Genomic DNA, 69,983 nt, shown 5'->3' on the forward strand with positions numbered 1-69,983 from the left:
AATGAGATCTTACTAGCAATTAATATGGAAGGGGGTTAATGCATGACTGTAGGTGTTTGTGTGACTGTAGAGATAGTATCTTGAAACAGGCTTCTGGAATGGCTCCTCTGCAAGGTTACCACTGGATCAGCAACTTGTCAAAACATACGTGTGAGCATCACCGGCTGCTATACCTCACCTTATAACTAAATGTCCAGCTTCAGAGGCAATTTTTCCCCCTAGGTACAGCCTATGCATGCTTACTCATAAACAAGCCCTACCCCAGTTCAAGGTTTCAGTACATGTTTAAAACCCATTGAACGAAAAGACCCTGCCCTCTGCAGCTTCAAATGATACAAAGGCAGCTTAGATTCAAGAATGCCTTATCATGACATTGATATACTGCTGGACAGCTTCAATGGAAGATTTTCCTCCAAAACAGAACTGTGGCTGGTGATTAGTTATTCCATAAAAGGCTGGCTACTCCTAGCAGTCAAATAACCTGTTAACCACTTTCCAAGGCCCTGGAGATTGGAGTGCAAATAGGGCAAGCAGTTCTGGACTGCAAGGTCTCTTTTGTGCCTCTTTCTTCCCTTTCAATAAAGCAGATGCTGCCATCTAGAGGCTTGTGATTTAATTACTAGCAATATTCTTGCATTTGATTTATTGTACAAAAAAGCAATCTACCCGATTAATCTGTAATTTAGTTTGTATCAGGGTGGCCAAACTGCGGCTTGGGAGCCACATGTGGCTCTTTGAAACTTATTGTGTGGCTCCTGAAGCCCCCACCACCCCATTGGCTGGCTTAGAGAAGGCATGTCTCTTTAAATCACTTCCCCAAGCCAAGCCAGCCAGCAGCCTGGAGAATGCATTTAAAGTTGCTTTCTTTCTACCTTTCCCTCCCCTCCGCCGATTTATTTGCCTTCCTTCCTTTCCTTTCTTTCTTGTGGCTTGCAAACATCTGATGTCCATGTCTTGCAACTCTCAAACATCTGATGTCTATTCTATTACATTAAGGAAGTTTGGCCACCCCTGGTCTACATGCTAAAGCTACATCTTCTTCGTGGTCTCTGTGCTTCACACTCATGGGATAGTGCGCCTGCGCCGATCCCCGAATCGGTACCTGAAAAAGCCTGGGATTTTTTCGCGCTCGGCGCCAATGGGCATGCACGGGCGTCCCAATGCGCATGCCCACCAGCGCAAGCGCGGGGATCCCGCCAGTTCCTTTCTGACTGCCGCGCTAGAGAGGTTCCCTTTCTGCTTCTCCGGTCGGTGAGAGTATCTTTTTCTCTCGTTCTAGCCCGTTGGCCTTTGTAAATAGTTAGTTATTAGTATAGTTAGTGATAGTTAACAAAAAAAAAAAAAGCGTTTCGTTGTCCGGCGGACTGCCCCTTGGGGTATTCCGCCTTCGCTTTCCCCCGCCTTTCTCTCAGGCGTTTCTGAGCAGAAAGAGATTGGTTTTTTTGTGCGACTGCCTATGGAAAGTCGCTGGGGTTTTTTCAAGCGCTGCCGTGCTTGCGGGAAGAAGATTGCCCCTCTGGACGGCCATTCTCTGTGCCTCTTGTGCTTGGGGGAGTCGCACAGAGCGGAGTCGTGCCCGCATTGCCTTCGGTTCTCGAAACAGACCAGAAAGAACCGTGCGGCTCGATTATCGGCGGCGTTAACCGAATCGGCGCTTCGACCTCATCGACCGATGGAGGGATCGGCACCGAAATCGACTGACACCCCGGCACAGGAGCTCGCATCGGCCGATGCCGCTCCGATTCCGACTTTGGAACTGCCGGAAGAGCGTGGCTCCACAAAACGTTCCCACGAGGGCTCGGTGGATACGCCCGCTAGGAAACGCCGTGAGGACTCGGGGACCCGAGCTCCGAAAAAGGCGAAATCGAAGGAGAAGCGTAAACGACCCCGCACTCCTTCTCCGTCGGGTGGCGCATCGACAGCGGCAAACCCGCCGAAAACGATTCGGGTTTCCCCGCGCCGAAGCCCAGCAGCTCAACAACGCCTGTCGGCGTCGGAGCAGGAGCCGGAGATTGACCTCACCCAACGGTCTTCGTCTTTGGGCTCACGTCGACGGTCGATCAGCGATTCGGCGTCGGAAGTGGATGCTTCGGCACCGGTCATAGACCCGCCGTTCAAGCCCTGCCCCAGGCGGGATCCACACTATACCCCGCACCGCTTCCCGATACCACCATGGGAGCAGCGTCGGTGGCAGCCTCCCTACTCCCAGTATGATTCCTGCCGTTGGTACCCGGAGGACTACCCAGACTGCGAGCAAGCTTCGGAGTTCTCTTCGGTGTCGAGGGTCTCGCATCGTTCCCGGAAGGCGTCGGTTCCCCCGGATCGACAGCGAGTTCCGGTCGAAGCCCCTCGTAAGCTACAACCGATTCAACCTCCACCTAGAGAGTCGACCCCGATCCTGTCAGAGCATTCCACTCATCAGGACTCTTCATCGGAGTCGGACGGTGAAGTCCACGACTTAGACCCTTCGCCGGGCTCCCAGACGGCTGAGGATCTTCCGATCTCGCCGTCGGAGGATCTAAAGTCTTATGGGGACCTTGTGAAACGCATCGCTGCCACCCTTCGATTACCCGTGACCCAGCCAGAACCCGTAGTGGACGACAGCGTGTTCGACATAATGCAGAAGAACACGTCCACTGCGGTTGCTCTACCGGTTACCAAGGTGATCCTTCAAGTGGTCAAGGAACCTTGGAACAAACCATCTTCGACGCCGGTGTCATCCAAGCGGCTGGACCACATGTACAGGGTCCAGGAGACGGGGGCTGAATTCTTATTCACCCATCCACGCCCTAACTCGGTGGTAGTCTCCTCCTCCTCGAAGGCCAGGAAGGTTCACTCCGCTCCACCGGACAAAGAAGGGAGGAAGATCGACGGAATGGGCCGCAAGGTCTACTCAGCTGGGGCACTCGGCATAAAAATATCGAACTATGCAGCCTGCATGGCTAGGTATCAGTATGCCATGCTAGAACAACTTGCCCCGTTCCTCTCTTCTCTGAGTGAGGACAAGAAGGCTGCTGCAACCAAGCTGCAGAAAGAAGGTCTCGCTGTGGCCAGACAACAACTGGCTGCAGCGAAACACATGGTGGAAGCCTCAGCCAGACAGATCACCTCTGCAGTCTGCATTAGGCGTCACTCCTGGCTTCGGTCTACGGCACTCCACCAAGATACGAAAACCTTTATCGAGGACCTGCCTTTTGAGGGTGACGGGCTCTTCAGCACCACAACTGACACGGCGCTGCAAGAGTTCGATAAGAGCGTCAAGACCTCCAAGAACTTGGGCGTCCAATCCACCCCCAAGACTTCTCGGTCCAAGCAGTGGCCTAAGCCCTGGACCAAGAAGCCCTATCAAAGGTTCTCCCCTGATCAATGGCGTCCCTGGCCTGCACAGCCTGAACGACCCTCCTTCTCTGGTAACGGCAGGAACCGTTACAGGGCCCAGCCCTCCAACAAGTCTAAGGAGGCTCGTCCTCAGAAGCAGGGGGTTTGACTTCCTGCAAGCACGCGTCATCGTTCCCACTGTTGGCTCTTCCATCCGCCTACGCCCTTTCCTGCCTGCCTGGGAGTTGATCTCCACAGACAGGTGGGCACTGTCCATCGTAAAAGAGGGCTACAAAATAGAGTTTGTTCAGACCCCGAACCAGTCCGTGGTAGTTACCACTCCCCCTTCCCCACCTCTGCTGGCGGAGGTGAACAACCTCCTACAGAAACAAGCCATAGAGGTGGTTCCGCCGGAGGCCAGGACAGGAGGCTTCTACTCCCGTTACTTCCTGGTCCCCAAACGGGACGGGGGTTCGAGGCCTATCATGGACCTTCGGAGTCTGAACAAATTCATTCTGTACCAGAAGTTCAGAATGGCTACCCTGCAAACTATCCTGCCCCTCGTCAATCAGGGAGACTGGATGGCGACCCTGGACCTCAAGGATGCCTACTTTCATGTCAGCATCCACCTGGCGTTCAGGCATTTCCTAAGGTTTGCAGTGGGTGCTCGGCACTTCCAGTTCAGGGCCCTGCCGTTTGGACTGTCTACCGCTCCTCGGGTGTTCACGAAGCTGATGAGCGTGGTGGCTGCCCGCCTTCGTCTTCAGGGAGTTGTTGTCTTCCCATACATCGACGACTGGCTTCTTGTGGCGAAGTCGAAGGAGAGTTTGACAACGCATATTGCCATCACTCTGCGTCTTCTCGGCACCCTGGGATTGCAGGTCAACCTGGAGAAGTCCCATCTGACTCCATCAAGGACAGTTCAATTCATAGGGGCTCTGCTGGACACAGATCAACACCGAGCATTCCTTCCTTCGCAGAGAGCAAAGGACATCATCAATCTGGTACAGCTTCTCCAAAGGCGGCAGTGGGGCACGGCTCAGCAGCTCCAGCGGATGCTGGGGCTGATGGCTGCGACGACAAGCGTGCTACGTTTCGCAAGACTGCGAATGAGGGGACTGCAATTGTGGTTCTTACGCCATTTTCGTCCGCTCAGAGATTCGCCCCGAAAGAGGTTTTCCATCCCACCCGGGACTATCCAATCTCTGCAATGGTGGGGATTGGAGAGCAACATGTGTCAAGGGGCTCCCTTTCATCTACCAACCCCTACTGTGACTATTGCCACCGACGCTTCCATGTGGGGGTGGGGAGCTCACCTGGAAGACCTATGTGTGGGGGGCCAGTGGCCTCCGAAGCTGAGTCGGTGCCATATAAATTACTTGGAACTGCTGGCAGTTCACTTTGCCCTTCGCTCCTTTCGCCCCCTGTTAGCAGGGAAGACTGTGGCTCTACTTACGGACAACACCACTGCCCTGTGTTATATAAACAGACAGGGAGGGACAGTGTCCCGCAGACTGTGCTCGCTGGCGATGGACCTCTGGACGGAGTGCCTCCAGTGGGACATTTTTCTGAAGGCAACACACCTGCCGGGGGTCCTCAACATTCAGGCGGACTCTCTCAGCAGGGGTGGAGCTCTCCCACACGAATGGGAACTGCAATGGCGGTTCCTGGAGCCGGTGTTCCAGCGTTGGGGGTACCCGCAGCTAGATGTCTTCGCCACAGCGGAGAACAAAAAGTGCCCCTTGTTCTGTGCCAGGGGAGGTGCGGATCCAGCCTCGCTAGGAGACGGACTCCTTCTTCAGTGGGGGGGCTGGTTCCTTTACATGTTCCCACCCTTGCCTCTTCTAACAAGGGTAGTCCACAAGTTAGCTCAGGAGAAGCCACGTTGCATCCTGGTGACTCCTTGGTGGCCCCGTCAGAGTTGGTTCTCGATCCTGCTCCAGCAGTCGAGGGGGGTATTTTATCAGTTCCCGACAGATCCGGACCTGTTGTCGGCCCAGGGCGGGCACGTACTCCACCACAACGTGCCCCACCTGAAGCTGACGGCGTGGTTCATCGATCAGTAGGGTTTTCCACCAGGGTCAAGCAAGTCCTCCAAAGCAGCAGGAAGCCTTCCACTCGTGCCTCTTACGAGAGGAAGTGGAAGAAGTTCAGTAACTTTGTGGCTGACTCCCCTACGTCGCCTGACTCCGTTGGGCTTTCGGCAGTTTTTGAGTTTCTTTTAGCCTTGGTGGATGAGGGGCTGGTATTCTCCTCCATCAAGGTTTATTTGGCAGCTATCTCTGCTTTCCATGTTTCAGTGGAGGGCTACTCTGTTTTTGCGCACCCTCACTCCAAGAGGTTCATGAAGGGACTGTTCCGCCTTCATCCCCCTTCTAAATCCCCTCCACAGTTGTGGGATTTGACTCTGGTTCTGGACAGGTTGACTCGTCGTCCTTTTGAGCCCATGGCAACATGTTCCTTACAACTTTTGTCCTGGAAGACTGCATTTTTGGTTGCCATCACCTCAGCACGTCGTGCGGGGGAGCTCACGGCGATGCGCTGTGATTACCCCTACCTTGCCTTCAGGGAAGCGGGGGTCTCCCTAGCTCCAGACATTACTTTTCTTCCCAAGGTGGTTTCCCAATTTCATCTTAACTTAGAAGTTTGGTTACCCACGTTTTACCCTAGCCCTTCCTCGGATGAGGAGCGCAGGCTGCATGCCTTAGACGTTAAGCGTGCCCTCTTGTTTTATTTGAATCGTTCACGGGGCTTTCGTGAACGATTTTTGTCTCCTACTCTGCCCCCAAGTTAGGGTCCAAGATTTTGTCTCAAAGGCTTTCCAAGTGGCTCACTGAGACAATTAAACTTTGTTATTTGTTGGCGAAGAAGCCTTTACCTGGACCTGTTCGTGGACACTCCACAAGGGCGATGGCCACGTTGGTGGCATTCCTGAAAGGTGTGTCCCTTTCCGCCGTCTGCAAGGCGGCTACCTGGTCTTCTCCGCATGCCTTCATGAAGCATTACGCGCTGGACGTGCATGCTCAGCAGAGGACTCGGTTGGGAGCTGCGGTGCTGCAAGCTGTTTCTTCAGGCTGACCGTCTTCCCACCTCCAGGTATGCTTTGCTTGCTAGTCTCCCATGAGTGTGAAGCACAGAGACCACGAAGAAGGTAGACAGGTTGCTTACCTGTAACTGTAGATCTTCGAGTGGTCATCTGTGCATTCACACTACCCGCCCTCCTTCCCCGCTGCTGACGGTCTCCTTCCAGTAAGAGGCTTTCGGCGGTCAGGAAGGAACTGGCGGGATCCCCGCGCTGGCGCTGGTGGGCATGCGCATTGGGACGCCCGCGCATGCCCATTGGCGCCGAGCGCGAAAAAATCCCGGGCTTTTTCAGGTACCGATTCGGGGATCGGCGCAGGCGCACTATCCCATGAGTGTGAATGCACAGATGACCACTCGAAGATCTACAGTTACAGGTAAGCAACCTGTCTTTCCTATTGCAATCCTAAAACAGGATGCTGGCACTCCAGCATGCTAAATCATTAACTATTCAGGTCTGGGGGCATTTCCACCATCACAGCTATTGGTGAAATAACACTGAGTCATACAACAGAATTATAAACATGGAAAGCACAGGGACATTCCGGTAAAGACTACAGCCAGCTGTTTACAGACAAGTTGGTCAAAAAGTAAGATATAAAATCCAATATAGTTCAAGTGTCCCCCCCCCCCCCCCCCAATTTCTGGTAACCAGTAAAAGTCATTACATTTATTACTTAACAGCAAGCTTAGAGCAATTTATTTTCCAATTTTGACAAACTTTTTTTTTGCAGATTATTCAACATTTTAAATAATTCAGTCTTCTATTTTTTCTAGCATGTCCATGTCTTCTGGATCAAGGTGCTTAATGGTGATTTCTGAAAGAGAAAAGGAAGTTATTTTCTAATTGATCTTTTTGGAAAGGTGATGTGCCATGAGGGGAGCTGCATTTATACACTTCGTGAAGAAGCACATTTTTTTCTTTGGAGGCCCTTGAAATGAGCAAAACCTTCAGTTTGTGCTTTAAAATCCCCCTTTTCCCCTGGGAAACAAGCAGGGTGGTGGAAATCAATCAATGGCTTTCCAGGCTCACCACAGCTACCTCTTTAAGAACTGCTAATACATCTAGCTAGAAAAAACAGGAGGGTCCAGTCTCTCCCCCCACCACCACCCATTCAAGCAGGGAACAGAGATGGAGGTGTTAAAATACTGGAGAGACTTCAAGAAGGAACTCCTGAAGATCTCCAGGAAAAGCTTCTCTAACCTGGTCTGACCTGGTCAGTGGCTAGGGAACAGAGGTGACAAAACTTGGGAGTAAGGAAGAAACACTCTTTGGTGCCGAGTCCATCAGAGCAGAAATGACTCTTAATTGAGATCTGTAGGAGAAGGCCATTAACCATGTGCTGGGCTGAAGAGCTGGAGGAAGCTGCAACGTAGAGGAAACTCTGTGGAGATCTATAACGTCCTAAGCTAAGGAGCCTGCCCTATATTTTAACATCTGATAGGGCATGTACAGAGAAAGGGACAGAGGAATTGTATTTTACCCATTTCTTTTAAATCCCTTGCACAATCTAGTGCTGTGCTAAAAGTATGCTTGTGAACATTTTCTACCATCTTGGACATGGTATTTTAAAAGGAAACTAAGAGGAAGGCAGTCACTTGGCAAGTGGCTATTCCTCCAGGAGCACACAAGGCAGTAAACGATCCCCGTGGTGACCAGGTGCTGGGCAGCAAGAGACAGAGAAGCCACCATGAGGTCTTGTGCATGGTCCAAGACCCAGTGCATCACAGCCTGTCTCCCACAGTTAGCTTCCTTGTAACGCTATTGCACAGAAATGAAAAGTCAGCTCACTCCTTTCCAAGCAGGGATTCAAATCCCAGTCAGGTGGGTTCAAAACCTGGTATTCCATCCTAACAGGCATGAAAATGACAACGTACTCACTGAAGTGCTCCTCAATCGCATACAGTAGTGGTAACTTATGCCTTTCGACCATGTTGAAGGCCACACCTTTCTTCCCAAAGCGGCCTGCGCGACCTATACGGTGAAGGTAGGTGTCAAAATCAGCAAAGTTGTCAAAGTTTGTGGGCAGGGTGAAGTTGACCACTATTGTGACTTGTGTCACATCAATGCCTACAAGAAGTATGAACAAGAAGATTATTGAGAGCTCTCAGTACACAAGCACACAGTACGGCAATTAATTTTGCACTGACTTCATGGATTCAGTACCTCTGGCACAGACATTGGTTGTGATAAGGACTTTATGTTTCCCCTCACGAAATCGCTGAATGATATCTGCCCGCTGCTCAACAGTAAGCTCCCCGCTTAAGAGGGATACCTGGTGCCCATCATTTGATAGCTGCATAGCTAGCCATTTAGCGTTCCTACGGGTCTATTAAAGGAACAAAGGCAAAAGGCAGAAAAAAGATTATGGACACTGCTACACACTGAAACAGCCTGGTTATGCTGTGGTAGTCAAAGTTTTAACACACTGGCCCAGTGCCACCTGTTCCTCTCACACTGAAACACTGGATTCATGTAAACCAGTTTAACGGCAATTGTGTTTTCAGGTGAAGACGACATTTTACATGTTGATAACTTAGAAAAGGTCCTAAGGCCACATGCAAGCCCAGCTATCTCTCAACTGCAATGACAGACGCTCTTAATAGTGTGCACTATACTGGGCAAGCTGTCAGCTCTCCTTTCGAATTTGGTACACTATCTACTATTTTTAAGTACTCCAGATGTATTTTCCATTCATTCATAAACTTATTTTAAAAATTAACTATTTTAATGTTCTACGCTCCTGTCAGATAGCAGGAAGTGACATCACAAGCATCAGCCAAGCAACACTGAGACAACCAACTTTTTACTGCAGACACACAGAGCTACTTTTTTCACAGCTCCGATCAGGAGATAAAACTCTGGATGGAACACTAAGATGGCATCACACTCTGGCAGGAACAGGGATCAGGCTGAAGTTAGCTTTTGTCACATCACTACAAAGGAAAGGTCTGCAGTAGCATACCTGAAACTAAATCCAGCCAACTTCTTCGCATGGCCACTACAGACTGACACTAAAAATCAGCAATGTCCAACTCTTTCATGATCACATGAAGCTGCCTTATACTGAATCAGACCCTTGGTCCATCATATTCTGCACTGTCTGCTCACACTGGCAAAAGCTATCCCACAGGAAGATAAAGGAGATTGTGAGCCGCTCTGAGACTCTTCGGAGTGGAGGGCGGGATATAAATCCAATATCTTCTTCTTCTTCTTCTTCTTCACATCATCTGCTGCCAGATTCTTTAACTGGAAATGCCAGGGATTGACGCTGGGACCTTCTGCATGCTGAGCAGAGGTTCTACCACTGAGCCAGAGCCTCTCCCATCTCTCTGACATCACGGTGAGAATTAGTTCTTGAAGAAGCTCTACCAAGTAAGTGGTCAAATGGGAAAGATGTGCCCCCTTCCCCCCTCCACTCATTTTAGAGATGCCCAACTACTATGCAACAGATTACATCCCTGTTAGCAAGACAGTGACCCTCCCCTGCATCTTTGTTTTGCCCCTTCCAAGTTTGCTGAAGAAGCAGCAGAAATTTACCTGGCAAAAGATCATAGCCTGGCCAACAGTGATACTGCCATAGATATTGCACAGAGCTTTGTACTTATCTTCGTTGTTCTCACACAGAAAGTAGTACTGCCTGATATTGTCAAGAGTCAGCTCTTCTCTACGGAGCTTAATAACATTGGGATCTGGCACAATGCGCTGTGCAAAGAGCAGCACAGGATCGTCAAATGTTGCTGAGAACAGAAGCATCTGACAATCAGGCGACAATACCCTGAAAGAAAAAAAATGGGTCCTATCACACAGGGACCGAAGCAGACTACATTTAATCTCCAAGCTACATTTCTGAATTTTTGGCCAGCACTCATTATAACGAAGTGCCAATGCAGTGTAAGAGTTAAGAGTGGCAGACTCTAATCTGGAGAACCAGGTTTGATTGCCCACTCCTTCACGTGAAGCCTGCTGGGTGACCTTGAGAGTCTCAGAACTCTCTCAGACCCACCTACCTCACAAGGGGCCTGTTGCAGGGAGAGAAAGGGAAGGCAATTGTAAACCACTTTGAGGCTCCTTAAGAGATATAAAGCGGGGTATAAAAACCAACTCTTCTTCCTCTGTTTCAGAGGCTACCAGGCAAGCAAGGCTCAAAATACTCCTTCTCCTCACTTGGTTCATTCAAATGAATTGGAGAGAGATCCAGCATCCACAAAGTATGTAGCTGAAGATCAATATTTGAAACTAACTATGCCAACACCTTAGGAAACTAGTATTATACAAGCCGAAGCTCAGAGGTTTCCAAGTAAACCTCTGCAGACACTCAGCAAACTTGTGAAGACTAAGGTAGGTGGCTATAGTACTCATCTTCCTGGTTCTAATGCTTCCCTATGCAAAGAAGGTTATGCTATGCACATTTCAGAGTTTACTGTGTAATCTTCACTTGATATTATTTAAAGCTATCTAAAGATTTGACTAAACGGCAATTAGGCATTCTTGGTTTCAAGAAGGGAGAGAAGCTAGACCAAATCCTTCATTTATGAATTCTGGAAATATATTGAAGTTGTGGCTATCCAGTTTTTTTAAAAATTTTGTTCAAAGCCCTTATAATAACGTGTTCTGTTTTCTGTAGGACCCGCCTGCACATAGCAGCTGCTCAGTAGGAAAAAACTCCCACATTCATTCATGCAAAGGATGCACTGAAAGCCATTGCCAACCCCAGCCTCACAAAGCACACAGCAGTACAAAGATAAGACAGGTTCATTCTTTACATGACCTGCACTATTACTGTACACACTTTCTTCCTACAAATGGGAAAGAGATACAATGCTGATCTGCCCCCCACTAACTTTAGAGTTGCCCAACTACTGTGCAACAGATTACATCTCTGCTGCCATGACGCTGACTCTCCCCTACATCTATGTTTTGGCCTTTCCAAGTTAGGCAACAGTAGGTGCACAGGAAAAACAATACGCAAAGCTATCTTTAAAGTGATTTCCATATAAGGTATGCTGTGAGTATCCCATGATATCTGTAAATATGGAGTCAGCTGAAAAGTGATTTCTATCAATTTAAGTTACACCTAAGCAAGGAATGTAAGACCACCCCTGTTGGATCAGACCACCTAGTCCAGCACTATGTTTTCCACAGTGGCTATTCAGATTTCCCAGAAGGCTCACAAAAGACAAAATGAAGATGATATGACAAATGCTGCAAAGGAAAGAATCCTTAATGACTGTATTATTTTGGTAGATTCCTCTGTCAAAGCTACACTCAAAACGTGTGGGGGTTATACAGTCATTAAGGATTCTTTCCTTTGCACCATTTGTCTTTTCATCTTCTTTTTGCCTTGGTACGGCCCCTCTTCACAAAATACAAAGCCTTCCACCTATTATTGTCCCCAGCATTCAGTCCACCACTTTTGAATACGAGAATTCCATTCACTTGTTATGGCCAATGGCTACTGATAGACCTAAACTCCAGGAAGCTATCTAATCCTCCTCTGAAGCCATCTAAACTAGTAACCCGTCACTACAGACTGAGCAGCAAGTTCTAGAAGTTAATTATGCAATGTTAGGTTATTTAGTCAAAATCATACCCTGCCTTTTAGAAATACTGTCAAGGCAGCTTACAATAAGAAATACAAACAGAATGACTAACCAGCACTTACCGCTGAATCCGGACACTCTGGTCCAAGAAATTCTGTTTATTAATCATGACATCACCTTCATCCAGGACAAAAACTCGAATTTTCTTCACATCCACAAGTTTTAGCTTGAAACACCAATCAATCAGGGTCCCCGGGGTTCCGATTACTATTTGTTGTTCAATGATGGTTCCTCTTGGAACTAAGAGAGAAGGACACCACTTTTTCCATGTTGTCAAGCATATCTGTTACATTAAAAAAACTGAGAGTGCAAACAGCATTATTTTTTAAAACAGTTAGTGGTATTTTCCTGTTCCTGCACTGATAGCATGATAAGAATAAATGAGAAAAGGGGAGTATTCAACACTCTTGACTGCAGGCACTTTTCTAAATCACATACAATATGTCAAGCAAGTTTTATTCAAGGTAGAAGATTTTGTGTGCATGCACTTCTTCAGAAACAATGAAATGGAAATTATCAATCCATACATAAAGATAGAGGGTGAACAGTAAATTAGCATGCCGCATAATGAAGATGTTTAACAGATTTAAGGACCAAACAAGGAATAACAAGCTTAGTTTATGTGGTTACCATTTGTTTGGGTTTAATTTGAGGTGTGTGCGTGTGAAGGAAATAAATGTCAAAATTGGAAACTGATGGGCAGATGTATCCTTGATTGCGGATTGCTGAGAGTAATTAACTGAGACCCTGCCAAGATGTTCCATCCATCTCCTCTCAAGGGTGAGCCATATAAACTAAGCTTGTTATTCCTCCTGTTTGGCTCTTGAATCTGTTAAACATCTTCATTATGCTGTATGCTAATTTACAACTCACCCACTATCTCTATGCATGGACTGGTAATTTCTAATTCATCGTATCTGAAGTATGCATGCGCACAAAAGCTTATACCTTGAATAAAACTTTCTTGGGTTTAAAAGTGCCACTGGGTTCAAACTTTGTTCTGCTGCTTCAGACAAACACAGCTACCCACCTGAATCTAAATATGTCAAGCAGTGAAAAAAATGCATTGTTAAGGGAACTCAAAAAAGAGAGCAAGAGAGACTACAGCTTGGAGGGGAAGATAACCAGGCCTCAGATTCAGCAGGAGCTCACAGGAGCACAGCTCCTGAATCTGAGGGTTCCCCCTCTTCCTCCCCACCTACCTTGTTCATTGAATAGTAGGTGCAGCTGCATAACAATCTCTGGATTAGGAGAGCGGGCAGCCAGCCACCAGGGGCTTTGCCACGCTCCCAGAAGCCCTCATTAACCCCTGGAGAAGTCCATGCCACCCTTTCTCCACCTCTTATGTGATTTTGGGTGGTGGGTGGCTTGTGGCCTTTTGACTGGGGGGGCAGCTAAGGAGAGCCCCAGGTGAGCGAGGCCTGCTTGGGCTGGCTGGATCTCTGGCCAGCCCAAGCAGGCCTCACTTGCCCAGGGCTCTCCTTTCTTGCATCGGGTTGCTTTCGGTGGGGGGGGGGGGGCAGCATATGCTAATGAGCTCCACCACCTATTTTTCTACAAAACGACCCCTGAAGATAACCATTTAAATTCTGTTTTTAAAATCATTTTAAAGGACTACATGAACACATTTGCAGTGGCAGCTACAAGCACAAATAGCTTCAAGAGGTATTAGATAAAAATATGGAGCAGAGGTCCATCAGCAGCTATTAGCCACGAGTTATGGATGGAAGACTGCCTGGGGCAATGATGTCTATATTCTTGGTGCTCAGGGGAGCAACAGTGGGAGGGCTGCTGGAGTTCTGGTCCTGCTGATGGACCTCCTGATGGCACCTGGGTTTTGGCCACTGTGTGACAGAGTGCTGGACTGGATGGGCCACTGGCCTGATTCAACATGGCTTCTCTTATGCTCTTGTAGAAGATACCACTCATCAGGCACCATCTCATAGGTGGTGGCAACACTCATACTAAAAACATACATTATTGTGGCAATATTCATTGTATCTATAGAGCTAATTTTGATTTCCCCAAGGCATAGGCAGAAGTGCTATGAAAAAAGGAAAAGCTGGTTTTACAACAGATAATTGTAGGATGCAACTAAAATTACTAAGTTCATATTTTATAGCAAGCATAGTTAAAGCAAATTCATAGGAGAAGTCTACAAGTAACATATAAACATTAAGCAATAAAATGCATTTGAGAGAGACTTACGTCTGTTTCCTCGGACAGCATAGATAACACCAATATGTACACAGAACTTTCCCATCTTCTCAATTACCTGCCCCGTTTGCACAGCCAGTTCAAAGGTAGGACTTAAGCAGAAGCACTTTAGGATGAGACAATAAAGATGGACTGAGATAAAGACTTAGCATGTTTGAGCAGCCGCATGTTAAGCACAGCACAAGATTGCAACTGCAAATACAATCCATTGATACTTTTTCTCTGAATTTGATTTCCCACCCTCCCCAAGACACTAAATATACAGCCAAAAGCTAGATACAACTGCTGGAAAATCGCTCCAATGTTATTGTCAGCGTGAATATGGACAGAACAAGAAATACTACTTTTATATTATACAAAGAACAGCAAGAGTGCCCAAGAGCACAGGGAAAATGTATGTACCTATGCCTGTAACCTCAAGGGAAAAATCCTGAGGACCAAACTAGACTATGTGTGACAAAAGTTGGGTTGGGGCTTCCCCTGATTAGAGTTGCACTGACATGTAACTTCTGGGAACTTATGTTCCCAGGTTCACTAGGGCCGGATTTGGCTTGAGAAGGGGAGGAAGGACTTCAGACTTCCCTCCTATACCATTTTACTGAACTATAATGGCCAGAAGGAATGTGTTTGCCCCACTTGGGGATTCTCTTTTTGTCACCCCCAAGGCTTGGGAGAACAGTGCAGGAGGGAAGACCAAAGTCCTTCTTCCCCTTTCCATGCTCCTGAGCTGAACTGGATCCTGGAGCACTCGAGAACATTTGTTTCCCAATGTTACATGTGATTGCAAGTTGGACTTGTAGCACAATCACTGAGCCCTGAAAGACAAGGTTTGGTAGACCGCAAACTGTAAAACTTGTATCTTTCCCACTGCTCTGATGATATCAGTTAAGTTGTACAGGCAAAAGAAAAGCAGCTTTTTAAAGTCTTCTTTGTGAACAGTTAAGTATTGCTAGCAGTCTATAAGACCTAGGTTGTAGTATTTTATAGCACATTCACACATTCAAAGTATGATATATGCAATATTTTATGGAATCCCAGAAAATATGGGGGAGGGGGGGGCTTGCTCAAGACCACCTAGCAAGATTTCATGTTACAGACTGCCTGATTTATAATTCACTTTTAGCCACTATACTACTTTAGCTCTCTTAAGCCAATCACAAATCTTTGAATGCATTTTAAAACCCAAACCCAATCCCACCCCAAGTCAATATGAAATTCCTTAACAGAGAAGTTATGTTGTAATGAATGCAGTTATGACGCATAACACTCTCGCTGCAGATCTTTGGCCACTTTCACACAACAATGACTCATCATTCTACATTCGTGTAGAAAGTCTACATGGGACTTTCTGCTGTACTTTCCACCCCAAGGCTGGAGGCAGGAAGTGAGACTGAAAAGGGCTTCTCTTTGTCCCATCCATGAGCTGCATCATGCCCTGTCCTTGAGAGTCCATACTGAGAGCGCTTCTCTGGAGGTAGGCAGAAGGAGGCAGGGTGGACAGTATGTAGGTAGCAGAGGGACCGGTGCCCAATGGAGAAGTGCTATCAGTAGAGGTTCCAAAGGAAGGAGAAATAAAGGGAGCAATCCGCAGACTGCAAAACCTGACTACTGTGTGGTGTACAGGAGAAGGGAGAAGTCCCTTTTACTAGCTTCTTTTGACTTCCAAGCCAGCTTAATGCATTCATATTTATACATTTTAAAAGCTGATAAAAACCATGGTTGGGGGGGGGCAGTGACAGCTGCAAGTGGATGGTGGTTGTAACATGGTGCCACTGTGGGTGAAAATTCTAACCTGCCCATCCACATGGCATGAGAATCTGTTTTGACTGCAATCTTCCAAGAAAGACTGTGCCATAGCAGGTTTGGGAAACAATGGGCCAACTGCAGTTTGCACAACTCAAGCTCCCAAGTTAATCGCAATGCGTCTGCAAGCATCATAACAAACTTATGTTGATATTTTACCTGTGGAAATCTTTCTGCTGGATTTACTCTGCTCAACATAGCCAAGGCAAAAGCAGCTGTTTTACCAGTCCCCGACTGGCTCTGAGCAATAAGATTTTGCGGTCTGAAATACAGTATCAAGCTTGCATTATTACGAACAGATAACAATAATTCAAGAAAGGCAGTGGGACTCTGGATTCTTTGGAGGGGGGGGGGGGGATCAAAACATATCTCCAAACAAATCAGAAATGGCCCAACAAATTCACAAAACCAGTTGTGATACAAACAAATGGAAGAGACGAGACCAAAAAAATACAAAATTGGAGATGAGGAAGGGGTTAAAAAGCACAACACAGAGTGAAGGGGCTGTGGCTCACTGGTAGAGCATCTGTTTGGTATGCAGAAGATCCCAGGTGCAATCCCTGGCATCTCCAGGTAAAAAAAAAGGTCAGGCAGTAGGTGATATAAAAGACCTCTGACCTGAAACCCTGGAGAGCCACTGCCAGTCTGAGTTGGTAGTACTGACCTCAATGGACTAATGGTCTGATTCAGTATAAGGCAGCTTCATGTGTACAAGACACTAACTTAAATTTTAAATTTAAAAAAAAACTTACGGGTCAGCTAGCATCATTGGAAGAGCAGTCTCTTGTATTTTGGATGGTCTGTTAAAACCCATGCTGTAAATTCCTTGTAACAGCTCATCTTTTCTGTTAAATGAGAGATAAAGTAGCTAATTACAAGATGTTAAGGAATCTAAATAAAATCAAGATTATTTTAAACTTAAACTTTCCCGACATCAAAATGCAGTGCAGCAGCAGGTATGACAGGGATGCTAGCTACCACCTCTATACTAAAGAACCACTGAAAATATCAACTTTCACACAGTCAAGTATGTTTAATGGCTAGCAACATTGGAAGAGCAGTCTCTTGTATTTTGGATGGTCTGTTAAAGCCCATGCTGTAAATTCCTTGTAACAGCTCACCATTTCCATTGAGAGATAAAGTAGTCAGCCCACCTTTTTTGCTGAGACTCCAGGAGGATTATAGTGCAAGACAATGCAATCAAACAGCATGAGCCAGTGTGGTATAGTGGTTAAAAGCAGCGGGCTCTAACCTGGAGAACTGGGTTCTATTCCCCGCTCCTCTACATGAAGTCAGCTGGGTGACCTTGGGTCAGTCACAGCCACTGTTCCCTCTAAGCTGAGTTAATGTGAGCTAGCTCACAATTTTTTAGCATCCAGCTCACACATTTTTTGTCTTAGCTCTGGAAAAATGGCCCCAAAGCAAACTAATTTATGCAGTAGCTTGCAATTTTAATGCCAGTAGCTCACAATGTAGAATTTTTGCTCACAAGACTCCACAGCTTAGAGGAAACATTGGTCACGGTACTTTTCTCAGCCCCACCTACTTCACAGGGTGTCTGCTGTGGGGAAAGGAAGGGAAGGTGATTGTAAGCTGCTATGAGACTCCTTTGGGTAGAGAAAAGCAAGGTATAAAAAACAACTCTTCTTCTAGCATGGCAACATTCAACAAACAAAGCTACACGGTAAGTATTAAAACAGCTTTTCAGTTTATTGAAAGCCATGGAAGCTTGCTGGGTGACCCTAAGCCAGACACAAACTCTCATCTACCTTATTGGAGTCTTGTGAGGATCAAACTGCTTTGGATCCCCGTTGTGGAGACAGGTGGGGTATAGAGTAAATAAACTCTTTCTTGAGCTATTTGGGATAAAGTATTTCCCCTAGCTGAAGCAGGCAAGTACTTCTCTTCTTGCTTTCTTCCAGTGCACAAAATAATTTGCAAATGTGAAACATTTGAATGTTCTGCTAAAAGTATTCTTTTTCCCATCACCAGATGCTTTAAATTGAAGTCCTCAGTTCCTTTTGCTCTGTTTCTGGCTTGTTGCAATACAGAAGGTTTATATAAATCTATGAAAAGCCCTGGCAAATTTTCTCTGGCTCTAGAAGCCAGCCCAAAATTTAGGAGGAAAGTTAATCTTTTTTTTTAGCCTTCAGGGTTTTGCATGTTAATGATAAGGTTTTCTAATTATTGCTACCACAAAATCAAATCCTAACCTCCTCACAGTTTCTCATAATTGTATTAAAGCTCTGTCAAATGTGTGGCTGTGTATAAATAAATACAGGAGAAACCCTGGTTATCATCAACATATGGTTGTCATCAACCCTAGTCTAACTTCTTTCCAGTTTCGCGTAATTCCCTTACTGCTTTTAAAAACCCTATTTAATTAAACACCGGAAACAGTGTAGAAAACAGCAGATTAAGAAATGAAATCATATATCACCACTGAATGGTGTAAAGTTTACATGTACACAAGCAGAACAAGAACTTCACGCACACTATTTTTGTCAATTCTCCTTATTACAGTCCTTATTCCATGTTGCTTTTGTCTACACAGGTCCCATAATCGCAACATAGCCTTTAAGGTGGTCAAACTGGACCCTGTGGCAGAACATGCTTGCTCTGGCCTGTGGGCCCCATTCCACCCTGCCCTCCTGGGGGGTTCCCAACTCCCTGGAGGGGGGTTTCTCCTTTACTCTCAAGTAACCACTACCACCACCTAATTAATACAGGGGTTTCCCAATGAAGAGATCAGGACCCTCAGCTCCCCTTCCAAGCTCAGAGGCCTTGCCTCAGTGTCTCCCATTAGCCCAGAACCTGGCTACCATGGGGACAATTTACTGTATCATCCACCCTTTTTAGAATAGTGTGCACCAAATGGTAGAGGCCTATGTGGTACAGAGAATCAATGTCAGAATTAAAAGCTATAAAGTATTTATTAAAAATTACATGCATACTTTTAGCACAGCACTAGATTAAATCAAGAAAGAACAAAATAAAGTGGTAAAATGATTTGTCTCATTTCTGAAGGGTCGGGGACAGAGGGTGGTGCTATAGAATTGGGTCTCCCACAACATTCTTTGGTGTGTGGTATCCCTCAAGGGGCAATCCTCTCCCCTATGTTACTTAACATCTATATGTCCCCCCCTCATCTAGCTGATATGGAGTTTCAGGCTAGGCTGTCACCAATATGTGGTTGACAGCCAACTGAATACTGCCCCAGGTATTTTGGCCAACAGTTTGAGGGCTGTGCTTGGTTGGTTGAAATACAGCCAGCTGAAATTAAATCCATCTAAGACAGAGGTTCTGTGGCTGGGCAAATTTGGGTTTAGGGTGCCAACCCCCAGCTCTTGATGATGTTCCTTTAACACTAGTGCCAACTGACAGAAGCCTAGGTGTGATTCTGGATGCCTCCCTTTCTGTGGAGGTCCAGGTCACAAATGTGGCCAGACTGGCATTTTTCCATCTGTGCCAGGTCAGGCAACTGGTTCCTTCCCGTATCACCCTGACTTAGCCACAGTGATCCATGCAATGGTCACCTCCAGACTAGACTAATGTAATTCGTTCTATGCAGGGTGACCCTTGGCTGACCTAGAAATTGCAACTGGTCCAGAATGCAGCAGTATCACCAATATCTTTCATCATGATTTACATAAATGTTGTGTGTGCTACCCTTGTGGGAACACCATAAAAATCTTAGAGGAATGATACAAGAACTACCATGCAAAGCTGGAGATGGAGGTAGAGAACGAAAATGGGCAGCAAAAGAGAAGCAGTTTGGGACAAAAGAAATAGAGAACAGTGGGTAAGTAAGCCTTTAAATGACAGACAGCATACATTCAGAAACAATACTGAGCAGGGTTTTCAAAGATACAAGGAAAACTCAGTTCAAAACGCTGGGCACTGGATAGCAGGTAGAATGACAATTCCTTAGTGAGTTACCCTGGCTGGTTTAAATTTCTGAGTAGACTAAACTCACTTACAGCCCCTCACTGCACAAGGACATTTACAGACATTGTGTTATGTATTTTATTGTTACTCACAGATGCAGTTCTTCAAATGTTTTTACAGAAAACAGGGGTGACCTGGGATCTCGTTGAAGAACTTCTACGTTGTTGCTGCAGTCCACAAGGGATTTTCTTATCAACTTGTTTAAGAGCGAAGTTTCTGCTAAAGTTGCTGTTTAATGTTAACAGAAGAATAAAATCAATAATAAAACAGTACTTTTGGGTTGGTGGCCAGGTGTCCTCTCATGAAATGAATGCAGAAAGAAAAGCAATGGCAAGATTAATGTTAGCTGCACATTGGAAAAGCAGTACACTACCCTCCATACAAGTCTGGAGATCACAACTATGGATTTATTTCCTTTATGCATTTAATATACAGACAGAATGCATTCTAATATACAGACAGAATGCAGTAAAGAGAAGTTTATTGCCCTTTGGTTCCCAATAATTTCTTATCTAACTAAAAATGATGTTCTCCACAAAAACAAATTTTATCATGAGCTTATTTACTTTTGACTTGCCTGATGTATATAAGCACTGAGAAGTTATGTCTTTCTGGAAATGCCTGCTCTTCAGTTAAAAACTTTCAACTACCACACTATATTTCTAATTTATTTTGTATTTGCTTTTATGCTTCTGGAGAGATCATGTTGTCCCCTTTATGGAAATATTGCTGTCTCTTTGTTGTTTCATTGTCTATTCAAAAAAATTGTAATAATAAAAAAATAACTACCCACAGAAGTCTGAGTTTGTCAGGCAGAGGGGGGTTCTCCTAGCCCTTTATTTTTCCATGCAAATGCATCCTCCATAGAAGCAGTTCCTAAAATCATGTGAGCCTCTATCTGTAAATACAACCCCAACAGCAGTTTTCTAACTCATTAAGAAAAAAAATGTTACTGTAGTATGTTGTCCTACCTCGATCATCATCTTCATCCTCGTCTGCATTGTTGCTGCAGCCTCTCTTCTCTTAAAAAAAAATGTTGCAAGCCCATCTTATAAAGACAATCCAAACTATAATGCAAAGAGTTTTTTCCCTGGGGGAGGGGGGGAGTTCAGTTCAGTTTATTAATACAGTCATTGACCAGAACATTTTAGTCATCTAAAACAACCTTTAAAATACCTTATAAAAAGTCCCACAAAGAATCTGCATGTTAAAATTGATGACTTGAGGGTTATAACAGTAAAAAAAATTTTTTAAAGGTTGTTATTTAACCTTTTAAACCATTCTGGGAGATAAATAATGTAAATAAATAAAAGCCACTCAAGTAGATTATGATAATGCCATAAAAGGGTAACCTGCCAAAATATGAGGATAGTTTAAACACTGAACACAGTGCATCAAGATTCACTATCAAAAGAAGAGGAAAAATAAAAGCTAGAAATGCAGTGTCCAAGCAAAAGTATTAAATGGGCCAAGAACATTCATCATGCTATTTAGCTACCCAAATAATACACACATGTGGAAACAGTAACATGAAACAAATAAGAACAGAATGACAAAGTCTAAGAGAGCTTTTAACGAAGAGTTGTGTTCCCAAATTTGAGAATGTTATGGGCATTTAAAAAAAAACACAATACCAAGTTTTGGATTGTTCTGTAACATGTGTAAATAAATATTACTGTGAAACACACCTTTTTATTATTAACAATATTTTAGCAATGAGTCAATAAACAATCTATTGTTTCTCAGCCTTTCAGCTAAGATCAAGTGTAGTAGTGTAATCTATTACATAGCAAGAAGAAACAAAAGAAGTGCTTACAGTAAATAATTACTGCATTTGTTTTGTATCTTGCCAATCCAGATATCCAAGACAAACAAGGCTGACAAATGAAACTGCTGTACAGCACTAACAGGCAAGAGAAACTCAGTTACTTCTTTACCTGAAGCAGTGAAATGTTGGATAGTCCCACATGATCTGCTGAGCTGGAAGACAGAAAGATTAACCACCATGACTAGGGCAAATTAAAGCATGTTGAGCCCAGGGCTTATTTATTTATTACTTTAGTTTTCTATCCTGCCCTCTCCGCAAGCAGACTCAGGGCAGCTAAAGGTCAATCAAAACACAATTTAAAATTACAATTAAGAGCTTAGCACTGATGACATGTGACCCTGTCAAATCCAACTAGAGCAATATAATGATGAATCTCTACTTGTTATCTTCTAATAGATACAGTCAAATGGCTACCTGTAAAACAGTGGCAAGGGATTGCCCGGAAGGGCTTCTGCAAACTCAGGCAATACCCAAATAAGTAGGGCAGAAATTAGTCCATAAATTGAGCACTTCTATCTGATGAGGGATATAATGTACCACGACGTGAGACGGTAGAAGGGCAACATGCTTTATTACAGGTACATTATAAGAGGTAAGAGACAGAACACGCAGGCCGGGTCCCGCTATATATACAATACCCGGAACGGCCTCTCAGTCAGGCCAGCCCTATCCCGGCTATTCGGGCTTCCCGCCCTAGCAGGTGATTGGTGGAGCGTTCGCGCGCTCTGCGGTGCCGCTGAGGGACAGCCCCTGTCCGTACCGCACCTGGCCGCGTGAGGCGGTGTGTCGTCCATTCGCTGTTACGTTATTACGTTATGCCAACCTTGCGATACACTACAAGGGATAAATGTGCTTGCTGCATACAACTACAGAAGGCTAAGGGCAGCTGTTGGAGAGGGAACACCAGAGGGAAAACTCATGCTCCTAAGGGTTTACAGCAGCTGGAAGACATGAAACACACATCCTTCTCAACTCTCCCACACAGTAGGAAGAAAGGCAGCTAAATTCCCATCTCCTTCACTACAGAACTCAGCCCAGGAGTAGGCTTTATCTATCTAGGAGCTTTATGGACCTCTTCTTCAGACACCTGGAGGCAGCTAACAAAGCAAACAAAGAAACAATGTAGTGGCTGTTAACCACTAGCACCAACCAAGTATGAGACATTATCACTGAATGCTTCCCACAAGTACAAAAACATGTAGAAAGGAAAACAGCATGGCAGACAAGTGAGACCTCTGTGCCTCGTGGCCATTTGCCAACTCTTTAGTGTTTGGTTTTGCTGTGTACCACTTTTTAATGGCATGGGGCAGAAGTCTGGGTCTTTACCTTCAGGTAGGGTTCCCAACTCTGGGTTCGCAAGTACCTGGAGATTTGGGAGGAGAGGACCAAGAAGAGCGAGGTTTAGGGAGGGAGGGACATTGATAAGATATAATGCCATGCAGTTCACCTTCCAAAGCAGCCATTTCCTCCAGGAGAAGTGGAATAAATATAAATATTTTAAATAAACAAATAAAAAGTCATTTATGCAGCTTGGAGATCAGTTGTAATTCAGGGAGATCTCCAGTCTCCATTTGGAGATTGGCCACCAATCAGAGCTGGTTTGGTGTAGTGGCCACCAATCAGAGCTGGTTTGGTGTAGTGGTTAAGTGTGCGTACTCTTATCTGGGAGAACCGGGTTTGATTCCCCACTCCTCCACTTGCACCTGCTGCAATGGCCTTGGGTCAGCCATAGCTCTGGCAGAGGTTGTCCTTGAAAGGGCAGCTGCTGTGAGAGCCCTCTCCAGCCCCACCCACCTCACAGGGTGACTGTTGTGGGGGAGGAAGGTAAAGGAGATTGTGAGCCGCTCTGAGACTCTTCGGAGTGGAGGGCGGGATATAAATCCAATATCTTCTTCTTCTTCTTCTTCTTCTTCATATCCTCAGGAGATGTGAGAGCTCCATTGGTTGTCAGAAGCCACTGCAAGTGGCAGGGGATGTCTAAAGTCCCAAACAGTGCTGAAAGCCCCCAAGACTTGTAGATCCTGATTGCAATAAAAAAGGCCCATGCCATGCTGGGAATTATTAGGAAGGGAACTGAAAACAAATCAGCCAGTATCATAATGCCCCTGTATAAATCGATGGTGCAGTCTCATTTGGAATACTGTGTGCAATTCTGGTCACCGCACCTCAAAAAGGATATTATAGCATTGGAAAAAGTGCAGAAAAGGGCAACTAGAATGATTAAAGGTTTGGGACACTTTCCCTATGAAGAAAGGTTAAAACGCTTGGGGCTCTTTAGCTTGGAGAAACGTGGACTGTGGGGTGACATGATAGAGATTTACAAGATTATGCATGGGATGGAGAAGGCAGAGAAAAAAGTACTTTCCTCCCTTTCTCACAATACAAGAACTTGTGGGCATTCAATGAAATTGCTGAGCAGTCGGGTTAGAACGGATAAAAGGAGGTACTTTTTCACCCAAAGGGTGATTAACATGTGGAATTCACTGCCACAGGAGGTGGTGGCGGCTACAAGCATATCCAGCTTCAAGAGGGGGTTGGATAAAAATATGGAGCAGAGGTCCATCAGTGGCTATTAGCGACAGTGTGCATATATGTATATATTTATATATTAAAAATTTTTGGCCACTGTGACACAGAGTGTTGGACTGGATGGGCCACTGGCCTGATCCAACATGGTTTCTCTTATGTTCTTATGTCTGTGTGCAGAGCCCATTAAGCATCACTGATCTAGTGCATATTTTTATCCCTCCCTTTCGTTAAAGAGCTCAGAATTCAACACACACACACACCCCGCACCATTTATCCTCACAACATCCGTGAGATAGAGACAAAAAGAGAGGTCTGTGAACTTCCTGGTAGAATGAGAATTTGAATCCAAGTCTACCAAATCTACTGTAACCACTACTCAACACCGGCTCCCTCACCTAGCTCTAAAATTCAGTAACCAGCTCTATGAGGCAAGTACCGGTATGCTACAGTGCTAGAATGTTGAGATTCAGGGCAGGGTTTTACCCTCCCCTCAAAACTCAGCAGACTGAGACAGTGGGGATGTTATTATCTTCTCATGATTCCTTACACATCCCCAACTTGTATTCCTCTAATACAAATAACTTATACTTGCTTCTCATAGTAAACAAAACCTAACCACATGAACCACCTGATGCGATCATGACTGGAAGCTGCCAAATCCTACAAAATCATCTGAGAAGTCTTTACATCACAGTGCTCATTCCAGAGAAGATGCACCAAATCTTTACTCGTGTTGTTTGTCAAACAAATGTATAGCTCCAATGCAGACATGAAAAATGATGTCCTGCCACATACCACACAGTTGGATGATAAGTAACCAGAGGGACAATTTTCTAATCATTCAAACCAGGATTGCACCCATATAAGATCTATATCACTTTACTTGTTATAATAGCCCATGGGTGGCCAAACTTGCTTAACGTAAGAGCCAGACAGAACAAACATCAGATGTTTGAGAGCTCCAAGGAAGGAAGGTAGGAAAGAAAAAGGGGGGGGATGGAAAGAAAACAATTTTAACTTTAAATGCATTCTCCAAGCTGCTAGCTGACTTGGTTTGGATAAGAGAATTAAAGAGAGAAATGCCTTCTCCAAATCCGCAGATGGGGTGGTGAGGGCTTTTGAGAGCCACACAATATGTGTGAAGGAACCACATGTGGCTCCCGAGCTGCAATTTGGCCACCCCTGTAATAGCCAATGACACAGCATATTGCATTAGCAGTATATCATAAACATATAACATGGTATTATAAGACACTACTGCTGTATTTTGCCACATTAAACACCATATTATATAATATTATCATAGGGAGATCTAGTACTGTTGGGTACACTGCAGTACATAAAGAGGATGGGTGTTAATAAAAAAATTAAATTAAAAATTACAAAAGGGTTTTTCAAAAAAATCACATAACTTGGAGCAAGATACAAGAAAAAAGGTCAACATACTCTATGCTACATGCATGAAACAAAGAAAATAGATCTGGGGAGATATTAGATCTGAAAAAAAGCGGGGTGGGAGTGGTTAAAGGCTTTATTGAGTAACCTAAGGAGAGCCCCGTGGCGCAGCGTGGTAAAGCTGCAGCACTGCAGTCCAAGCTCTGCTCAGGACCCGAGTTCGATCCCGGCAGAAGCTGGTTCAGGTAGCCGGCTCAAAAATTGACTCAGCCTTCCATGGTCGACCAAATGAGTACCCAGCTTGCTGGGGGTCAAATGTAGATGACTGGGGAAGGCGATGGCAAAACCACCCTTAACAAGTCTGCCGTGAAAACGTTGTGATGCGACCTCACCCCTGAGTCGGAAACAACTGATGCTTGCAGCGGGGATTACTTTTACTTTTAACCCAAGGAGCCCAACCACTGAGAGGTCAAGATTAGTGCTTTTAATTTAGGCCGCACGTGAAACCCTCCACGTTACTCTGAGGCGGCGTTTTGTCGCCTAAATTAGTACGTTATCCGGGTAACAAGGTGGAGGGATACGACCCAGAGACAGGAAAAGGAGACTGAGGAAGACGAAGGCTGGTGTCTGCCCGCCAACTGGAGGCGCCCCTACCCCCTCTTACACTCTGAGGGAGCCCAAAAGAATCCCTCGCGGAGACCTCAACCAGCCCCCTCGCCAACCGTCTGTTCCGCGGCCACATCTCTCGCCCAGCTCCTCCGCGAGCCGCCAAGGGGAAGGGACCACGTGAGGCGCCTCGACCAAGCACGAGGCCGAGCCCAGAAGCTCGCGCCTCCTGCAGGCTGTTGGGCGAGGCCGAGAGGGGGAGGGGGCGTGGCCTCGTCGCTATTGCTCCTAGCCCGCTCCTTGGGCGCGGTTGCCGTGGAGACGGCGATGCCGAAGTCGCCTTCCAGCCTCGCTTGTCGCAACGCAAAGGCGCGCCAGAGCCTTGTTGGTGTGGTGGCACCTTGAAAGCGGAATAGTTTCGCCTGGCGGCGGCTCTGGTAAACTGCAGAGACGTCCGCGAAAGCGTCTGCGGGGCTGCGATCACGCACACACGAGAGAGAGCCAACAGCCAAGCGGGCAGCCGTGTTGGTCTGAAGCAGTTGAACAAAGCAGGAGTCAAGTGGCACCTTTAAGACCAACAACAGTTTTATTCAGAACGTAAACTTTCGTGTACTAAAAGCACACTAAAAGTACCTCGTCTGAAGAAGTGTGCTTTTAGCACACGAAAGCTTGCGTTCTGAATAAAACTTTGTTGGTCTTAAAGGTGACACTTGACTCCTGCTTTGTTCAAACACACACGAAGGATGCACTTTCAATTCAGTTTCAACCCACTTTCCAACTGGGTTTGCCCGTTCACACTGTAAAATCCAGTTGAAAACTGCATGGGAAGCGGATTGAAAGTGCATTATTTAGAGTGTGGGATGACAGCCCGGGTGGAATTAAAAAGTGTGTTGGTTTTTTTACAGCTGGCCGCCCCAGGCTCCTGCTTAATTTTACAACTGACATGATGACCCCTCTGGATGCGATAAATGTCCGTTGGTCTGGCTTTGGTTAGCAACGGAAACAAGAGCCCTGTTGGATTGCGGCCGCAGTCTGTCTAGTTCAGAAAGCGCCCAGGAAGGCTCGGGAAATGGAGGCGTTATTCCGCCCGCCCCCCCCCCCCCTCCTTATTACCCTCAAGCTAAATAGCTATATTGAGAGAACAAAGTTTGAGTTCAGCTTTAAGACGTGTGAGTTTAATTCTGGAGATAAGCTTGCAGACTTGTATCTGAAGAAGTGTGCATGTGCACGCGGAAGCTCACGGCCGGAATTAAACTGGTGAGTCTTAAAGGTGCTACTGGACCCAGACTGTTCTATTGCTGCAGACCGACACCCTGAAGCTATATTGAGAGTGCTGCAAAGGTAAACGGCAGCAACGAGTCAAATCGGTTCATTGGAAGTTTCCCCTGGTACTTCTCTATCACAAAACTGCAAAATGTCAAGTTTCTGAGAGGCTGCCTGCCGTCAGCGAACTGTCTGTTAGTGCCTGATGAGTAATTGACAAGACGTTTGCGCCTATAATCTACACTGAGCACTGGTTCCAGGATTATCTATTTGCTGATTGTACACCGCTTTTTGCCGCTTTGGAGAACCAACTGTGCCTTATGAAACTGACCATTGTGTTTGTATGCGCATTGAAATGAGCACTGGTTCCAGAATAATTGAATAATTGTCGGAGAAAGGAAACCACCGAAACACGCCCTCTACCGGAAGCGTGTCACTTTCACTTTGAATTATTATTCTGGAGAAGAATGCCAGCATCCTTTGAGTACTTAGTGTACTGCAGATAATTATTCTTGTCTGTTAATGGATTCTGTATCCATATCAGTTGTTGGACCTTGCGACTGTATAAAGATACTTATATTCTAATAACTCTGTATGAAGATATATATGTACGCATTTGATGTATAAAACAGCTCTTTACAAAACATACTATTAAGTAATGTATTACAGCAGCATTGTCTAGTCATTTTGGTGCATTGGATATACCCTAGTTGACGCGGTTTTCTCCAGGTTTTCAACCTCAGGATGTTTTTACCGCTTTATTTGTCAGCCACTAGATGGTGGCTGGAGATCTCCTGGGATTACAATTGATTTTAGGGTTCCCAATTCCCAGGTGGGGACAGGGGATCTCCCGGTTTGAAGGCCCTCTCCCCGCTTCAGGGTCATCAGAAAGCGGAAGGGGGGGAGAGGGAAATGTTTGCTGGGCACGTCATTATTCCCTATGGAAACCGATTCCCATAGGGTATGATGGAGAATTGATCTATGGGTATCTGGTGCTCTGGGTGGGGCTGTTTCTTGAGGTAGAGAAAGCAAATTTGCAGCATAGCATCCAGTTACTTTTCTTAAAACACCTTCCAAGTTTCAAAAAGATTGGATCAGGGGGTCCAATTCTATGAGCCCCAAAAGAAGGTGCCCCTATCCTTCATTATTTCCAGTGGAGGGAAGACATTTAAAAGGCATGTGGTCCCTTTCAATGTGATGGATAGAATTCCCTTTGGAGTTCAATTATGCTTGTCACACCCTTGCTCCTGGCTCCACCCCCCAAAATCCTCAGATATTTCTTGAAGTGGACTTGGCAACCCTAGGGAAGGCATGCAGGTGGGTGGGAGGGAAGGAAGGCATGAGTGCCTGGGGGTGGGCAGAGGAAGAGGAGACCTGGGGAAGTCTCTGCCTAGGATAGGGTTGCCAATCTCCAGATGGAGGCAGGGGAACCCCCAGTTTGGAAGGCCCTGCCCCCCCTTCAGGGTCACCAGAAAATATTTTAAGCATGTTTTAAGGGTTTAAAAAAACTTTAATTGCATTTGTCTGTGTCCTTTATAAAGTTTATATCTCTGCTACCTAATCTTAAATAGGAACACACACGGCCCGGCCTGATATGGCCCGGCCTGACAAGGTCTCATTTATGTCAGATCCGACCCTCATAAAAAATGAGTGACACCCCTGATCTACACCATTTGGCAGCTTTAAAACCAGCTTTAAAACCACCATGATAGCATGGGGAAGCAAGGGGCGAAGATATCTCAACAGCATGCATTCTGGGGCAAAGGCATGTGAAATCAACCCAGGTCTTCTCCCAAAATTTCCAAAACTGAGTTGAGTGTAAGTTTAAGCAACCCAATCCTCCTCCTGAGCAAGCTTATATGAAAGTAAGATCCCACTGAAATCTGTAATTTACTTCCAAATTTTATTGTATGTTTACCTGGTTTTTCAAACATAAATTGATCTGCAGGGCGTCTTGTGTTAAAATATATCTACAATGATAAATATGCAACAAACTAACATCAAACTCCACCACAATATCATTTTAAAAATGTTCAGCTACACTCCTCTGAGAAGTCTTGGTACAGGCATGATGGAAATGTCACAGTGCCTAGCTCTTCCTGCTTCTCCTCTTGGCCTTGCTGATATTTATTGTAAAATTTTTGATTTTTAAACATTTTTATGTTTACGTTAAGATTTACTATTGTGACTTAGAGCCAAGCCCCCATTTATTCAGTATATTCAGTATAAGTTCTTTATTCAATTAAGTGTACGCACAAGTTTAATAAAAGCGATTAAAATCAGTAATTGTATTGCAGACACTGCTTGAGTAATCTGACAACAGCAATTCCTGTCAGTTTCTGATGTCATGAATGGTTCCTGGGTCCATCCTGTATATATTTGAACTTCACAGAGAGCTATCACAAACTTTAATTTTTCCATTTCATGGTCTTCTTGTTCCATGGTTTTCAGTCCTCTTCCCCCTATCCACTTCTAAGGGAACACTTTTCACTGAAGATGATGGATTAATCTCTAATCTGTACCTTGAGACCTTGGGGAGCTATGGCCAGGCAGAATAGCTAAACTACAAAATGTTAATAAAGCACCACACTGTAAACAAAGAGTTCTCTATGTATATAATTTTTTTCTATCGAAAGCAGACCGTGCTATAACAAGCTGTGCATGTATTGTCCATGACAGGGGAAAATGCGCAGAGAATGAAACTCAGGAGATTGGGGGGGGGGGGGGGGCGTAGTTTGAATCAATTTCAGTTTGAATTAAAGGAAATGAAGATTATTTGTTTAGAACGTGGTGCTTTACTAGTGTTTTATATTGTGCCTTTTAATACAACGTATTCCTCTGTGGCTACTAGTGCAGGTCAGAATAGGCTAGATAAACCCGTGGCCTGACTCTGTACAGTAACTACATATTAACCTGAAGCCATTCAAAAGTTAAACATTTTTTTTTTGCTTAACATCTCATTTGACTGAAAAAAATTCTTAATTGAATAATTCTTCATTGAATAAACTGACAACAATTATTGGAGGGTGGCTGAATGGAACCTCCATGCTTAGGAGCAGTATGCCTCTTGATTCGCCAATTCAGGGGACAAGGCATCATCTTCTCACTTGCCTTCCAGTTCCAGATGATTAACCATCTCAAACCAGTTTGGTGTAGTGGTTTAAGTGTGCAGACTCCTATGTGGGAGAACCGGGTTTAATTCCCCACTCCTCCACTTGCAGCTGCTGGAATGGCCTTGAGTCAGCCATAGCTCTCATAGGAGTTGTCTTTGAAAGGGCAGCTTCTGGGAGACCTCTCTCAGCCCCCATCCACCTTACAGGGTGTCTGTTGTAGGGGAGGAAGCTAAAGGAGATTGTAAGCCGCTCTGAGATTCAGAGTGGAGGGCGGAATATAAATCCAATGGTTTCAATCGGTTTCAACAAACATACACGAGAGAGTCGTTGAACCGGTTACGGGGAAGTGACCCGAGGACTACATTTCCCAGAAACCCTTTTGTGCCGTGCGAAGAACTGTGTCATTTCCTACAAGGAAGTCAGAGGCAGATAACTGTGCATGCGATCGCAACCTTTTCCTTCTTTTAAGAAACGCCGCACGGAGGCTGTTACAGAGGTAGGAGAGAACTTCTCGCATTTGATAGGGAGAGCTGGGGAGGCAGACTTAAGGTCCTACAGGACAATGTATAGATGGTTTGCCTTAAATCGCGACATTCTTAACATGGAAGGACAAACCAGATCGGCAGTACTTTAGCAGCCCCCTCCCATGTATAACTTACTCGCAAGTTTTTTTCCTCTGCACAGACTTGCTTGGGAGTAAGTCGCGTTGGCATCGCTGAAATTTACTTATAAGTAAACGTACATAAGATTACGCTGCAATTCTAGAAGTTCCACTGACTATCAGTAGGACAGGTTCCGAGCAAACTTGGATAGGATTGCAATTAGATTCTCTGAAACGACCCTCAGGGTCCTAGACGTACTAAAACGAATTACAGGATTGCCCATTACATCCAATGGCCAATTCAACCTCTCCCAGTTTCCAATGGGCAATCCTGTCATTCATAAGAACATAAGGGAAGCCATGTTGGAAAAGATCAATGGCCCATCCAGTCCAACACTCTGTGTCACAGTGGCCAAAAAAAAAAGCAAGCGCCATCAGGAGGTCCATCAGTGTCCATCAGGACACTAGAAGCCCTCCATTATATCCATTGTTGGGCTGATGTCTGTTATTGTTAAATCTCTATGGGTAAGAAGGTCTTTAGACTGTGCTTGTTTTATTAAAGTTAAACCATCACAAGATTGCCTCCTCCTCTCCTGTCTTTAATGGAAAAAAAATCATAGATTTTGCTTCAGTTTCTTTTAAAGTTAACTGAAATTTCTGTTCTGAACCCATGTTAGCTACATTCAAAGAGGCTGAGGGACAAGTAGAATCCAGACCACACAGGAAAGCAAAGTGATACTAGTAAGGCTGGGGGCTTTTGAGGTATAGTGTTCTCCATTTCTGCTAATATACAATGATCTTTGGATTACTGTTAGAAGACCAGAAGATTAGGCTCTTCTAATAGAACCTTGTTAATACAACTAAAGCCACATTTTGTCATGCCCTCAGCATGGAAATTGGCCCTCTATCTGTAGTAGGCTGATCTGGAAGGGCAGAATTGTGCTATGACCTTGAAGCTGGACCACTGTGAAGCACACTACATGGCGCTGCACTTGGAAATGAATTCCAGCTTGTGCAAAATGATGCCACTTATTTGCTGTCTAGAGTTACTTGTAATCAAATATTACAACAGTGTTATTGCATGGCTGCCTATTTGTTTCTGGATCTAAAGCGAGGTGCTGGTTAAAACCTATGAAGCCCTTAATGTCCAAGAACCCACAGATCTGCAGGAACACCTGTCCCAGTATACTGATGAATGGTAGCTTTGTTCATCTTCAGTACTTAAGAGTACTGGAAGATTAGATCACCATCTGCACACAGCAGAACTTTCTTAGTAGTGGCTTCTTTGTGGTAGAATGCCCGACACATTAAAAGAAACATCCTTCATATAATTATCATCATGGCAACAGTGCAAGACCAGCTTATCTAGATGGGTATTCCTGTAGAAGTCTTACAGCAGTCCACAGATATTTTGCTTGCCTTATTTCACTACATTTTTTTTAAATCACTGTAACTGTCCTAGACTCTTCAAATGGACTTTGGTAAATTATTGTAAAAGTCTGGGATATATTCAAACAGCTAAGTCTAGCCATAGATGTGCTCTCTTGCAGCTTCCAGTATGGCAAGATTTTAAAGTACGGTAAATCCTCTCTTATCCAAGTTAAAAAACAAGTGTAATATGAAAATAACATTTATTTACTTAAGTGCTCCATTTTTACAATCCCGTTAAAATATCAAGATTTATGTATTAAAGACATGGGCTGATAAATCAGGGCTTGCCTAAGGCCCATCAGCAAGTTCATACCCAAAGTAAGATTCATATTAGGAAACTTCCTAGATCAATTTTTAATCCAGCATGGTGCTCAAATTTGCCATTTTGATGGGGAGGGCGGAGAGACTGAAAATAGAACTGGGTTCTTTACCTGCTCTTTTTGACAAGGGCAGGATTATTTTTTTCTATTCCATTATCTCCTGTTTAGAACAAGTTCATTCCTATAATAATGATCTACTAATAAAGTTGCATAGAAGAGTCCAGTGTTGCATAATTGTGCTATGCTTTCTTCCCGTATGCGAGCCATACTTCAATGTGTTCCTAACAGAAGTACTTCCTCTGAGCAAGAAACAATTTAGACAAAAGAAACCCTGCTTTTCTTGATTTAGATATAGATATGAGAATATTGTATGCATCATTAGACCATCATTTTATATGCAGAGAGCTACATTTTTACTTTGGAGAAAAGACTTGTATAGTTTGAATATTCTTGCAGGGGTCACAGACTAGATCTAGGATTATTGATGATTGTTTGGTGATTCTTCACTTAGTTATTAGGTACATGCTTAAGCAAGCAGCTTCTGTTATGAAAGTTTCAAATCAAGCAATTCTAATACCCTACAACTTTAAAAAGCAAAACAACAGTGGTTAGCACACCTGGTAACCAGTGTTCCCTCTAAACTGATTTAGCATGAGCTAGCTCACAGATTTTTAGCCTTAAGGATAGAGTGCCATTCCCTTTCTCTGCCTGCCCCCTGCATCTTTACATTTTGACTTCAGGGTTTTATCTATTTACATTTGCTTCTAGCACATGTTTAATATGTATTTATTTTATTCCATTCATACCCTTGCCATACCCCACAAGTGGAGTATTACATCAGTTCCACTGGAACAATTACTTTTATCTCATGCTTGAGGATTTCTTCAGCTTTTAAAATTACTAGATGTCAGAAAATTCAAGCTCACTAATAGAGAAACAAGAAGTATTTTTTATTCAATAATACATTTTAATAACTAGTATCTAGAAGTTAGAAGATTTTAAAAAGTGACTTCACACGGGAGTTCATTGCTTTAGGAAGAAGTGGGTACAATAGATATTTCAATAAAAGTTGTTCTCCTTGACATACATTCCAGTAGGCTGCAGTTTATCTTATTTTAAAGGTCACTATTTGTATGTAAGTGATCAGTTTGCAGCAACCATTTTAAGTAGTATTAATAAGCAAAAAAAACCCTCTTTTGCACCAGCATGTAGCAATTTGGAAAGCCAAAGCAATTTTAAAATAAGCAGGATTTACACTTCAAAGGAAACAAAATAGGAACATTTTAGATGATGCTAAGTAATACATGCTGCTGTGAATACAGCTATAAGGACTCTGAATTTCTAGGATGAATAAGAATTTCTAGGTACAACTCCATTTGCCAGATCACAGCGTATTCCCCATCGCAGGGCAGATCGCTTCTTCTCAGTAGGCACCAGGTAATTGTTGGGTATATAAATATGCTGAGACCGAGGAGGAAATTCCGTCTTATACAGCATCTGTTCCCGGATGCTCCATCGCACACTTTTCCTGGAATCTTCCCCTGGTAGCCGAAGTGACTCCCAGTCATGCTTATGCTCCAAATAACGAGCTACCCGATCAGTCTTCATTCTGTTTTGATTCAGTTGGTCTAATCTCGGTAATATGAAGGACTTGGGATGGCCAGTAATGATCAGGTCCTGCTCAGATGATGGACTGCTTTCGCACTGGCTCTCTTTTTGAGAATCATAACTCCGGCTCTCTTCTGAAGATCTCCAGGAATAAGCAGCCTCTGATTCTGGGGAACTCTTTGGCTCACATTCTTCCTCAGACTCTTCATCTTCCTGCTGAGTAGTCTGACTATATGTTCTCTGACTCTGATCCCCATACTCAGGGTCACTTATACTGCTGGACTCAGGTTCGCTGGTGATTGATTCATCTGTCACCTGTATTTCTCCGTTGGGTCTTCGCCTCAGAACTTTCCTTTTCATCACAGGTTTCCTAGGAACTCTGGGCTCCTCTGGTTGCAAAGTGGGTTCCATCTGAGGATGTTTGATCATCACAGGAAGCATGGGTCTGGTCACAGAGGTCACAGAAGCTTTTGTATATGGATCAAGCTGAGGTGGAACACGGCCTTGTCTTGAGCTGTCTCCCCCTCCATGTTCCACACAAAGGCGGATAAAGGCCATAGCTGCTTTAAGTCGATCTTCATAGTCCATAGTAGTCCATTGGTACCGATCTGGCCCCATCAGAGCTTCCATGACTTCTCCTTGGCAGATGTTGTTACTAATTCTGAAAGAGAGATGCTAATACTCACACAATATTCAAATCTGAGATGTTATACCTACCAAAGTTTATTAAACAAAAAATTACTCTGAGAGAATCATTTGCTCATCACTGGCAGGAACTTACCTTGCCTTCTGTCAGCTTAGAATTTATTTCAGAGATTTTTGTGCTGCCTCATTAGAGGCCTTCTGAAGTCAGCTTACAATTAAAATAATAAAATATAGGTTCTGATAAGTTCCCTTTTACAATACTTGAAATATAGTAAGTCTTACACATTAAATTACTATACAGGTGATTTTTAGACTCTGATTCCAGGTAGCCCTGAGATTCCTTGAAAACATATTGGAAGTCCTTCAAGAAAATGATCATTAACAGAAAAAGAGCTTATATGAATAACCGCTTGTCTGCCGTTCTTCCACCACTTATTGTTGCCGCACATTTCCAGGGGTGTGCTTTGGATACACTTAGAGTGCAAAGACCACCAAGCCCAGTTAGTATCCCATATCAAATATATTCACCCTAGAATATACCCTAGGATACTCTGTTTCTTAGCAGCCTATTTGATGTGGAAGACATTCCAAAAGTCAGTGCTTGAAACCCACAGTTGTACACTTGCAGCCCAATCCAGACATACGTGGCAGGCGGCCGCTGGGGTTAACTGCTCGTTTCCAGGTCTCCACAGGTTCCGGGCTCCCGGAGGCTCTGCATGTGAGGACTGTCACCCATGGCTGGGCAAGTTCCACTGTCCCGCCTCCCTCTCCGCTCGATCTCGACTGCTCGGTGTGCAAGCGTCTCTGGCACGTGAACCAGGCAGTGGGCTCCGGCAGGGGGCATCTGCTGACCTCGCTCCCCTGTGCTGCTGCCTGCTCCCTTCCCTTGGTCTGCCCTTTGCCGCGTTCCCAACCCCTGGTGGGGCACGGGGCATGTGAGTGCGGCAGCTGCCCCACTGTAGGGAGATGGGTCAGAGACTGTCCCTTTAAGAGAGTGTCCAGCTGAAACGCAGCCTGTTCTTCCTGCCGCCGCCCCTGTAGGTGCTCTTGATCTCTGTCTCCGTTTTGCAGGTGGGGCTCCAACACAGAGGCTTCCGCATGTGCTGCTCCACCGCCCCCCCCCACTCCCTCAGCTGCTTCTGCCCATTGCTCGGAGCAGAGCCCCACCCACAGCGAAACTGCCCAGCATGCACCAGGGAAACTGCTGCACTCTGTTCTGGAAAAATAAAGTCTGAGCTGTGCCCTCTGTTGTCTCTCCTGCTTGGCAAATGCTGCACATTCCCGGGGCAACCCCCCCCCCTCTGGCAGTGGCCTCTCCAAGGGAGTGCCTGGGAGGGTGGGCAGACTTGGTTCTTGGGGGTGAGGAATGGGCTATGAGCTGCCACGCTGCCCCCCATGTGGCTGGATGGGAAGGGGAGGCGCTGTCCCTCAGCCTGCCCGGGCTGACAGCCTACCCAACCACACAGGGCTGCTGTGCGCTGGGCATTTGGGGGGGGGGGGTGCTCTGGGTGGTGGTGGTAGTGTCTTTTGGACTTGGCCTGGCAGCTCCCAGACACACATTCCAGCTGCTGTCTAGGACAGGGAACTCCTGCACTTGACACTTTCTGCTTGTCTGCACATGCCCCTGCCCGCCAGGCTGCCATTGGCAGAGTCTCTGACAGTGGGAGGGAATGGGGGATTGACGGCCTCTCAGGTCCGGGCTTTCCGCCCCCTTGCCCGGTCACGCGCAATGAGCCAATGGCATGCGCCTGGGCAAAATCACCATGGCGACGGGTTCTCTCTTGCTCATCGGGCCCCTCTTCCCTCTCCTGGTGCAGCATACCCTCTCCCCTTTGGAAGCCAATGAGGGGTTTCTGAGCTTCCGCAGCAGCGGAGGTGACCTTTGTTTTTGGTTTCAACGAATGCCTATGGGGCACGCTGCCATTTTTGCAGGTGTAAAGTTGCACCTCTCCGGGGGGGGGGGTGTCATGGGCCAACTGCTCAGGAAGCTGCCTAAGCCTAGCCACGCCCCCAACTCTACCCCCTCCTCCGCCTGAACGCTGCGCTCCGCCTCACTTCCGCCCACACTCGGGCACAGCCCTCAGGCGCCACTGCCCTCGGGCGAAGTGGCACTTGGGCTGCCCCCCGCCCACGGAACTCCCCTCTAGTGTGGCAGTGCCAGTCGTACGTCAGCGCAAACCCTTCCCGCGCCCACATAGCGGCTCATCTGCTCCCAAAAGACTTTCCGCCCCCCCCCCCCCCTTCTGGATTGCGCTCTAAAGCTTGAGGATTTTGCGATGTAAGTAACTTCTTTTGGAGTATGAACATGAAAAACCAGGGAGAAGTAATTATCTGGTAAAAGCTATACCCTAGCCTCTTTACTAGAAGTAATTTGCTGATGCTATTCCCAACTCTTTCAAACACTTCTTTAAAAAAAAAAAGAGGCTCATTTTGAAAACACAGTTTAAAATATTTGTTAGCAAACATAGGAAATAAGCACTTTTTCAGTACTAGAAAGATGTAATTAAGCATGAACATGATGCCTTTATGGAAAAGCATAAAGAAAATCTAGTTTTTGCAAAATAAATGCATTCTAGCAGCAAATATAAAGCTTGAATAATTATGTAGTTACTACTCTAGACTAACTAGCACCATGTTCTCATGTTGCAGCTTTTATAGGGATCTTCACTATGGAAGAGAATGGGACAGAGATGGAGAAGCTGCTAAAGAGGGTTCAGGAGCTAGAAGATACTGTGCAGAGCTTGCAAGAAAAACTCTTAGAGGGGAAGGAGACCACAGTCACTGAAAGAGTTCCTCTGACAGCTGGAAAAACTAAGAAGCGCCAGCAGAGGCCATTTGATTTTAGTGCTTATGGCCAGAGACATGTAGCTCTGAAGATAGCATATCTGGGCTGGGAATACCAGGGCTTTGCTAGCCAGGAGAACACTAGCAATACTATTGAAGAGAAACTGTTTGAGTCTCTAATCAAAACCCGGCTGGTGGAGAACAGGCAAACTTCTAATTATCATCGCTGTGGGCGCACAGACAAAGGAGTTAGTGCCTTCGGACAGGTAAGCACTACCTTTGTTATATCTCTATGTGGAGTTGCTGGCTTGGGTGTGAAGGTTAATATGGCTATTCTCTCCCTTCATATTTCTCTCTCCTTTCTTAATGCATCCTTTCCTGTTCTCTGGGTAGATCTATGCGCAGGGAGTAGATTTACTGACAACAAGCATTTATTTATTTCTATTGCCAGTTTGGTGTAGTGGTTTAGTGTGTGGACTCTTATCTGGGTTTGATTCCCCACTCCTCCACTTGCAGCTGCTGGAATGGCCTTGGATCAACCATAGCTTTCGCAGGAGTTGTCCTTGAAAGGGCACTGCTATGACAGCCCTCTCAGCCCCACCCACCTCACAGGGTATCTGTTGTGGATGGGAGAAGATATAGGAGATTGTAAGCCTGAGTCTCTGATTCAGAGAGAAGGACGGGGTATAAATCTGCAGTTTTCTTCATTATCAAAGTTGTAGTCAACTTTAAATTAAAATATTGACATTTAAAAGCTAATAGTATATAGGGAACAAAAAACTTATGTTTCGTTTCAAGAAATAAACACTAAATGAAACCTATTTGTAAAACATTAAGGCTGCACAGTAATTAGTACCTCTATTTAATAAAATATGTCAGAAAAAGGGTTTTGATAATCAACTGATAATTAAGAGACATTTAAAATTTTAATTTCACAATAACTATTAAGTAATGTTGGGCTAGATCCTGATGAAATTTTTATGAACAGAATGGAAAGTTTCCTCACTCTCCCCCTCCTAGTCCAATCTACTAACCCCCACAAAATTCTGTTGCTGGAGGATAGAGAACCTGAGGAACAATGTGAGGACCTGTTGTGGGAAGGGGGAATCAGTGGACACTGCCAATGTAGTCAGTACAACCCACTGAAACCCTTGCTTTCCACTGCAAACAGGCGGCTCAGGAAACTAAGTGGATAAACAGTTCCTTAGAACCCAGAAGTAATTTAACAAGGAACAAAGGTATTTGCTGTCAGTATTTCTTTGAGGAACTGTATTATAATTTACTGAAAACTGGCATTTTTGTTGAGTTACAAGGGGTGAATTCACCAGGACATCATGAGAAAGGTTACAAGTTACATTCTATCATCAGCGTCCCTATAATCAGTGAAGTAAACAGCTTCAAAGAATACCTTTAAAATTATTATGTTTATCAATTTACTTGTTGTTTTATGTGTGTAACTGTCTCCAATGCTTCAGGTGATTTCTCTGGATCTCCGCTCAAACTTTTCAGAGAAGACAGTAGATGAACCTAGGATTACTACAAAAGAGAAAGCTAGCAATACTTCTGAGGAGATCCGCTACACCCATATTTTAAATCGGGTGCTGCCTCCTGACATACGAGTACTGGCCTGGGCCCCAGTAGATCCCAACTTCAGTGCTAGATTCAATTGCCTGAAGAGAACTTATCGCTATTTTTTCCCTCATGGTGACTTGGACGTAGCTCTCATGAATACCGCAGCACAGAGATTTGTGGGAACCCACGATTTTCGTAATCTGTGCAAAATGGATGTATCTAATGGTGTGACCAACTTTCAAAGGACAGTTCTCAGTGCAGAGGTGCAGCCTGTGAGCAGAGAGATAACTAAGCAACAAGACCCTTTCCAAATGTACCAGTTTGAAGTGACAGGCCAGGCGTTCCTCTATCATCAAGTCCGTTGTATGATGGCTATCCTCTTCCTGATTGGACAAAGGATGGAGCAGCCAAAAATCATTGATGAGTTATTGGATATAGAGAACAACCCTAGAAAACCACAATACAGGTAACACGGTTAAAAAGGAAATCTTAAGCGTACTCATGTTAATCTGTTATAGCAAAAATTAAGTTGTAGTGGTGACTATTAAGTTATTGTGCTGATTATGGGTTCCTGTAGCCCACTGTGGGTGTTTCTTAGCCCTATTCTCTGAAGTCTCCTTAACTGGACATTGAACCTGGGTTGTTTTGCATGCAATATACATATTCTACCATTAACTCCTGACCAGGAAGGTCCAGACTAGCCTGATCTCAGAAGCCAAGCAGGGTTAGCCCTGGTTAGTACTTGGATGTGAGACCACCAAGGAAGTCCAGGGTTGCCATACAGACTCAAGGCAGTGGAAAACTGCCTCTGAACATCCCTTGACTTGAAAAACTTATGGGGTCACCATTGGCTGCAACGTGACGGCACTTTCCACCACCTCCATTAGCTAGGGGTCTTTTCTTTTGTCCTACAGTACTGTAAGGATATCACACATCTGAGGAGATGGCCTTGTCTTTACAAGCTTGCGGAATAGTCAGATTGCCTTAGGATACCTCAAGATTCTGCATTGTCTCTATTAAATTAACATGTGAAACTCTGGAGGTGTGGAAAGGAGCTAGACTTAGTTCAGGTAGCATAAGTGGCACCTGTCCACTGTTAGACTTTAGTCCGCTCGCAAGTGTTTTGAACTGGGGACAAACCAATGCGGAACAGTAAACATACATCAGAATTGGACAGCTGCACAAACTCTGTTTGCAGCATACGTGGCCCCAAAGATTGGCTAGTACTGCCTTGATTTATTGGAATCTAAAACTATATGGATTCATGAGAATTTATATTGTATTTCATTAGTCTGATATCAGTTGGGCTAGTATAGTTAAGGGGGGAAATGATTTCTTGCCGCCTTTGGTAGTTAAAAGAATGCTCCTCCCATCAAAGTTATCCAACATTGCATACTTCCAGTTCTATATAATTGACAGTTTACAAACAACTGGTTTTACCAGAATAGTTTATTATATCCGAGAGTCAGTTTTCCTAAAATTAGCATCTTCTTATGGAAATAAGAATATGCAGGTCCAAAGCATTATGAATCACCATTTGTTTATTTTGCTTTTGCATATAATTAACTGGTGAGGGGTCTTTAATGACTGTTTCCCTGACGCACTTGTGTTTATGCTACAAAGTGTAGCACAAGACCACTTGTCTAAAAAAAAAAGTGCCTCTCCCTGTGTGCATCAACAGACTACTCAGATAATTTAGCAGGATCCAGATCAGCTTTATGATGCAGGTATTCAACTGCATTCACAACAGATGTTGTATACAACTCTTAGCTCAGCAAGGAATCTTTGTGTGGGGCAAGGAATCTTTGTGTGCCAGCTTCCACACATGTTTTCTTGCTACACTGAAATATCAAATCTCCTTTTTAGTTTTCATATTAAACTTTTGTTTTGGCAGCATGGCAGTGGAATTTCCTCTGGTCCTCTACGACTGCGAGTTTGAAAACCTCCAGTGGATCTATGATCGTGAAGTCCAGGAGTTTAATGTTACTCATTTACAGCAGCTATGGGCTAACCATGCTGTTAAATCTCATATGCTACACAGCATGTTACAGGGGCTAGATTTTGTTGGAATACCCACAGGTAGGATTCTATGCATTTCTAGTACAACATTTATTGTACCTGGGTCAGTGGATGATACCATCATGCCCCTTTTATTATTCCATGCTTGTGTTTTACAGCAATTCAAAAGGGCCAGAGGAGCTGGGGGAAGGTTATCCACAGAGTAATGAGAACTGTCTTTTATATGTTTACAGGTTTGAGCAATGACACTACAATTCCTTGGAAAGAAATAAAACCTCCAGTCCACAACCAAATCAGTGCTTTGATCGAGGGAGTAAAAGCTCGCAACTACAAACCGTTAATGGATCGCCCCAAATGTGAAGGTTTGGAATCTCGCATCAGTCACTTTGTGCGTCGAGGACGCATTGAACTTCCGCACTGCAAAAAAAAGCACGCTATAACAGAAGCAAATGAACAGGTGAAAATTAACAGCAGCTTCCATGATATTGCGGAGAAGGACAATGAAACTTTAGAAAAAGCTGCAAAGAGGGTTTGTGTGAGTGCAGACTGATGTTTCGGGGACTACCTCTTTATACACCTCTATACATATATTGATACAACACTCTTTTGTGGAGATACTCCTCCAAGACTAAAAGATGTCAGCATTTTGCTACTTTTAAAAATATTTTTTTAAATGTTGTCTTCAAGGTAATTGAAGAAAGATTGGAAAACCACTATACTGGCCCTGCAGTTTTTTTCAATAGACACAGTAGTAGAAAATAAATATATAGTATTGAAGTTGTAACCAAATGCCTAGTAAGCAATAAAAGATGGGACAAAAACACTGCAGAGAGCAAATACGGATTAATTAAATTCACTGCTGCAGCTATTCTAAGGAAGCAAAAGAAAAGTACACAGTTTTCTATTACAGACATGCTACTGATAAAGAGAGGAACAGTAGAACCCTATCCAGCCAAGCATATTCTAATGAAATAAACACAAAATACATTCAAGATTTACTTTTGTAAATGTTCACTCTACTAATCACACACACAATAGTGGCCTGTGTTTAAAATTCAAGTTCATATTATTTGTAGTACTAGTCATCACTTCTCTCTCTGCCTGCTCAAGTGTAGCACTCTACAGTATTCTTGTACAGTTCCCACAGAAATTTTGCATTATGGTAGTTATCCTGCATTATGGTAGTTATCCATCTTTACTCCTGTTGTATTCAGTAGGCATCCTTTATGGGTGTGCATGCATATACAGCTTTAATTTAGCAATAAATCCTACTGAATTTACTTGCGAGTAATTAGGCTTGTTGCTGTGTCTCATACTGCAACACAAAACCATTGCTTTGGGACAACCAACATGAACATTTACTCCAAAGTAAGCCCTTATGTTCGCAGGGACACTGCATGCTGTTATTTGTAACAGGCTATGGGTGCGTTGAAGCTTAATGCAGACAGTACTGATCAATCCCTAATTATAAGGTGTTTACACAACATAAAACTGTTGTGTGGGGGGACAATAAGGTATGGTCTGAAGGTGTGGGATGTAACAACTTCACTGGCATGGATGGGATAGAAACCCTATGTGTACTGACTCAAATCTTGAAAGGTGAGACGTTAATGTGAACTACCAACATGAGAGGAAGAAGACAGAGAATCATTCAGGACTTCAAAGATCGTATTTTTTAAACTGATATCCCATTTAATTTAGTTGCCATAAACCACTTTTTAGGTGGGAAAGCAGGAGAAAACTCAGTAAATTCAGGGCAGAAGAAAATTCAGGGCAGGTGGCACAGATGTCACGAATACCACTAACCATATTAAACAGGCTTAAGATTTGGAGCCTTAATGAACAGCTTAACCTCTTCTGTCACTTAGCTGACATAATTAGGATGGAGAATTTTGTCCGCAGAATGGAGGAAAAAGACAAAGAAACAGAATGGTTTGTCCAAACCTATACCTGGGGTCTTTCCCTCCAGAAACTCAACTACATTCCGCTATTACTTGCGGTCTTCAACACTGTAAGCTGCATTTTAATTTTTTGAGCTTTGTCATTTTATAATTATGGCTGTGTTGTTAACTGTACACCACCTCAAGCAGCTCATAGGAGACCTGCAACATATAATCTAATCTCGTAACTAAAACGAAATGTATATCTGGATATGCACTTTCTGTTAGCTAAATACATTCACTAGGCCGACAGTGATGCACAGAATAACCCCATCGATGAGCTTACACTGGAGTAACTTTACAAAACCCCACACTGGAGATCTCACAGCCAGTTTGGTGTAGTGGTGAAGTGTACGGACTCTTATCTGGGAGAACCTGGTTGGATTCCCCACTCCTCCACTTGCAGCTGCTGTAACGGCTTTGGTTCAGCCACAGCTCTCGCAGGAGTTGTCCTTGAAAGGGCAGCTGTTGTGAGAGCCCTCTCAGCCCCACCCACTTCACAGGAGATAAAGGAGATTGTAAATCGCTCTGAGTCTCTGATTCAGAGAGAAGGGCGGGTATAAATTTACAGTCTTCTTCTTCAGTGCTTAGGATATAGCACAAGAACCTAGCAAAGCCTTGGGCTCGAATCCTCACAGTCATGAAACCGGTGGGAGTGACTTTGGACCTTCCATTTTCATTCACCCTAACCTACCTCACAGGGGTATTGTGAAATTCAAAGTGAGGGAAAGCCCATCATGTACACTACTGCAGACATCGGGGGTAAGAAAGAGCGAAGAGAAACACTTTTATAAGCGATTTTATGAAAGAACGGGGCGCGGGGGAGATAGGGAAACCCTTACAGAGGCAATGAAAAGGGAACCCTGACACGAGACAGCTGCTCAAAGCAAGGACGAGCAGCGACGCCCTACTAACCTCCCGGGACGACTCGTGCCACACACTTACTTCGCTGCCCTGTGCTCTCGCGCCGCAACTGTCGTCTTTCCCCTCAACGGCCGTTTAAACCGAAAAATGCTACGGCCTATCGCTAGCTCCGCCCCCTCTGGGAATGCGCCTTTTCTATTGCCCAGGCTCGCTCCAGTCCCAGCATTGTCATTGGCTTTCAACTTTCTTGTCCCACCTACCGCTTCGAACCGGCGATGTTCGATATACGGAACGACGCTAACTTGTGAAACAATCTCCTTGAAAGGGATTGTAGCTCCGCCTCCTGAGGTCTTGCAGCTCATTGGCCGCGTTTCTTCTAATGGCCCGCCTACTTCTTTTCTGGTTTGCCGCGCGAGTAACCCGCGAGCAAACGCGAAGCCGGCGTGGCCACGCCCCCTAGCGTCTCCTTGCTCCCGCCCTCGAAGACTCGTATGCAAGATGGCGGCTCCAGGAAGCAACGCATGGCGCTTCGGAAGCTTTGCTATGAAGCCAGGGAGTCGGCTTTTTTCTCACAGCCAAAGCGCCGCTGCCCCTCTCACCGCGGAACAGCTGGCGGAGAAAATTCGTGCACAGAAGCGGGAGAAGGAAAAAACGCCGGAAGTGAGTCTGTTAGGAATTGACGGTTGGTCGGCACTGTAGCGACCCTGATTTCTCCTAGCATGCATCCGAAAATCACTGAGCTAAATAGGGATTACGGTTCCCACCGTGCACTCTGCCATAGGAACGCTGCTGCTTCTTTCCATGAGATTTCGAAAGTTTGTAAAACTGCAGTCCCATAACACGTGTGCCCCCTTTACAATCACGTTTACGAGGATGAAGCTGTGCCTAGGATTTCATAGCAAAGTGGTACTGCTGAGGCTAGAGCAGGGGTGTCAAACATGCGGCTCGGGGACCCAATCAGACCCCCGGAGGTCTCCTATCAGGCTCCCGAGCAACTGGCTCTTGTCTGTTTCCTTCTCCCTCTCTTGCTTCGTTCTGTATAACAGCTTGCTTTACAAGGCTTGTTCAATCGCACAGGAGTTACAGAGCAAAACCTCAATTTTCTACATTGGTTGAGGCTCTTCTGCCTCCTGGTCCCTTGGGGAAGGAAGGAAAGAGCCAGAGCTTTCTTTGCCCAGTTCTCTGGATCCCATGGGAGAAATACAAAGAAAGCACCTTTAAGACCAACAAGTGGTAATGTTTTAAGCAAGTTTTAAGTTTAAAAAAACCCCCAAAAAGCATTAGGCGTGTTTGTGTCCTTTAAAAAGTTTATATCTCTGCTACCTAATCTTAAATATGTAAACACATGGCCTGACCCGACATAGTCCAGCCCAGCCTGACAAGTTCTTATTTATGTCTGATTCGGCCCTCATAACAAATGAGTTTGAGACCTCTGGGCTATAGGGATGCAAAGGTAACAGGTGAGCTCCCCTACTTTAGTTCCGTATTGAGAACTTGCAATACATTCATCTTTTAAAAATTAGGTCTTGATTATGTTCTTACTGGCAAACATGTATGAATTATATTTCATATGTGAAGATGACTGTTGTGACCCACCCTGAACCCACAGGTGGGATATAAATAAAAAGAAATAAAAACACAAGGAGCTTTTGAATCTCAGTTCTTATGCCAATGATCATTGCCTGAACTCCTCTTCTTCCCCATTACTTGTTCCTTGAAACTTTCTGTATTCATTTACACTGTAACTGATGGCCAACAGATTAAATCTCCAGGGGAGTATTTAGTTATTTATACCCTGCTTTTGGGAGACTATTAAGGTAGACTGGGGTCCCTACACAGACTAAGGAAATGGCAAAACATCTCAGCACATCTGTTGTCTAGAATATCTTGTGGATGGCATTGCCATGAGTTGGCTGTGACTCAATGGCACATTTTTTCTTCCTGCCACGCAGGGAGCAGAAAGCAGCTTACAATATTCTCTTCTCCTCCATTTTATTATAACAATTCTGCAAGTAGAGTAGGTTGAATGACTGCCTAAAGTTCACCCGGTGAACTTACACAGCAGAGTGAAGATTTGAACCGGGGTCTTCCACATCCCGGTTCAATGCTCTAACTGTTGTGGTTTCATTACTTAAATCTTTGTGTTTGTTTGGTTAAGGACGTTGGGGGGGGGGGGGGGAGAAAGTTGTCTTATAATAGGATAGTGTCGTGTTGTGTTTAGAGTATCAAACCAGGACTGAGAAGTTGTCAGTTCAGATATTCACTTGACTGTGAAGCTTACTAAATGATTTTGGGCCAGTCACATTCTCAGCCTAACCTACTTCACAGGGTTGTTCTAAGGGTCAAACTGAAGAGGGAATCCTGAATTCTGCAATGAACTTGAAGAAAGCCAGGACAGAGGCCTGGTTATCAGCAGTTCAAATATATTTTTGTATTTGCACTGTTTGAAGTCATTGGTTGGATACAGAAAATGTTGGGTTCTGTAACTCTACATGCAAGAGGATCTGGGAGAGAAAGGGTTAAGTAAATTTCTCTCTCAGGTACACTTGGCAGTTGGCCTCACCCTCTCATCAGTTAGATGTTGAGCCTATTCTTAGATTATCACTCACTTGTATGTGCTTTTTTTCTCATATATAAAATATCAGCAAAAGTTAACTAAGAATTGATTGAATTGTATCTTTTTTTCACTGGTTATGCATAGGTTCCAAAAGATCCAGTACGGAAGCGTGTATACCAACTCATTCAGCTCACCCAACAGCTACAGCGTGTTCATCCTAATGTGTTGGCCAAAGCACTCAAACGCGGGATCCTGTTCCAGAATAATGAGATTGTGGTGATTAATAAGCCATACGGCCTCCCTGTACATGGTGAGAAAAATACAATATTCAATATCCTTATTTAATATGCTTTTCTCCCCTTTCACTCTCTTCTTCTCCAGACGGAACATTCCCAAATCCCTCAGCCTTTCTTCATAGGGCTTGGTCTCCAGGTCCCTGATCATCCTCGTCATTCTCTGCACCCATTCCATTCTGTCCACATTGTTTTCAGAGTGAGGCCTCCATAATTGCAATACTCGAGTGTAGTGTACAATGGGACTATGATACCTTGCAATTTGGATGTTATGCCTCTGTTGATACACCCTAAGATGGCATTAGGGTCACTGCATCACACTGGAGGCTCATATTTCACTTAAGGTCCATCTGTACTGCAAGATCTTGTTCACATACACTGCTACCCAGAACTGTATCACCCATCCAGTATGTGTGTTCTTCATTGTTTGTACCCAGATGTAGAACTCGGCACTTATCCTTGTTAAATTGCATCTTGTTCACATGATAAGAACAGTTTCTGTCCCCTCCCCTCCTCCCCAGGTGGTCCTGGAGTTAAAAGTTGTATCACAGATGTGCTTCCCATCCTGGCAAAGATGTTGGATGGCATGAAAGCTAAACCCCTGCACCTTTGTCACCGGCTGGATAAAGAGACAACGGGTGTGATGGTGCTGGCACGTGACCAGGACACCGCACATAGAATCCAGGAGCTGTTCAGAACCCGACAAGTGGAAAAGAAATACTGGTATGGGAAATTCAAGTGGTGTTCACTTTGTTTTGTTCTTGAGAAGCTCCGACATTCTGCTTTGCACAAGAAAGGTTCCAGATTCAGTCCCTAGTGTTTCTGGTTAAAAAGACTAGATAGTAGGTGATATGAAAGACCTCCACCTGAGACCCTGGAATTCTGCTGTCAGACTGAGTGGGCAATACTGACCTTGATTGACTGATGGTCTGATTCAGCATAAGGCAGCTTCATGTGTGTATTCAATCAGCCATGAGTTTGTGTGTGGTTAAAATAAATTGTATAATTTTAACTTGATTTTTAATTGTGGAAATGTTTTTATGTTCACTACTTGGTAGACCCTGGTTGGTTGGAGAGATGACATAAAAGTGTTTAAAATAAATTAATAATAAATAAGTTGCAGTCATTTTGGCACAGTGCCAATGTGCCATGGCTCGTTCCTCTTAAAAGAAGAGACTGTAAACACAGTAGCTGACTGAGAAGTTTCACTGTCTGTTATCTTGGCAGGGCAATCTGCGTTGGAGTACCAGATCCAGCAGATGGGGTGGTGGACATTCCCATTATTGAGAAAAAGGTGGAGGGCCATCAATCACACTTCAAAGTGAGTTGGTTTCCTGTTGGTGACCTTTTTCTTGCTTATTTTAGCCAGGATTTCTCATAGCGTTTTCCGATATATCCAGGCCTCAGATTCAGCAGGAGCTCACAGGAGCACAGCTCCTGAACCTTTCTAATAATAATAATAATAACTTTATTTTTATATCCCGCCCTCCCCCGCCGAAGCGGGCTCAGGGCGGCTAAGGGCGGGATATAAAAGGGCTCAGGGCGGCTTCTGAGGGTTCCCCCTTCTTCCTCCCCACCTACCTTGTCCATTGAATAGTAGGTGCAGCTGCATAACAATCCCTGGATTAGGAGAGTGGGCAGGCAACCAGCCACCAGGAGCTATGCCACTCCCCCAGCTGCCCTCATTAACCCTGGAGAAGCCCACACCTCCCTTTCTCCACTTCTTATGTGATTTTGGGCAGCAGGTGGCTTGCTGGCCTTTTGACGGGGAGGGGGGGCAGCTAAGGAGACCCCCAGGCAAGTGAGGCTTGCTTGGGCTGGATTGATTTCTAGCAAGCCCAAACAAGCCCCACTCACCCATGGCTCTCCTTTCTTGCATTGTGTTGCTTTTGGCTGGGGGGGGGCATATGCTAATTAGCTATGCTAATGAGCTCCACCACCTATTTTTGTACAAAACAACCCCTGGATATATCCCTTTTGTTTCTAAGCACTTCAACATTCATTTATTGCTTCAGTGAATCTCAACACAATATTGCAGCAGCTTTCCCAGATCTGTATCACTGTTGACTGCCTTTGTCCATATCACTTCCTGGTTGGACTACTAGAACTGTGCCAGTGGTGGACGGTGTTATCACTGATGTCACATGGGGGAGCAGATGTCTCCAAAGTGAGACTTGGCCCTAATCATAATTTTCTGCAGCAACATATTGTGAAGTTGAGCAAAGTCACAAGGTCTGTTAACAAGGTCCGCCCAAGTAACTTGATGAAAAGGATGTGTGGATGGGACTGTATATTCAGACTGGCATCCCCAATTCCCCATTCTTATCCTTTTGTCTGCAGTCTTTGTAGTCCATCCACTGTGACCATGCTTAACTGTCCAAGATTACTAGCTGTGGGATGTGCCTGATAAGCATTTGAACTCTGATGAACTTAGTTCTCTTTCTTCGTCGTAGATGACACTTGCTCCAAACTATCGCATTTCCCAAGAGGATGGGAAGACATTCAAAGTACGCCAAGATAGAGGTGCCCATGTGGCAGTGACCCGCTACCGAGTTCTGAGCAGCGCTTCTTCTTGTTCCCTTCTTGAACTCCAGCCAGTCACAGGTAGAGCCTTGTTGCTATTTGGTGGGTGACTTCTGTACTGTTTCTTTAAAGGCATACAAAAAAATTCAGTAACTGTTTTGGGTCAAATAGCCTTTTGGTACATTTTGCTAATTTACTGAGTGTCTGGGAGCCTGATGATTTTTCTCAGTGGCTGCTGCTTGTGCTGTATTACTAATACAGAAATATGGTCAACTTGAAACTTTCTGGTAGATTTTGAAGTGTGTATTTTGCTCCAGTGCCTTTTTTTTCCAGTTTTGAACAGCTTTATTGTAAGTTAAAACATGGTACACTTACGTAAGCACAGTTGCGAAAAGGAAATAACAGTACGTACAAGGAATGCTGTAGTACACTGTTTCCCATTTGCACGGTCGGGATCCAGTACAGGGCCACGGAAGCCTCACTACCAGGTCACAAGAAAAGCCAAAGCTAGCCCCGCCTCCAGCAAAGCATAACCTCTGCTCTGCTTCCTTCCTTCCACCATCTCTCTGTTGTGCAGAGAAAAGCTAGCCTTGAAGACTGACACAGGCTGCAAAGCCTGAGCTCTGTTTGGCTTCCTTCCTTCCCCCGTCTCTGTGTTGTGCAGAGAGGAGCTGGGCTGCCTCTCCTTCCTTCTCCCCCCCCTCCCAGTGTCTGACAGAAAAGCTGGCGTCCACTGGCACTTTAGATCCATTAAGTGTTCTTCAAGGTATGAGCTTTCATGTGCCTTGCAGTATGTTCTTTTGGGGAGATTTCCCAGGAGACCTGGGTGGCAAAGAAGGGGTGTGTGTGTTTTTCAGCTGGGAGGGGCAGGGAGTGGGCATTCCAGTAGCTATTTTTTTACCAAATGACCCCTGGGCAGAATTGTTGCTGGCTGGGGTAATCTGATGGTCAGTGAGGCTTTTTTCCCCTTTGTCCCCCCTTCTTTCTTTTTCCGTCTGCAAGGGATGCTCTCTGTCTGTATTCTTGGTGCTGGGTGTGGGGTGAAGCAACAGTGGGAGGGCTTCTAGTGCCCTGGCCCCACTGGTGGACATTCTGGTGCTTTTTGGGCATTGTATGAGAGAATTTTGGACTGGATGGTCCACTGGTCTGATCCAACATGGCTTCTCTTATGTTCTTGTGTTCTTTATTTCCTTTCCTTTCCTTTCCTTTCTTTCCTTTCCTTTCCTTTCCTTTCCTTTCCTTTCCTTTCCTTTCCTTTCCTTTCCTTTCCTTTCCTTTCCTTTCCTTTCCTTTCCTTTCCTTTCCTTTCCTTTCCTTTCCTTTTCCTTTCCTTTCCTTTCCTTTCCTTTCCTTTCCTTTCCTTTCCTTTCCTTTCCTTTCCTTTCCTTTTTACTGGATGAAACTTTTCTGTTCATCATACTGTTGTTGCAGACATAGGAGCTCTTGTCAATGAAAAATTGGCACCCCCAATTGTAGCCAGCTGGCCTTTCTATGAGATTTCTGTGTGAGTGAGTGAGAGTCAGAGGTGTGGGGCAGAAAGAGATTATTGGAGTTACTGCTGTATATCTCAACAGCACTGGCACTATGAACTTGGCACCATTTTACTGTTCCTGCTTTTAACAGCTGTCTGACACCAAAATTAAACTCCTCCTGTAGATATTAAAAAGAATGAAAGAAGTTCACTGGCTAAATATCTGCACAACAGGTTGCATTTAAAGGCATGGGAAACATAGCCAGTAAAAAGTTGCAAGCCCCTCATAAATATCCTTTTTGGGATAACTGCAGAAAAGCTTGTATGAACTTCATATAACTTGAAATTAATTCATTAATCGCAGTACAATTTTCTGCTACCTTTCACAGCAATTTCCCAGTGTTTCAGCCAAGGAAAAGCATGAAAAATAGCTGTCAAAAGATTTTCTTGAAACCAAGCAAGCTTGGTTGTAGCTTGAGGAAGGGTTCCAGTAGTAATAGCTGAAGGAAGGGCCTACTAAATGTGCCAGCATATTTTGAGGTACAGCAGCTGCCAGGGCCCATTGTGGGTGGTACACAGCACTGGCATTCCTGATGGCAATGGCAACAGCACTTCCAACTGCATACACTGGCCAGTGCTGTTGAGGAAGGGGTGTATAGGTGGTGCTGGGCAATTGAACATGGGCATTAGGAGTGCTTGCAAGCTGGAGAAGAACACAGATAAGTGCATGCAGGTGTGAGGGTGGAAAGAGAGGACCCTGGGAATGTATGAAAAAGTTGCAGGCCACCCACTTTCCACCCCCATTTTGGCTCAGCATGAGTTTAAGAGAGATTTTTCTGAAAACAAAGTTACTTCAGAAGAAGAGGCAGGTTTGGGGGAGTGCCCTGGAAGTGACATCACTTGGCCTTTGACCTGGAAGTGACACCACAGGAAATGACATAATTCCTGGCTCCACCCCTGAATTTTAGTGGCCCACAAAGGAGAAGTGTAAAAATAACTGGGCCACAGGAAAGAAAAGTTTGGGAAACCCTGCTGTAGCAGTATTCATTAAACACTTTCCTGTGTTCTATCAAATACAGAATGAATAACGTCATAAGTGAAATATGTGGTTGATCAACAATATAAATAATTAAAATGTTTAAGTAATCTGCATAATAAGTACACTAAAGATAAAGGAAGTATAAAGAAAGATGTTGTGTGATTCTGTGTCATAGATTATTTTATCGTCGCATGGTGAGAGTGTTACTTGGAGTATTCTGAGAGTAGTGTAGGGATATGCAGTGATAGTTAGAAAATAGAGTAGTTTGAGATGTCTTGGGTTGTGAGGAAGATCTGTATGAGATTCGATGTACTGAAGGAATGAGAACCATTTAGCAAGAAATTTGGACATTTTAGGATAGAGTTCCAATTGTAAAAGGTGGTCTATACTGTGCTTTTTTGATTAACCACTTTCTTCTGTTAGGATTGACACCAGATTGAATTAGTTACCTTTGGTGTAGAGCAGGAGGTCCCCATGGCACCCACCAACACCTTTCTTGGTGCCTGCAAATGTTCTTAGAAAGTGAGTGGGGCCCAGGAGGGTTTTTGCCCAGCAGAGCTTCTGATTCACCATCAGAGAGCTCATTGTGCAGATATTTTAGGTGTTGCTTCTGCAGCAGCTGCTACAACAGCACTAGCATTACTCTATGTGTATGCAAGAAAATATTATTGAATTTTGTTAATTGAAAGGGGCATCCTGTTAAACAGAGCCATTGCCTGAAATACTGAAGTTACCATTTGAGTTACGCCATAACCTAATTCCTTGATATTTTGTAGTTGACTATGCCTCCTGCAGCAGTCATTTTGTAGTTGTGTTTGCCACCCTATGTCAGAATTCCAAAGGTGCCTGTAGGCTCTAAGCACGTTTGGGACCCTTCTCTAGAGGTGGTCAATATATGGACGCAGTTGCCAGGAAATGATAAGGCAAATATGCTTTGCTGTTATGGTTAAGATGTGGCTTTCTAAAAATGACTTCCCTCACCTTTCCCTTTTGCTCTATACACAGGAGTGAAACATCAGCTCAGAGTCCATTTGGCTTATGGCTTGAGCTGTCCAGTCCTTGGGGACCACAAGTACTCAAACTGGAGCAAGCTGGCACCACAGGTAACAAATGCATGATGAGAAGAGCCATTGATGGGGAGATAAAACATCAGTGTATCTCAGCTGCAGAGTTCTGGGTAATCCATGGCCTGGCATAGTCAAATTCTAGTATTCTGGCTGGGCGTGTTCATGTCCTGCTGTTCTCTTCCATTCAAGGATCTGTTTGACCACATATAAAGAGCGTAATGTCAACAATTCCCTAAACTTATGGGTTCTGAGCCAAGAATACATTGTGGTCCATTTCAAAACGCATTCTAACCATGACGTTTGTGTCTAGAGTTTATCTGCAAAACTCCTCATGGTTTTCTCAGTTCCCCATCTTATTAGCCACATTAGGATTTCAACATCTGCAGCTTTTGAGATCTTCTTTTCTGATTTCCCCCTAATTCTTTTGCATTGTAACTTTTTACTGAATGAAATTTAACTGGAGAGCCAACATGAAAAAGCATGCTGCCTAGAGCCCTGGCAGAACTAGCCCAAGATGGAGTCTCTTACATTTTGCACTTTATTCTCTCTCTTTTTAAATATGTTTTATTAAAATTTCAGAAATAAGATTAGGGAAAAGGGACGAGGACATAAGGTAAAATAATATTGATGAAATGACATGCTCTTCTAACATAAAACACATAGTAGTCAAAAACCATACACAAGAAAAGAATTATTCTCCGTATTATAGTACAATAATATTCTTAATAAGCCCAAGTAGCTCATATAAGACTGTGAGTTTCATACCCCTAAGAGCTTTTTAGATTTCCTCAAAACTAAAGAAGAAATTCAAACCTAAGAATTAAAACATCTGTAGAAGGGTGCCCAAATGTTTTTATTCTTTGAGTATCTCCCTCTTTCAAAATTGTCAATAGAGTGTCTATCCCATTTTGCGTTTTATTATTTAAATGGTATTTTTATATTTCACAAGCTGCTTTGGACCCCCCTTGGAGAGAAAAGTGAGATGAAAATATTTGAATAAATAAATAAATAGCTTTACTAGCTTTTAAAGGAGACTAGACAGGTTCATGGAGGACAGGTGGCTCAATGGCTGTTAGCAGCGATGGCATCAGTATTTGCTTGGCCATTCTGGGAAATATGACAATGGACAATTGGGTCAGATCCAGCAAGGATCTTCTCTTCTCATGGTTTTAAGAGTGACTCTAATGACGGCTATTCAGTTAATTCACTGCTCTCTTTTGCTTCGTACTTTTAAACAGAAGCTTCCTGGTAAGGCTCTGAAGCGACTGGGCTTGGAACAGGCCAAAGCCCGTTACCTTCCCCTCCACCTACATGCCCATGAGCTGTCCCTGCCGGATGGAGAGGAGAAAGAGAAGAAAATCCATTTATTCTGCAAACCACCCCGCTTCTACTCTCGCTCCTTAAAATACTTGAAGTTGGAGTTTCCAGAGGAGGAGAAGTGAGCAAGGCTTTTCCTGGGTAAATGGCTTTGATGGACATTCTCATGCTTCCCACAAGCTGCAAGGCTTTTGAGACTCTGAGGTGGCCGAACGTGGAGCAGGAGAGAGTCTCCTCTTCCAAAGTGTGCATCCAACTAGAGAATCTGGGTACCCAACTGGGGAGACTAGAAGCAGCAGTTCCAGGGCCTGGGGTTTGGACTGGTCAGCAAGGTTAACTTATCTGAAGATTCTGGTATCCAAATGACTGTCAAGATTCATTACTAGTGAACGTCAGGAGGCATATGAAACCCAGTCCAACTCAAACTGGTTATTCTTTTGAATAAATAACCTGGCATGTGCTGAGTGGGTGTAATCTAATTGAGGCAGAGAGAAACCATCAGGAATTCCATATAGTTGCTGAAAGGATTCCCAAGCTTCCTTCCAGCCTTTCCCTCAGGTCTTTAAGTTAGCTATGTTTCATAAGTGCAAAAGGAAACTCTCCTCTCCACCCCACCCCCCCCAAGTGGCAGGAACAAAAGGGCAACCTGATTTTAATTAGCTGTAATGCTCTAATTCCCTGACGTGGATGGCCTAGCCCGATCTCGTCAGCTCTTAAGCAGGGACAGCCCAGGTTAGTGCTTGGATGAGAGACCACCAAGGAAGAATGCAGTTATTATGCATGAGCAGGCAATGGCAAACCACCTCTGTTTGTCTCTTGCCCTGAAAACCGTGCAGGGTTGCTGTAAGTCAGCTGCAGCTGAAGGGCACTTTCCACCATCAGTACTTCTAATGCAGCACTGCACAGTTTATGATCCTCCAAGCCCGGAATCCCCAACATGGTGCCTGCGGGTGCCATGATGCTTGTAGGCACCTTTTCTGGCACCCACCAAGTGTTTTTAGGAAGTAAGTGGAAAATAAGTTTTTAGGAAGCTTTCACTTAGCAAGACCTCTGATTGACTATTGGAGATTCATTTGACTGTGCATATTTTTAAAAATGTTGCTGCTGCTACCCCACCCACTATATTACTGAAAGTTGGGTCAGGGCAATCATTTTGTGGCCAGCTCCGCCTCTTGTGGCAGCCATTTTGTTGCAATGCTCACCATGCTGTGTTAGAATTCCAAATGTATCTGCAGACTCAAAAAAGATTGGGGATCCCTGTTGTAAGCCCATCGGTCCGTTAGCTGTGAGGCTCACTAAATGTTTTGTCCTGCTAGCAAAGAGGGAAGGTTTCCAGCAGCCTCGCAACACTTGATTCAGATGGGGTTGGGCTGCTTACAAGGAGGAGCGTGATTCCCTTCCTGAAACCATTTTTCTGATTCAAATTCCCCCTCCATGCTGCTATTTGCCACTGGTGGAAAATGCATAGCAATTCCAACTAGTGGGTTTGAGTTGGAATACTACTTTCCCCAGTGCCAATCCTCCCCCCCCCACCCCTCATAGGCTGCTGGTTACTTTAAAGAACTGAAGGATTCAGTCATGGAGCTGCTGCCCTCTTACCTAAATGCAACCTGAGCTATGACTTTAAAAAAATTGAGGCTGTCTCATAGGTGGCTGGAATTAGCCTCTGTCGTGCTAACAGTATTGCTTGTAGTGTGCAAAGGGATTTTGCTTTTGTGACTGTGTGCCTTACTGTGGACAAGCACAGTTGGCTCTGGATCTGGATACACATGTAGTCTTGTTGGAAGGAGTATGGCTAACCCATATTGAAAGTACGGTTTACAGCCATATCTGTCGATTTGCAAAATACGTGGAGTAGCTCAATTAAACTTTGGATGAATGGGCTTTTTCTCTTAATGCAATAGGGCCCTTGACTGACAATGGTGTCATCTCCCACCATTACTTCATTATTGCATTTTCCTACACACTTGTTGCCAGAAAACATTAAAAACACCAAAAATAAAATTCCACGCTGCCTGCATTCTCTTAAGCTCCATTCCTGTTTGCCATTTGCTAGACAGGAGCAACAAAGATGAAATACAACGCGGCTGTAAAATTACACTTACAGCCATGTGTGTGCTTTGTAAGCACCTTTCTGCAAACTTGTGTTGCTTTTGTTGTACTGTGGTATGGATTGAAGTGAGGCACATATGGGTGGGACTGTCACAAGATGGTTCTGTGGTTGGAGTCTGTGGTCTCTAGGTTTCTTTCTGCCCTGGATCATGTGGAAGACAAGTTCAGTGAAAACCACAGTGGATGAAAAGGTACCTTAGAAAGAAAAATAACTTGGATAGGGCAAGCTGGAGGGATGCAACTTGCTGCTCCCAAATTTATAAATAATTGCAAGCAGGCAAGGCAGATTTGAAGAATCCATAGATGAATCATTGGATACAAATTAAATGGCACACAACACTTATCTTAAGCCAAACTAGAGCCAGTTTGATGTAGCAGTTAAGAACACAGACTCTAATCTGGGGGAGCTGGGTGTGATTCCCCACTGCACATGCAGCTGCTGGTGTGACTTTGGGTCAGTCACAAGTTCTCTCAGAGCTGTTTTCTTGGGCAGTAATTGAAAGAGCTCTCTCAGCCCCACCTACCTCTCAGGGTGTCTTATGAGAAGGCAAAGGAAATTGTAAGCCACTCTCAGGCTCCAAGTGAAGGGCAGGTTATAAATCCAAAGCCAGGCAAATCTCTTTGGCACAGACAATGCAGTTGAATCACTGGCAGAGCAAAAACATTTAGTACTAGGAAGTATGAGCCATCTTCCTTGTGACAGTTGCCAGTTTCCAGAATTTTGGCCTCTAATACAATTAGACAAGGATACGTACGTATGTTTTTTTCTAGAACTGTACAGAACCTTGGGGCGTTAGCTGTTGGTATGATACTGAACAAAGCCGTCATCATAAGAAGTCTCATCTTTCACCTGTGTAAACTAGGCACAATCCATGCCTTTAAAAATGTGTACAGTCTTCCCACATGCAGGAAGGAGATCTATAGGATTGAATTCTGTGTGGGAGAGAATGATTCAGAGGGATGCTAGGAGGCATGGCAAAGATGGCCTTAGGTTTTTTCAGATTTCCAGAGAAGGGTTTTGGTGCTTCCCAGTTTCATTTTGCAGTGTAGAGCAGGAATCACCCCAGGAAATAGCCCTTGCTCACTGTTTGTTACCAGGAGGCAGCTGTACACAGACCGATCAGTCTGCGCTAGCCATTGGTCTGCCTCTTGGTTGTATGGGCCATTGTGGGCAGAAACTCCCACCTGTGAGGACTGCAAGTGCTGAGCTGAGGCACCTTTTAATCGGAGACATCTGTATGCAGCTTCAGAGGTCACATGAGGTGACATCTTTGTGGTCAAAAAGAAGATTTAAGATGCTGCTTGCTTTTGGTGGAGCGCTCTTGCAAACTCAAGCAATATTAGAGGACTGGGGATTTGTAAATTCTAGCTGTGTCCCATTGTGTGCATGTATGTGTTCTTTTTTTAAAAAACTTTCTTGACTTTAGAATTTTTTGTTGCTGGGAAGTACATATTTCTTTGCCATTTTATACATTTGACATTGCAGCCATACACTGTCTCCAGCAATATGTATCGGAATAAATAGTTTGTTTCAGTCTGTAGTTGAAACAGGGGAAGCAAAACAGACACACAGACTTGCCTGTTTGCCTATGTCACACCAGTGAATGGACATATCAAATTCAGCGGAGAACTAATAGCAGGAGAGAAGTTTGTGTCAAGGCTGGCCCAAAGATTTTAGGTACTCTAGGCAGACTATGGTATTTGCCTCTCCCTCCATTCAATGTAGAGGAAAACAAGTCTAGAATGAAGTTTTTGGGATCCCAACTCATCATCTGGCAAATAATAGACTCAGCTGTGTGACTAGCCAACACTGTGCCTCTGAAAACGACAGCTACCAAATCACATTCCCAGACTAGTCTTTTGAAGCTATGCAGTGGCACTGTTTCACTGTGTTTGCATATACCGCCACATTCTACAATTCCTGACATGGTAACATGCACTGTTCTTCAAGCTTAGCGCAATGTTTGATACATTCATTTATAAGAGGATTTATGAAAGGTAACAATAAAATAACATTAATAAGATACCTTTAATAAAGAAATATACTTCTGTCTAGTCTGGCACCTGGAACAACAACTACAAAAGACATACAGCACCTAGAGTGACATCCAAAATTCAATGCTGTGCCAGCTCCCAGATACTCCCAAGACTCTGAATATATTGAAACACTATTATATTAGGTAATGTCTTAGGTAACACTGTTTATCAGACCTTCAAGCCAGACGTTTGCCCTATACCAGAAGGTGATTCAGCCAGTGAATGAGAATATCAACCATCTTTGTGTTCCAGGTTAAATTATTTTCTTATTTGGAGTTTGACAATTCAGTCTTTTGTTCCAGACATGGCTTGAAGGTCTGATAAACAGCGTATGATGATACTGTCCGTTGACAAAATATATAACAAAACGAGAAGCTTCACCACAGAACCTCGTTTGGACTTGGCTTTGGGGACCCAGTGGATTTTATGTTGGGAACCTATTAGATACTCCCCCCCCCCCACAATGGACTGATATTTGTGCTTTCTAACTCAGTCTTTTGGAACTCTAAGAAGTAAGGGGGGTGCAAACCTTATTACATTGTTTGCATATCCCCCCCCCAAAAAAAAAAAAATTGGCACATTTTCTTGTGGTGAATATTGCCTAATATAAGAGCAGGGGTGTCGAACTCATTTGTTATGAAGGAAGGATCTAACATAAACGAGACCTTGTTGGGCTGGGCCGTGTTGGACTAGGCTGAATGTGTCCCTGTTTAAGAGTAGGTAGCAGAGAGAGAAACTTTATAAAGGACACAAACACAAATATTTTTTTTAAAAAAAACTTAAAACATGCTTAAAACATTAGCACTTGTCGGTCTTAAAGGTGCTTTCTTTGTATTTCTCCCATGGGATTCAGGGACTGGCCAAAAGAAACTCTGGGTCTTTCCTTCCTTCCCCAGGGGACCAGGACGGGGAGGAGCCTCAGCCAATAGGTGGAAGAGAGGTTTGGCTCAGTAGTTCTGCTGTGGGATTGAGAGAACGTGGCAAAGCAAGCTCTCCTTCCTCCCCAAGGGAGGAGCCTCAGCCAATGGAGAAAACAGGTTTTGCTCTATAGCTCCTGTGCTATTGAGCAAGCCTTGCAAAGCAAGCTGTTCTGCAAAAGAAAGCAAGGGAGAGGGAGAAGGAAGCAGATGACAGCCAGCTGCTTGGGGGCCTCATAGGAGCCCTCCAGGGGTCTGATTTGGCCCCTGGGCCACATGTTTGACACCCTGAGTAGTCTTGGAGCATTTGGGAGCTGGCACAGCATTATATTCTAGGATGTTAGTTTGATGCCTAGACAGCCACCTGGTTCAACTATATGGTTGGGCCAGCCCTGAATAGTTTCCTGCTAACCTCCATTAGATTTTCTAGTGATGAACTAAAGCAAATGAAACCTGGCTTGATTAGCCCAGTAGCATCCTAGAGACCAAAAAAAAATTTGAGGATGTAAGCCTTTGAGACTCAAAGCTCCCTGAGAAAAGAAACTTTGACTCTCAAAAACTTAAACCCCCCAAATATTGTTGGGTTCTTAAGATGCTACTGGATGCAAATATGGCTCTTCTACTACAGCCTAGCCTAACTTAGCCACCCTCCTGAAACTGAGACATCTTGACAAGCAAGTCTGGAAAAAACTTTGCTAATCCCACCACAAGCATCAGGAAAACCATCCAGCTAAAAATATTCTCTCCATCCATGTGTCAGGTTCTGAGTGTGCCCTACTCTCTGCATATGAGAGCTAGGCCGACAGTTCCCCACTTACTGGCCCTTCCCCAAGCCCACTCTCCTGTACTCCTGGAGGTACAAACAAAACCGCATCCCATACAGCAAGCTGCTTGAAATACATCTGCTTATGAAAGAGGGATGTAAAACCACAAAGGCCCAGCCTCGCCTCTCACTATGCCTGTGGCAGGCTGAGGAACATGGTGTGCCCAGCAATCACAATGCCGCTCTGCGTGCTGCTCTATTTCTGGGACCGATCGCAGTGATTGCCTTGCTGGTGAAAGGCTGCCTTGTAATTATAATTTGGTTTAGCAAACAGCCAAAGCTGTTATTTTACAACTGCCCAGTACTGAAGGCCCTACAAATGAAGCTCTCAGTTCGACAAACTGGCTGTTGCTTAGGTGCCGTTTGAGAGCAAACTGCAGTAGCACTTCCCTCTTCACTTTTCTGAGCTCAAACCATCCCAAGCAATCATGTCGATCGCCCACACCGCTGGCGAGTACATGCTCTCAGATGCTCTGCTTCCAGACCCCAAAGGTTCCAGGGCAAAAGGACTTCGCTTGGAGTTGTCGTGTGACCGTATTGTGAAGTTTGTCACAGTGGGCTTACCGCTTTTCCTGGTGTCCCTGGCATTTGCACGGGAATTTTCCACTGGTATGTCAAATTGTTCTTATTTTCTTTATCCCTCCATTTGTAGTGAGTTGCTAGACAAACTGCCCAGTTTTTAACTTGCCTTCCCCAACATTTTACAAAAAAAATTGAGAACGTCTGATCCATCGTGCTCTAATGCCATGTCTAAACTGAGAATAATTCTTGGCGTGTTTTGCTGTCAACTTCCCCGGTGTTCTTTGCGCACTCAAGTACTTGTTGGATATCTATCAAATATTTGATACCCATATGTATATGTAACATCCTGTGATGATTGATCTCAATGTTTGTTAAGTGATGGCATTTGATGGATGTCATGCAAAAGTATTTGATTATTGGCAGCTTGTGCGATTTCATATCTGATGCCTGCCAAAAAAACATCAAGAGATGCCAGCAAGCCCCAAGCATTAAAATTTCTAACTCTTAAAATATTCAAAAATTGGAATTTCATTCAAAAGTAAAATTTTCGCACTCCATATTTGAGATGAAATGGCAAACTTCTTAGCAAAATGTGTGAATATTTGTTTCTGCTCTGATAAATAAGAATGTATGTTATGTTAATGTTCAGCCTACCTAATTTCTAGTATTCAAGATATAGTTTGAAAGTAGGACCCCAATACAATCCAAGCTAAACACTTCTCCATCGTGTTAATCTTGGGATCCATACAAAGTTCAGCAGTCCAGTCTTACTGATGTTAAGCACTCTTAGGTCCCATGGATTTCACTGTGGGGACAGTTATAGCCCAATCCTGTGAATGCATACTTGGAAATAAGTGTCACTGTGTTCAGTGGGGTTTACTGTCCAGCAAGTGTGCATAGGGTTACAACCTGAATCACATGCTTGATTCTGCCACTGAAATCAATGGATTTTTAAGTGTGGCATTTTAGTAAGCTTGTGATGTTCACAGAAAATCTGTAGGTATGTATAAGGTGGAAAGTGCCATCAAGTCACAACCAATTTATGGTAACCCCATAGAATTTTCAAGGCAAGAAACACACAGCGGTGGGTTGCCATTGCCTGCCTCTATGTAGCAATCCAGGACTTCCTTGGTGGTCTCCCATCCAAGTACTAACCAGGGCTGACTCTGCTGAGATCTGATGAGATCAAGCTGGCAAGGGCCATCTGGGTCAGGGGCAGGCATGTCTATATAGCTGGAAATATTTGCTACATCAACACTTATACTAGCATTTCACATAGCCTGCGCAATGGGGTGTGATGTTTCTCTTACTCCCTTTGATGCTGCCCAGGCAGCAGAACCCATGAAAGGTCAAGATGAGAGAACACCAAGATGGAGAAGCAGCAACCATGCCTGTTCATATCTGCAACGACCACACTTAAATTTGTGTCAGTGTGGGCCGATGCCTATGTGGCTTTGCGTGTTTCTGTCTGAATTGAGCTGAGGCTGAGTGGATGCAATTACTGGCCTGCCTCAGGAATTTTTTGTTAGGAGAGAGAACGCCTGCATGATTTTTGGGGTGGATCCAGAGGGAATAAACAAAAACATTTGCTATGGCTTGTCCTGATTTGGAAGGTACCTTTGAGGTTTAGTGACTGGTATTTCTGTAGCACTGTTAGAGTAGAGAGATGGCACTTTGTCAACTATGATGGAGTGGGAGGAGGAAAAAGTAATGAAAATGTAAAGGAATATGTTTTTAAAACAGTTTAAACCAGGCCTAAACAAGCTAGCACAAACTCATCAGATCTCAGAAGCTAAGCAGGGTCAGCCCTGGTTAGTTCTTACGATGGGAGACCACCAAGGAAGTCCAGTGTTACTATGCAGAGGCAGGCAATGTCAAATCACCCCTGTACACCTGTTGGCTAGAAGACCCCATGAGGTGTCACCATAAGGCAGTTGTGACTCGATGGCACTTGGCACAGATACACACAATCATATTAAAGCTGAAAAGTGCGTGTGCAGGAGTAATTCTTGCATCCACATAAAACTCTTGCTGTCACACTGCATGAGCTGTTGTACCATCTGAAAAAGTGTATGTTTTTCAAAACAGCTGATAGAATGGCTCTGCACTCATACACTTTTTAAAGAGAAGCCCATTAGAAAACCTTGACAATTGCTTCATTTGTACTGCGTGGTTCATCTCTGCCAATGAGTGCATCTTGGACCTGAGCAGAGGCTGCTTTCAATCACTCCGCATGGCTGTTGCAACCAGGCAGTGAGCAGTTCTGATGTAGCAGCTGACCACAAGGCTCGTGACAAGGGAACCACTCACAAATAATGCTCTGTAAGCAGGGCTGGCCCTGCCACTACGCAAACCAGGCAACTGTCTAGGGCGCCGGCCTTCTGGTGTGCCACATTGGGTGCCCCCATGTGATTTGGTGATGTTATCAGTGCAGGGGGGGGGTGGGCACCAGAAGTTAGCCTTACCTAGGGTGCCAGTCTAGGGCCAGCCCCGTCTGTAAGAACAACTGCCAAGGGATTAAGGCAGACCCGAGAGAGATTCAGTATCTTAATTGCAGGCAAGACCATGGGAATGGCCTCCTTCTGACTGTTTGCCTAAAGATTCTGGGGATGGGAGTGGGACACATCCTGCTAACTGGGGTCTTGCAGCCTGGCCTCAGGAGAGGGCCCTCCTTTGCTACCACTGCACTATCCTGCACTTTCAGCCACAGTGGCTTTTGTGGTAGCTAACAATAAAATCACTGGTGGGAAACCACACTGACAAACTTACACAAGCAGAATTATAAGATCCTAAAATGTTAGTTAGCACATTGTACAATACCAACTACACGATTACAGAGGGACATTAACTTGGCACTTGGAGCCTAAGGGCAGCCTGAGTAGGGCACTGTCTCATCTCTCTAATAGTGCCCTCTAGAAAGGTGTGTATTCACCACTCTTATTGGGGGCTGGGAACTACTGAAGGGCATCTACCACTACCCCTCCTCCAACCTTGAATCAGTGCAAATCAAATGGTACCAAAATGATAAATGGTAAAATAACAGGGTCTGCAGCAGGAAGAGAAAAATAATTGTTTGCTCTGCCACCATTAGAAACATCTAAAGCTGACTTCCAGCACACTTACCCTTGCACTGCCTCGGGGCATTTTTCTGCAAGGTTCCAGTGGACAGAACAGATGGGGAATAATGGGGGGCATGCTTAAGGTTAACAGCTGCATGTCCATCTTGCCTTCCATTTTAGGCTCCCAGATCAGCTGCTTTTCTCCTGGCAACTTCACAGGGAAGCAGTCTGCCTACGTCGACGCTGTGTGCTGGGATTCTTTGCTTCATTATGTACCGGATGCTCCAGGAGACTCAAGATCCAATTTCCTCTGGGTCCTCAAGGTAGTTCTGTGCTTCAGAGGAAAAGGTTTTGAAGAAGACTGTCTGATAGACTAAGCATCATTGTGTAATGCGGGCTCAAGGGCCTTACATTTAGGAGACCTCGAAACTTTGATGTAGGTCAATATCCAGGTGACAATTCACTTGTGCACCCCTCTCTTTCTTGCACCATCATATCTGAACTCCACAAGCTGCTAGGATATGCATATTTCCTGCATAGGAAGAGGCAGTATCATGAGTCATGAAAGAAAGAAGAGTTCCGCTTCATTTCTGAAAGACTGATAGGAAAATATTGGAAGGCCCTATCATGATAAGAAACTTGCATTCCAAACTGGGCCCCTCAGGACCTCGAGTTCCTTGTAAAGTGTATTCCATCTCCCACCCACTCACCCACTACATGGTCCTGCCATCCTGTATACCTTTACTAGCACATTTTCAGCAAGTTGTCTCAGGCTCCATCATTTGTATGCTCAGTCCTTCCTTAACTCAGACAGATTGTTTGTGTCAATCACGGCAAATTGATACACTGGGACACACATTGCCTTTTGGAATGCGTACTTTACTCAGATATAAGAGAATGGTAGATTTTGCCAGTTCTTCAAGGGAAGATAAGTATACCTATTGGAGAGAAACGGAGAGCGCTCCTAGCAGGTATTGGACACAAGGTTGCTTGGGCTGTTGCAAAGGCAACCCCCCCTCCCCCAGCTAGAACTAGAAATAATAATATGAATAAATAAATGAGTCCAAGTCTGGGGTTGGGTTATGAGGATTGTTTTTAACTTTATTAGTACTTTCATTTAAGTAAGCAAGGTTTTTTTGTGTGGAACAAACCTAGCAGGGACTAATTTGCATATTAGGCCACACACCCTGACATCACCGTTGTTTTGCATAGGGCTTTTTGTAGAAAAAGAGCCCCGTGGCACAGAGTGTTAAAGCTGCAGTACTGCAGTCCAAAGCTCTGCTCATGATCTGAGTTCGATCCCAGCGGAAGCTGGTTTCAGGTAGCTGGCTCAGGTTGACTCAGCCTTCCATCCTTCCGAGGTCAGTAAAATGAGTACCCAGCTTGCTTGGGGGAAAGTGTAGATGACTGGGGAAGGCAATGGCAAACCACCCCATAAAAAGTCGCCATGAAAACGTTGTGAAGCAACGTCACCCCAGAGTTGGAAACGACTGGTGCTTGCACAGGGGACCTTTCCTTTCCTTTTGTAGAAAAAGCCCAGCAGGGACACATTTGTATATTAGGTCACACCCCCTGACGCCAAGCCTGCTGGGACTGCCTACTAAAAGAAAAAGCCCTGTAAGTAACTCTATATGCAGCGAAGGGACGGATTCTCATTCTGTATGATTTATCTTTTACAGCTCTTACTTGGGCTAATTTGTCCCAACAGTTGCTCTAACAGTCCCTTCCTTTCCCTTCCTCCTCAGGTCTTTCCATATTCCTTGCTGGTTATCGCAGTTGCCATGTATCTACCTTACCTGCTCTGGAGATACGCAGCTGCCCCGTCTCTTAACTGTGACCTGTTCTTCATCATTGATGAATTGGATAAATCCTACAACCGCTCCATCCGCTTGGTTCAGCACATGGTGAAACTGCAGCAGACTGGCACGGATCCCGAGGAATTATGGGAAGAATATGACAAGTAAGCTTGACCTGGATTTCAAGTGCTTCCCAGTTGCTCATTTGATTAAATTTTGTTCTATGCTTGCAAACCAATTCCTGTTTTGTTTCAAACCATCGGAAGTATTTGCCTCCTCAGGTCATGCAGTTTCCTTGGATGTCCTGTAAACTTTTCCCTTAGCTCATATGTAACTTAAACTGGTGGCATTATTACCTAACCCTCTACAAATCCAGCTATCTCATTTTGTAATCAGCATCCTACTCTGCCCTCATTTTGTCAGCAGTGGAGACCTAGTTCTCTTTGGTAAACTTGTATCCTATCCTGGTAGTGTCACTTCAGACTGTAAGAAGTGGCTCAGATGAATAAATGCTCATCCATATAAAGCAGTTCCCTCTACCCAGAAATCTATAACATGTCAGGGCAAGGCAAGGTTATGGTTGCCAAGTCCGGCTAAAGAAATATCTGGGGACTTTGGGGGCGGAGCCAGGAGGAAGGATGTGACAAACACGACTGAACTCTGAAGGGAGTTCTGGCAATCACATTTAAAGGGACTTCATGCCTTTTAAATGCCTTCCCTCTATTTGGAAATAATGAAGGATAGGGGCACCTTTCTTTTGGGCCTCATAGAATTGGACCCCCCTGGTCCAATCTTTTTGAAACCTGGGGTGTGTTCTAAGGAGAGGCACCAGATGCTATGCTGAAAATTTGGTGCCTCTACCTCAAAAAACAGGGGCCCCCCAGCCCCAGATACCCATGGATCAATTTCCATTATACCCTATGGGAATCGGTCTCCTTAGGGTATAATGGAGCACCCAGCAGATATTTCCCACTTTCTGATAGTGGGGGGAGGGCCTCCAAACGTGGAGATCCCCTGCCCCCAACTGGTTGCCAGTCTTCTGGTGGCACCTGAAGATCTCCCACTATTACAATTGATCTCAAGACAACAAAGATTAGCTCCCCTGGAGGATGGCTTCTATGGCATTATACCCTGCTGAGGTCCCTCCCCTCCTTAGGCTGTGCCCCCCAAAATCTCCAAGTATTTCCCAACCCAGAGCTGGCAACTCTGAGATTAGAACATGGCTCCCTTGCATTTAGCTATCTGTAGGCCTGGACATCTTTGTCAGAAGAGAATCCAGTCACATGAAATCCCATGTCCAGTCTGCAATGATACAACTCAGATGTAAGTTTAGGAACTAGGCCTTGTTCTCCACAGTAGCATGTACAAACAGGTGCTAGGTGTTGTAAAAAGAGGCTTAGCAGAATAGCAGTATAGCATTTTTTCTTGGCATTTGGGACGTGTAATAATCACCACACCCATACAGCTCAATAGCTGCGTGGCTTACACACAGTGGGAAGAAGTAGCAGTTATTTAGCACATTTGTATATCATTCTTTTTTTAAGGAGCTCAGGGCAGCAGTCATGGCTTCCCCTTCAATGTTGTCCTGTGAATTAACTTTAGAAAAGAAAGACTAGTATAAGATCAATCTAAGATTTTCAGGGCAAGCCAGAATTTGAACTTGGTCTCCTCAGGTCTAGTACTGCCCTTTAACCATCGCACCACACTGGTTGTCAATATGATTCTATTCCCAGGGGAAATGAAGTAGGCATGCCGATAGTCTAATGTTGACTGTATAAGCAGCTTGTAGGTTGGCTACATGAGGGTGTCATACAGACACAATCAGCAGATGGTATGCCACTATGCATGCACGGTTCTCCCCTCCCGTGTTTTATTTTCCCAGGAATTCAGTTAATGTGGTTTAGAGAGAGAGAGAGAGAAACTAGCTTAAGGTCAACCAGCCAGCTTCATAATGACGCAATCCACATCTTTCAGGTCCTAGTCTAACCCATACCTCACACACACTGATTCTCATTATCCATTAAAAGCTGCAGCACTATTTCTACCACTGATCATCAGTCCTGTTCCTTTCCTTCTAAGGGCTCACAGTGAATGTTATTTCAAGTTCCCTCTGTTGAAGAGATGCCTCACTTGCAAGCAGTGCTCCTACCTCGTACCTCACCAATACCTCACACTGACTGTCATTATCTATTGAAAGTTGGTGTTTTACTGTTAGTAATACTACTATGAGAGCTTTTTCTGTAGCAAGAACTCCTTTGGATATTAAGCCACATGCCCCTGATGTAGCCTAGCCAATCCTCCAAGAGCTTACAGTAGGCCCTGTAATAAGAGCCCTGTAAGCTCTTGGAGGATTGGCTACATCAGGGGTGTGTGGCCTAATATGCCAAGAAGTTCCCACGCAAAAAAGCTCTACTACTTTTTCTACCACTGATCAGTCCTGTTCCTTTCCTTCTAAGGGCTCGTAGTGAACGTTATTTCGAGTTCCCTCTTTTGGAGAGATACCTCACTTGCAAGCAGCGCTCTTACTACCTTGTTGGCATCTACGTGTTGAGGAACCTACTCCTCCTGTTTCTCCTGGCTGCTACCTGTCTCTACTTGGGATACTGCCATGTGGTTGTGTTTTTCAAAGATGAGTTCAGCTGTTCAATAAAGGAGGGGCTCCTAAAAGACGAGCCTCACATCCCAGACTTTGTTCCTTGCAAACTGGTTTTCTTCTCCGTCTTCCAGCTGACCAGCATCTGCATTGGAGTGGTGTATGCCCTCCTGGGGCCAGTCATAATCTACCACTTGCTCCAGCTGTGTCAGTGGGACAAGCGGCTCTTGGCCATTTACGAGATGCTCCCGGCTTTCGACCTGCTCAGCAGGAAGATGCTGACCTGCCCTCTGAATGACCTCAACATCATCTTGCTGTTTCTGCGAGCCAATATCTCCGAGGTCAAGTCCTTCAGCAGGCTGAGTGTTCTGTGCACCTTGAGGGATGTCACGGCAGACAAGGAGAACATTGACACTGTTGTAGATTTCATGACCCTCCTTGCTGGTCTGGAGATGTCCAAACCTAAACACAACTTTTGCTCATCAGGCACAGATGGAAACCAGCCTCATTCCAACAGTGAGGTTGTGGGTAAGTGACATTAGGGCAGAGTCCAGTGTTCCTCACTTTTGAGGATGATGGCCAAAAATCCAAACCCTTCTATTACATTTTTAATCGCGTCCTTCCTCCGAGGATCATCATACCTGGCTCTCCTCTTGATCGTCTCAACAGTCCTGTGAGGTAGATTTGGCCGAGGGACAGTGACTGGCCCAAGGTCATCTGGCAAGGTTCATGACTGAGCAAGGATTTGAATTGTCTCCCCCTGCCAATCCTAGAGTGACACTCTAACCATTACACTACTCCAGCCCACAATTTCTCCCACCAATATTTTCTCTTCTCTTGTTAAAACTTGGATTTTCCCTCCGCTTTGTTGCTGACAGGATCTCTGCATTAATGCTGGGCCAAAATGTAGTCCCTGATTTTTAAACTAATAGGGAAATATGCACACATGCACTGTTCCATTTTGGGGCTGCACATTTTGTAACTCTACCATCCAGTAACATCTATATGTCCCACCCTTGATTTGTCCATTATTGTCCCAGTTAAAAGCTGAAACATCTTTGCACTCTGGTGCCCACGTCAATCCGAAGACCGAAGCTTAGAATGTACAGAGAGTATCAGCGTTCAGTCTGAGATGGCATTGATAACTGCATTCCTAGGCATACTTTGAGAGTGATCCCATTTAACTTACTTGACTTGCTTCTGAGCAAAGATGCTTAGGATCATACTGTATGGAGAAAACTGAGCTGTGGGTTCCGTGACTTTTCAGTGTTTGGGGTGTGAACGGCATTTGTCCATTCATGAGAAGTCACAGGAAGTTGAAGAAAACAATGGAGGAAATGTAACCCTTTCCCCTTATGTTAGGGATGT

General features: G+C 44.6%; 5 protein-coding genes across 8 annotated transcripts in view; 3 read left to right on the forward strand and 2 right to left on the reverse strand.

The window, feature by feature from the left end:
* Positions 1–7,068: 7,068 nt before the first annotated feature.
* Positions 7,069–26,586, reverse strand: DDX25 (DEAD-box helicase 25). The gene is made up of 12 exons (XM_060250916.1): positions 26,388–26,586; positions 21,909–21,951; positions 20,943–20,993; positions 20,064–20,199; positions 16,776–16,868; positions 16,183–16,285; positions 14,212–14,326; positions 12,066–12,243; positions 9,941–10,178; positions 8,567–8,729; positions 8,282–8,470; positions 7,069–7,217 (listed from the first exon to the last, which is right to left on the reverse strand). The coding sequence occupies exons 1-12, from the start codon at positions 26,463–26,465 to the stop codon at positions 7,156–7,158; spliced, it is 1,449 nt and encodes a 482-aa protein (XP_060106899.1). The 5' UTR covers positions 26,466–26,586; the 3' UTR covers positions 7,069–7,155.
* Positions 26,587–31,093: 4,507 nt separating this feature from the next.
* PUS3 (pseudouridine synthase 3) lies at positions 31,094–42,508 on the forward strand. Its single transcript, XM_060250687.1, has 5 exons — positions 31,094–31,201; positions 37,960–38,360; positions 39,570–40,132; positions 41,561–41,745; positions 41,919–42,508. The coding sequence occupies exons 2-5, from the start codon at positions 37,980–37,982 to the stop codon at positions 42,233–42,235; spliced, it is 1,446 nt and encodes a 481-aa protein (XP_060106670.1). The 5' UTR covers positions 31,094–31,201; positions 37,960–37,979; the 3' UTR covers positions 42,236–42,508.
* On the reverse strand, positions 33,987–44,658 carry HYLS1 (HYLS1 centriolar and ciliogenesis associated). 3 transcript variants are annotated; one of them, XM_060250688.1, is made up of 4 exons: positions 44,541–44,612; positions 42,021–42,102; positions 39,984–40,113; positions 33,987–35,326 (listed from the first exon to the last, which is right to left on the reverse strand). In XM_060250688.1, the coding sequence occupies exon 4, from the start codon at positions 35,293–35,295 to the stop codon at positions 34,399–34,401; it is 897 nt and encodes a 298-aa protein (XP_060106671.1). In that variant the 5' UTR covers positions 35,296–35,326; positions 39,984–40,113; positions 42,021–42,102; positions 44,541–44,612; the 3' UTR covers positions 33,987–34,398. The 3 variants fall into 3 exon arrangements, with proteins under 3 accessions (XP_060106671.1, XP_060106674.1, XP_060106672.1); XM_060250691.1 differs by lacking the exon at positions 39,984–40,113 and having other exon boundaries at positions 44,541–44,658; XM_060250689.1 differs by lacking the exon at positions 44,541–44,612 and having other exon boundaries at positions 39,984–40,049.
* Positions 44,659–44,883: 225 nt separating this feature from the next.
* RPUSD4 (RNA pseudouridine synthase D4) lies at positions 44,884–56,760 on the forward strand. The gene is made up of 7 exons (XM_060250694.1): positions 44,884–45,149; positions 47,191–47,356; positions 47,861–48,062; positions 48,567–48,660; positions 49,793–49,943; positions 53,378–53,475; positions 54,678–56,760. Exons 1-7 carry the CDS (start codon positions 44,988–44,990, stop codon positions 54,879–54,881), a joined length of 1,077 nt encoding a protein of 358 aa, XP_060106677.1. The 5' UTR covers positions 44,884–44,987; the 3' UTR covers positions 54,882–56,760.
* Positions 56,761–60,654: 3,894 nt separating this feature from the next.
* Positions 60,655–69,983, forward strand: part of PANX3 (pannexin 3) — a 12,365-nt gene continuing 3,036 nt past the window's right edge. The window contains exons 1-4 of one of the 2 annotated variants that reach the window (XM_060250693.1): positions 60,655–61,254; positions 64,446–64,549; positions 65,972–66,186; positions 68,479–69,143. In XM_060250693.1, the coding sequence (XP_060106676.1) occupies positions 61,074–61,254; positions 64,446–64,549; positions 65,972–66,186; positions 68,479–69,143 (1,165 nt within the window). In that variant the 5' untranslated portion in view covers positions 60,655–61,073. Of the gene's footprint in view, positions 61,255–64,406; positions 64,550–65,971; positions 66,187–68,478; positions 69,144–69,983 lie in introns of both variants that reach the window. The other variant, XM_060250692.1, reaches the window with a different exon arrangement.

This window comes from Heteronotia binoei, chromosome 12 (genome assembly GCF_032191835.1).
Source record: "Heteronotia binoei isolate CCM8104 ecotype False Entrance Well chromosome 12, APGP_CSIRO_Hbin_v1, whole genome shotgun sequence".
Classification (NCBI taxonomy): domain Eukaryota; kingdom Metazoa; phylum Chordata; class Lepidosauria; order Squamata; family Gekkonidae; genus Heteronotia; species Heteronotia binoei.

Excerpts from the sequence above, each read along its gene's own strand:
- DDX25 (XM_060250916.1), bottom strand. The coding sequence starts at position 26,465 with ATGTGGCCGCGGAACAGACGGTTGGCGAGGGGGCTGGTTGAGGTCTCC. Across the intron at positions 21,952-26,387 it reads CTTTTGGGCTCCCTCAGAGT|CTCAGCAGATCATGTGGGAC; the intron begins GTAAGAGGGGGT and ends TCTGTCTTCCAG. Across the intron at positions 20,200-20,942 it reads GGATGAAGATGATGATCGAG|CAACTTTAGCAGAAACTTCG; the intron begins GTAGGACAACAT and ends AACATTAAACAG.
- HYLS1 (XM_060250691.1), bottom strand. The coding sequence starts at position 35,295 with ATGGAAGCTCTGATGGGGCCAGATCGGTACCAATGGACTACTATGGAC.
- PUS3 (XM_060250687.1), top strand. The coding sequence starts at position 37,980 with ATGGAAGAGAATGGGACAGAGATGGAGAAGCTGCTAAAGAGGGTTCAG. Across the intron at positions 38,361-39,569 it reads GAGTTAGTGCCTTCGGACAG|GTGATTTCTCTGGATCTCCG; the intron begins GTAAGCACTACC and ends CCAATGCTTCAG. Across the intron at positions 41,746-41,918 it reads TTTTGTTGGAATACCCACAG|GTTTGAGCAATGACACTACA; the intron begins GTAGGATTCTAT and ends ATATGTTTACAG.
- RPUSD4 (XM_060250694.1), top strand. The coding sequence starts at position 44,988 with ATGGCGGCTCCAGGAAGCAACGCATGGCGCTTCGGAAGCTTTGCTATG. Across the intron at positions 48,063-48,566 it reads CAAGTGGAAAAGAAATACTG|GGCAATCTGCGTTGGAGTAC; the intron begins GTATGGGAAATT and ends TTATCTTGGCAG. Across the intron at positions 49,944-53,377 it reads TGAACTCCAGCCAGTCACAG|GAGTGAAACATCAGCTCAGA; the intron begins GTAGAGCCTTGT and ends CTCTATACACAG.